At 53.2% G+C, this 71,373-nt stretch overlaps 1 protein-coding gene across 1 annotated transcript; it reads right to left on the bottom strand.

Moving 5' to 3' along the window:
• Window positions 1–56,460: 56,460 nt before the first annotated feature.
• LOC149810559 (uncharacterized) lies at window positions 56,461–58,910 on the bottom strand. Its single transcript, XM_089994209.1, has 2 exons — window positions 57,863–58,910; window positions 56,461–57,809 (listed from the first exon to the last, which is right to left on the bottom strand). The coding sequence occupies exons 1-2, from the start codon at window positions 58,908–58,910 to the stop codon at window positions 56,461–56,463; spliced, it is 2,397 nt and encodes a 798-aa protein (XP_089850335.1).
• Window positions 58,911–71,373: the final 12,463 nt, after the last annotated feature.

Genomic DNA, 71,373 nt, shown 5'->3' with positions numbered 1-71,373 from the left:
TAACCTGCCAAAAGGGTAAGGTGACTCTTCAAAGCTTCACAACGCGCAAGAAGGAGAAGCGTGCAAGCAACTTGAGTCTGACTCTTAGGACTGCTCGCTCCGCATCGGCATTGATGACCTCGTGACTCAACGCCCCGTCATCATTTGCTTCATCATCGCCCCCCTCTCCGCTCAACCTTGTCCGCCTTCTTGCTTGTCATCTCCCACATAAAGAGCGGATCATGGATCAGCACCTGAATCATGAGGAGAAAGTATTGTATTTCCTTTTGTGTGATTATCACGCGAGGTCCATGTAAGCGAGCACAGCAAGAAGAGCGCATCATGGACCAGCGCCTGCACCAGAAAGGGCGGCATTACTTTGCTCCAGGCCACTGTAGCGTATCGCTAACTATTGACAACTCTCAAATTTTCAGTCCTTGTTCAAACGGGCATTTACGGTACGTGCTTCTTACCAGAGTATTTCAGGCTATACTAGTCTGCGATAGTGAGCAAACTATGACTCTCCGTTCCCGTTCCTGCTCGGCTCCTGATTGTCTCTTGTCCATGCTTATACAGGTGCCTCGCAACTGTGTTGCCTCACAGTTGTGTCTTTATCGATGACTTTTGAAAAGTTGCAGGCAGGCACCTCTTCTCACTGCGGCTACGGTAGGGATGTGCGATGATGTGAACTTGAAGAAAATAGGAAACCCCCCAAAACAAAAGAAAGGCCTCAAATAAATCAATCGTGAGCCGCGCGATGTCTCTGAAGGCGCGCACTGTGCCGATACTTTTGCAGATGGCGGCAATGCCATTCATTCTTCAGAAGCAATTGATGGGTCCACAAAATTCTTCACAGAATGCAACACCTCTGTACAGCAAGGACGGAAGTTGGATTCTTGCACCTGGGACCTAATTGAAGTTATTACTGTATACAGTTAGCGTATTTGTTGTGGTAAGTACCTCGATGACGGTCAGCAACACATCGTGCGAGTTGCGCATGACTCGGAGAGTCTCCTCGGAGCATCTACGCATGATCCCTTCGATCCCAGTCACGCCTAAACCGTCCACAAGGTCCCGAGTCAGCCGGAACGGAACGAGCTCGGGGTGAGGCAAGTACCGGCCGCCCTCAAAGGCGATGCCAAGGTCAATGTGGACGAGCTCTGCGGTAGCGCTGTCGATGAGAATGTTGTTGCAGTGGCGGTCCCCGAGGCCGATGACGTAGCCCGCCATGGAGCTGACGGCAAGGCTACGCGCGTAGGCCACGCGCTTTTGGTGCCTGTGAACAAATAACAGAAGTGATCGTCAATCTGTTCACTCTCGCCCTCTTGTTGGATGCCACTGAGCGCCCGCAAGACAAGGGATTGTCTCGTGGAGTTGTACCAACTAGAAGTCTAACTGATCAGCTGGCTGTGTATGGGTCAATGAGCAAGCCTGCATGTTGAGTACCAGTGTTTCAACCATCAACGGCTCGAGGGCACGACCAGCCTAGACTCCAACACAGTCAGGTCGTGATGCTGGTAGCAATGATTCCCAAGCATCTCTTCAGAGATAGCTCTTCAGGAAGCTGCCAATGTCCATGTGGACGCGGTGGTATTTCAAAACGATACATCATCGCGACATCATTGCATCACATAGATAATGGCAGGAAATAGTCAACTAGCAACAAAGACAGCACATTCAAAGTGAATCAGCTCATTGAACGTCGGTCGGAACAGCTCGCCTGTCATAAACGCGCGGCTGCTACATCATCGCGACATCACATAGATAACAAGCAAGGAATACAACTCATGCCGCAGGCTCATCATCAACAGAGCATGCATAAAATCACACCACAAGGCGCTGCAGCGGTAGCGCTCGGCGAAGAATCGGTGGAACACTGGACGGATCCGAGCACACGCGCTGTTGTAATTGGCGAGTTTGTCTTCGAGCCCAGCGTGGGGATGCTCCTGGTCGTAGCTCCGCATGCGCATCTGAATCTGCGCGTGAGTCAGCTCATTCGGCAGCTTGTACCGGCCGTGCGCGCCCCCTCCCTTGCGCTCGTACAGATAGGACGCCAGGCTCTCTGTGTTGTCCACGAACTGCAGCAGCCCTGCATCTGCTGCGAATGCAACCACCTGCAACGCAGCCTGTGAGTGCGGCTGCCCAAGAACGAAAGACATGCACCGGCCCAAAGAAGGTTCTTGGGTCCAGAAATTGGGTCCAGAAATTAGCTAGATTTTAGCACGGTTGTTGGTACCTGTGGGTAATCTCAAAACCGCGTTGATTTTTCAACTTTGGTACACTGGTCTTTGGTAGCTACGATACATTGGGCGCCTCAAATCTAGCCGCAGCTGTTTACGCAAATTCCATCTTGACCGTGCGCCCCTTGCTATGCTCAGGACCCCTTGTGTATACGACCATTATCCTGACAGCAGATGAGAGTGAAGAGGATGACTCACCTGGCAGTGACTTGTATGTGAGTCACTAAGCTGGCGTTTTTCCCAACTGACCATGTCGAGGCTAGGCAGAACCTTTCGCGCCTATCTGTCCCTCTGCTATGCATAACAGCACTTATGCTCACACAACAACAAAATCAATCGGGAATCACGCAAGGCCTCAAGGCAATGGTCAGAATTCAATTGCGCACCTTGTAGGTGGTGATGTGGAGGCTGCGGGCTCGTGACGAGGCGTGACCCTGCAGGAGATCATTGAGCATCTTGAAGAAATGCTGCATGACGGCGTCCTGCCGCAGATCATCGTTCCCCTTCACCAGCTGCCGATGCTTCTGCAACGACACCACCGTCACAGCGTCAGCAATTCACAAACGCAGCATATCGAGACGGTTCTGGTTGGCAAAGCGCGGCAGAAAAGAAAAGAAATACGCCAGCCCAAAGAAGACAGCGTTGACAACTTATAATCGGGTTATGTATGCAAGCGGGCAGTGGAGTACGGGAAAAAGATAACAGAGAAAAGTCGCCCCTAAATTGGGTAGGGATTCAGACAGCCAGAGCTGATCTCGCGCCTAAATGGAGGGATACAGCATCCCCCACAAGAGGACGCAACTACGGAGGCTTATGGAACGCCGTATTATTAAAGCGCGGCAGAATACATCATTGACAAAATAAAAATCACAAAACAATCACTCAAGAAAACTTGGCGTAGCAGGCAGATGCATTAGTGCCGTTGCCCCAGGCATAGTTTCGCACAAATCACACACAAAAATGCAAACGCCCATGTGAAATACGACGAGAATACAGTCAGTGCGCTCTCAATGAGCTCTATGACACAAATGCCGCTTCCACGATGCAGACGGCGCACTACTTGGCATATAGGCACCGTATCGCTGCTAACCATTCAACGGTACTTACAGGAAATCGGGAATATCTTTAGCATCTCCAATAGTGATAAGATAGAAAAAATGACGAGTTTTTGCCTAAACACAATAGGGATTTGGGACAAACAGATTCAAACAGGCCTTTTGGCGATTTTGCTTACATATTTAACGGCACTGCGGTAGTCTGTCTTGCTTACAACGCACCCGGCCGAAGCTATCCTTGACTGTGATGAGCTTGGGAACGTTGATCCCTCCCACAAAGTGGACCATCGGGTCGATGGAGTCAACACGCGGCAACGCCTCCACGTCGTACTCGGCGCTGTGACTCACGGGCAGCGTCCAAGAGAGCACTGGCACTTGGCCCATCCGAGGGAACTGCCTTTTTCCCATCTTGCGAGAAAGCGAATCCAGCTGCAACTTCATGCCAGACTTTGCCGCTTTCTCCAGGCTTACACACGCGAGCGAGAGTTCACGATATGCAGCAACAACAGTTTCCATCTCGCTGATTATCGGCTGGATTTTGGTGGCCTTGAGCTCCTGCAAGACAGCAAGGGGTCATTGAGGCACTCGTGTGTGTTCCTGTTGTTATGCTTGGCAGTGTGTGTAACTGAGTATGCATGCTGGATGAGTTCAGTACGTGAAGATCCACGTCACTTCACCAGAGGGCGCTCAGTGCTGAATCGATCAGTGTTCCTTCGCTGTGAAACAAAACGCCTGGTGGCATTCTCAGGCAATATTTGCTTACAGCGTCGAGTCTTACATAGTCCTTCTGTGGCTTTGGCGCAGCTTGCTGCACTTGGCCACGAGGCTGAAGCCCTCTAGACAGGCTCATTACGTCAACGCTTGCGTAGAAATCCGACTTAAACTTATTCCCGGTTCATGGATTTGGTTGTTTGCTGACAGACACGCGTGTTGTGACGCTGTCGCCTGGCGCCTAGAAGGCAGTGCGAACTGAGCGCATGCGCCAAGCCAATATACTGAATGGCGTGCAATGCCGTTTGTCCTAGGGACTGTCACTTGTCGGGTCTGAATATTCTCAGCATTTTGTTTGTTATGTGTTGAGCAGGACATTCAACATCGCCGATGGAAAGACAACGTGGCGATGTTGGCACAAGGTCATGTCCTGATTGGTAGATGATAATCTCCCAAGATCACTGGGGGGCGCAGCGCACCCCCACACCCTATTGCCTTTGCACATGTACGTAAGCTGTACTTAAATTGCCGACATAGTTAGGTCTGTGCAGCGCAGTTCGCACATCGTGATTGAGGCTGCCGCCGTAGCAAATGTGCTGACAGTTAGCAAGATGCCATTGGGGGAGGACAAAGGACAAAAATGGCAGTTGCGAGGAAGCCAAACCTCGCGAACGCAAAAGACGCTCTGGGCAAAGCACTTTAAAAAATGACCAAGATAGTCCGCAAGCTGCAATCGGATTTGCTGACCTCCATGCGGAGATCGGAACAATGTGGCAAAAGCTCCCACGAAAAGGAACACATACGTCCAAACCCCCAAAACCCACGGAAGCCAATCTTCAAGGTTATATGCATACCGTACTGCCGCTTAATATTCAAAAATGGTCGTTAAAACATACATGATAAATCTGCAGAAAATTCTGGCCAAAAACAGCGATTTCTATTATATAATTTTTGTGGCTATTATAATAAGTAATCCCGATTCATTGTACCTATGGCTGAATGGTTTTGCGGGATTCGGACAAAGTTTGAATAATAGCATGATTGAATAGAGGCGATGCGGTACCTCAAGCAGGTTTTGAGCAGCGGCCTGTTTCTCGTTCAGAGCGACGCCGGGAGCGGCCTCTCCGCGGATGGCGAGTAGGAAGATGAGCACGTGGTGAGGGTGGTCCAGGGCGAGGCGAATCAGCAACATTCGCAGGGTTTCTTGGAAGGTGGGATTGCCGGTGGAGAGTCGAGAGGCCACCTGGTACGCGAGGTCCACCAGCTTGTAGGACGGAATGGTCCGGAAGATTCCGAACATCGATCTGTTCATGTCACTGTCCATGGCCTGCAAACCACCTCAAGATGCGAAAATCATTACACAAACCAGATAGCCACTACTCCTAATATCAATGATGTATCTTCGTACAACGTGACCGCATGTACATGGCCATTGGCAACTTCAAGGGTACCAATACTTGGGAAACCCATGACTTAAAACTCATATCCTCGTAGACTGGAAATGGACATCATCCAACTTGTCCCAAACTTTGGACCCCAATGGACCTCAATGCTTGACCGGCCCCATATAGGTATCGCTTTCAGAATCGCAGCAGCCTGGGAGGGGGGCGCACATGACTCAGCCAGAGCTGGACGAGGCGCACGACGAGCTTCGAGTCGTACGAGTCACAGCGCATGAGGGTGCGGTGGATTGCTTGAACAACCAGAGAAAGGTAAGTGTCCCGGTTCCGCTCGAGCGTCTTGATCTCGGAGTCGAAGAAAGTGATGGTTTTTTTCGCGCGAGCCCATCGCCAGATGCCTCGTCCTATCTTCGCCGTCGTACGCGAGCATCGGCCGACCATCCTCGCCGACGAGCTTCTTCCCTGTTGCCCTGTCAATGACGGCCTTGTACTGGCACAGCCGGCGGCGCTGGCGGTCCGCCTGGATCTCCTGCCACTCGGCGAGCTGCTTCTCTTTCGACTCTTTCAGCTTGACCATCTCAACATGCTCGCGGGATGAGAGGCGAGCGAGTGCGAGGCGGTACTGCTGCCCCACGAAATTGGCCAGACGGTAGTGAATGCTGCACAAGGCGGGTGACAACTTACACCATATGCGGATGATGTAGCTTTCTAAAACACTGCCGCATCCACATGGACATTGGCAACTCCAAGAACTTTTGGGAAATCAGTGCTACCTTGACCATCACTTACATGTAAAATGTCAATGAGAAAAATTTGAGGACAGAGCAGAACCAAAGCTGACCAAAGACTGCAACATGCAGACCAGCGTGCAACCGAAGACCAGTGCAACCGAAAAACAGGTATTTGAGCATCCCTTCCTAGAAGAGGCTGCCTAACAGTGTTCATCGGTGATCAATGTGACCACTCATCAGGCACAGCCGTCGGCCTACCCAGCCAAGAATACACTGAAACCAGTCAACCAGGGTCACACCAAAACCTCGGCATGGCCACCAAGCACAATATTCTTTGCATATGTTGGCGCCACACATTTTCACATATTTTCTCGGTATCAAACGTGATGTTGCGTACGCGCTCGAGTCGGCAGGAAGGCTTTGGGACCTCAGCCAGGGCCATGGCACGATGCCCATCTCGATGTGGTGTACGTTGTCTTTGCACAGGGTGTTGTTTCATAGTTTCGCGAACTTTTCCTTAGTCGTACTTTGAACATTGCAGAAGAGTGAGCGTACCGTCCTAGGTGTCGCGGAGCGTCAGCCGGAAGAGTTGAGGAGAACCCATGCAAGCGCTCTGCGATCTCGTCAGCATGAGTCAGATCGCGCAGGATGGTGACGGCCACGTCGCTCTTATGCTCCGCCTTCCACTTGCTGCGAAGAGCTAGCACCACCGCGAAGTAGAGCTGCTCGTCCGAAGGTGCACTTGCATCGATGCACACGTTTGCCGGCTGCCCTGGGCCTGCATACTTTGGGTCAGGGTTCAAATGAATCAACCGGAAGTCATGCCAGGTCCTCTGCTTGACTCCAGATTGATTGTATGGTCTCTCATGTACCGCAACAATACCACGAACTGACGGTCACGGTCACGCACTTGGACTCGTCGCCAAACTTACATAGAGAAAAGTGGTTGGGAATCTCAGGTACGTACAAAAGAAATTGATGTCACGCTCCCAAACAGCGCGGCCGATTGTTGGTAATGTTCCGGTATTGGGTTCTTGCTCAGGCTGGTGAGCACAACAACAGGCAAGAGGCACCATGACTTCCCTGCTGCCTTCCCAACCAAAGCAGTTAGTAAAATTTCCATCATTGAAAGAAATTTAACCAGAAAATCAGTCAAGCATTTCACAAGATCGCTTTAAGCGCGCAGTATGGCTACAAAGCAATGTTGAGGTAGTTAATGCATTTGCTTGTCGGCATGTACATGACTGTTCCTCCGGCCACATAAGAACATTAGCGATGGACTGGCGAGAACCGGATGCAGTGGCATGGACCGTACTTATGGCGGCCAATGCGCCCGACCTGGCACCTTTGCAGGTCTTAGCACCTCATGCCGCTCATACGATTGCTGAACAATGACAACATTTGCGGCTTGAGCGCACGCTAGCGCAGTACTCCAGGAACAGCTGCTGCACGTGCAGCAGGTTTGAGAGTGTGAGAGCCACATTCAAGGTAACAATCACATAACCCGAGAGACGTTTTCCGGTTCCAGACAAGATAATGTCAGCTGCACGTGTCAGCTGAACGAGCACCTGAATGAGTCGAGCGAACAACTGCGGCCACGAGGTACGCACACACATAACATACATGCCAGATTGGTTTTGAGTGCATGTGATCAGCAAGCGCACCGGCAGCTACGAGAAATGCATAATATGAATACATAGACAAGCTGAAATTGCTTTTCAAGTGTATGAGTGAATCACACCGGCAGCTACGAGTGACGAATTTGGATGGCTCGCCAGCAAGGAGTCGAGCAGCGAGACAGCCAACGAGGGACGTCCGTGCGCCCACAACAGCTTCGCCTCCTCCACTCGCCACCAGGCCGCCCGTGCCTCTTCTCCTCCCTCCGTGACCCCCCAGCCAGGCCCCTTTGGTAACTTCCAGACGCGCAGGAGCTCCGCAAAGCTGGCCTGTGCCTCTGCAAAGCGCTGGGCGTGGCGAAGGCCCGCGGCATAACCGCACAGCGCCTTTGTTCGCAACGCGAGGGGGGCGTGCATGACCTCAGCATGCTCGTCTCTTGCTCGTAGGAGTGGCAGCAGTGCTTCATGCGACAGCATCGGTTGCATCGAGTCCAATGCGCTGTCAAACGCGTCAAGCCGCTCCTTCAAAACACAAATAGAAAAACTAATCAGTGGCTATGGTTATGGTATCACTGATTCCGAAGTAGTTCTTCGAGTTGCCAATATCCATCTGCATGCGGTGGTGTTGTAATAACACTCTTGTAATAGTCATCATCATCGTCACCACGCCCTGTCTCTGAAGGCACGCACTGCGCCCACAGGGACACGTGTTCAAGGGGCAGTACCCGTGAAGCACATCAGCACACGAAACAAGAAAACAAAAGGGTTGCAAGTGAAAAAACGCCTATGATGGACTCGATAGATTCACCCGGTGGTTTTTCCAATCATCATCAACGGCTTGTACCGCAGGCAGGCAGTCCACTTCGGCTCAAGCTGTACAGCAACATCAGTACAACAGCATATGCTGGCTGTGCATTTTCTGGGGCAGCGTCTATGCAATGACATCGAAGAAAGAGCAGTCTTGGTACCACACGCTTCTGTACAGGCTTACAGGCTTACTGAATCTTCCCAGTCTTGCGCTTTCAGAGCAAGGTCACCTGGTAGGTCAGCAGTGGAGCGCTGGTGATGCCGTCATTTAAGAAAAGCCTCTCGCACACGCCAAGACAACACAATGACGATGACACATCACATAGTTCCCTCCCAACAGAGGTCGACGCTGACCGCTCAAAGCGCAAAGACTCATCTATGATTGTGCACCATCCAGTAGAGTGCGTTCAGAAGTCTGACAGCATACCCGGACCACATTTCCTGGCAGCGTGTCCAACGACAACACACACCGCGGCCTTGGAGCGCCGTTGTTGGGAGCCTGACTCAGCAAAATCTGACTCAGCACGCTCGAGCGCTGCTCCTCCGCGAGATGTGCCCTATGGATAGCTGCCAAACTGCCCTCGAGAAGTGTGACCACGCGCAGCTGCATAATGGCAGCGTTCACGGTCGAAGCGTCGCTGAGGGAGGGGCCCATGACGAGGCCGATTGCCGATGACTCAGCCCTTTGCAGGGCTTTGCTGGCGGAGGTCAGAGCTCCACATGCCATCGCGCGCACACTTGAGGAACTGAGCGCTCCAGGCGAGAGCGAGGACTCTGCCGTTTCGGTGGCTGTGAGAGTAGCAAACAATCTGATCAGCAGACTTTTGAAAAGGATTGCAAGGAAACGAAAGTGCTTGCCATGCTTATGACCTTTGAACATACGGAACGTTGATTTGTTGTTTCCCGTAAACAAACAACATATTGTCTTCCCATGAAAGGAGCAACACACCCTGGTAGAAGTCTCCGCCACGAGCCTCAGAGACCTCGCAGGACACTGAACCAGCAGTGCTTCTCCAGAACCATAATGAGGTTTAGACCCCCGCTTCTTCTCGGGAATATCATGCGCTTTCGGGTGTCTGGACCCAACAAATCAGAGGCCTGGTGAAACACTGCCGGCTAGGACCCTTGTGGAACGCTTGTCGTCTGAGGGCACATCGCGACCAGGCGCGCCCAAAAAATTCAACGGACCATGAGCACATGGCCATGTTCAGATGTAAACACATCGTATGCATTCATCTCTCATTCTATTGACAATCCCGGGTAAATGAACACAACACCAGTCAGAAAGCACGCAAGCGAGTACAACGTCTATGAGGACATGCCCAAAGGGACTTCAGCCTCAAGCCCCGGCACGCACAAGAGAAGAGAGATCAAATGAGAACCGAACTATGAGCTGGCAGCGCACCGGCGGCCAACCTCGAACCAGATGTCCACACACCGAGAGCCTCCGCAGCCTCTTCCTCCTCATCCCCAAACTTCAGCACCGCAGCCTCCCCCTGGAAGGACGGCAGCCCCCCCCCCCCCGCCCCGGGCGCCTTTGGAGCCCCGAATGGCGCCAAAGCACCAAACCCCTCGTCTCTCCGTACAGCCCCGCCCCAAGCCAGCCGCTGTGCTATCTCATGGCATCCGAGGCGATCTAGGCATGTGCCTACACACGCCTGGACAATGCACCGCATGGCGACTTTATCGGCCTCTTGCGTGTGTTGTTGATGCTGCGCCATGGAGGCTTGTGAGTCCCCTGCAGAGGTTTGTGTTCCGGCCAAGCATTCCAACGACCGGGGATCACTTGAGGGCTGCAAGCTAGAGTTGGGCCGCCCCAGGTGGCGAAGCCGGTGGTTGTGCCATAGCAAGGCTTCGTCCCAGCGCCGCTCGTGCTGGGCCAGCGCCAGCATGTAGTCTTCCTAAAAAAAAAACAGCAATGGCATTTCCAGTCTACGATGCTCCGCAGTCTTCCAGTGGAGCGAATCAGTAGGAAGCCCTTGGGTACGCCCCCCTCGTCAACGGCAGGGGAGGCATGACATGTTAAACCGAGTGATTCGATTATTTATTTGCTGATGAAGTATCCATTGTGCAGGCTAGCACTTGGCTACAATGTGATGCAAAGGCAACAGCGGAGACAGACATGATGGCATGGCTGTTCGTTACACCAAGTAAACGTAGCGCACCATGTTTATCTCTTTAACCGAACCCCGCCCAAGGGACCCTGCCGATGCAGAACATCAGTGAATATGCGGCACCGTTGATGGCACCCATCATGCAATGTTTGCCGAAACATGCGAAATCGTAAAGGAATATGCGATTTGACAACAGGCAAAAGACAGCCAGAGCTGAAGAACAAAAAAGAGAAAAGGTATACAGCCAGAGCTGATCTCGCGCCATAAACAGTCAGATTGAGTTAGCCTCACCTGTGGAAAGCGAGCGACTCCGTAAATTGCATCAGGGTCGGACAAGTGTTCATGGATTGCAAGCAGCAACGCCTCCACAGGTGCAAGGTCCGTTGGCCCATTGCCTGGGCCCTTTGCACGTAGGCCTGTGCCGGAGCCGCCGCCGCCGATCGCAGCGGCGGCATCCTTGTCATCGTCCTCGTCATCTGCGCATGCGCTCGCTTCATCCTGGCGGGACGGCAGTCTCGCCTGCTGCGTTATGGACTCACACCATAGCTCCACGTACCAAGCCGCCTCCAAAGGCGTCCCACATGCGATGGCCGTGCCCGCCACCTGCACAAGCTCGCACCAATGGTATCGCACTAACAAACAAAAAAATGTGAAGAATATACAATGAGCGAGACTCGACTGGGGACACACCCGGGTTCGCGCGATCCAGCATACATGCAATGCATTTGCATGATGATAGTGTATCTCTTTACGACACTACCGCATCCACATGGACATTGTAACTCCCAGAACTACCTGGAATCATGTTTGGCACTGAAATTCCACTCTGAAGCCAATTACTTGCAATTAGACAGCTTCATCGCTCGATTACTTGGTCCTGCGGTGCTGAGAGTTTGTGTGAAGGTTATGGAGAGCACGACACAGCGATCATGGTGATCTTGGCGACATCAACTACGATGTGGGTTGGCTATGGAGGGATTGCAGTAGTTGAGGCCATGCACATGACACCCTGGCATGTAAACCTGGGCTGTGCCTGTCGCTTCTGACCGTGCACGATGTCGTCCTGATGAAACACTCCCCCTACACGACGAACTGAAAAATATGTCCAGAGTTGCTTTCCCGGTTTGGCAAGCCCTGATGCTCTATTCGAGCTAGCGTGATGCAAAAGAAAGAGAAAAGAGATACGCCAGCCCAAACAAGGCGGAGTTGACAACGGAAGAGAGCAATGTGATACCTTAAGCAGATCCAGCTTTAGCCACGTCTCGGAGTCCCAATTGCAGATCTGCACCGGCCGCAGGGTCGGGCTTGGTGGTGCGAACGACTTCCTGCTTTGCCGAGAGGAACGCACTTCGCAGAAACGCAACGCACTTGAGCAGCAGTCGCTGTATGCGAGCTTCCCCACTGTCGTCTGAAACGCGCCCCTGCACACTCTCGGATGCGATCGGAAGACACACAATATTGCAACATACGCCAATAACGGTGGACATCAGCTTTGGCGGTCCTGCCCGAGATGTGTCAACGCCGCATTCTGTGGGCTATGTATCTGCTAGTCATGCCAGTAATGGTGGGCTGCCCTCATTTTGCTTGGGGCAGTCTAGTACATTCAAAGGATATTTCAGGTCAGGCTTTGGTACTTCGGGGCCCATCCAGGTCCCCTTGCTTCAGGTGATAACATCGGTAGCACTGAATCCCGAGTAGTTCTTGGACCCAATGTCCATGCGGAAGCAGCCGTTTGTTGGTGGGTACCCCATGCACAGCGATGTAGACGTTTGCGGCATATTGGAATTGAATGGCACGGTTTCATGGGAACAGAACGGACCGATTTGATTCCATGATGCCTCCAAAGATATGGCGAGTAGAGGTACCATACTGCCGCTAACTATTCACACGAAATCGCAAAAACAATGCCGTTTGAAAAGTTTTCAACCCTCAAGAAATTGTTTGACAAGAAATAGTGATTGTTACTATCTATTTTTTGGGGCTATCATAACGAATTTTCGAGGATGTACCTACAGTACAATGGTTTCGGGGGATTCGAACAAAGTTTGGATATAAGCGTGCTTGAATAGTTAGCGGCATTACGATATGCCAGTAAAACAAGTGCCTTGGTTACGTTGCTTACCATTTGGTGACTCGGCCTTTTGCTGAACGGCAAGGAGTGCAAATGTCACAAAAATAGGCAATGAGGGTATCTGCATATCATTGAGCATGCCCAATCAGGAGGACATGTTGATCGGTAGATCAGCAAAGGCAGCGAAGGGAAGTTTGGGGCGTTGCCAATAGGTGAGTATGAGGTTCGAGGTTGCAAAGTACCCTGAACCCTTGATTCCAACCAGATTATCCTGTGTCTTTGGTATATTTACGCATTGATCCTCCACAGATGAGTTGTGTTTACAGGAAACAAGATACGAGAAGAATGCCAATCAGCAAACCCACCTGCTTCGAAGAGCGGGAAGGGTCATGCGTAGCTAAGGCGGTACATGCATCGCATCATCGTCAGAGCGTTGACATCGTTTGTTGCAAGGACTTTGAAACAAGCAGTGTCATTGCCCTCACAATGAGGCCATGCATACACCGCCTGCAGCTGCTCACCCCTTCCCGATCTTCAAAGCATGTAGGTTTGCCAGCTCCATTCTACTCATCAATGCAAATGATATAAAAATTTGAACGCCCCCAAATGTCGGCAGGCGTAATCTACGGCGGAATGTGTTTCAAGAGCAGCTTCTCTGACCATCAGTGTCCTGAGCATACCGGAGATCCGATCCCGCCGAAACAAGATTCCAACGCACGACTCCTCGAATCGAAGGCGGCAGTGTAACCACTTGACCATAGGTGGGTGATCTACTCATACAGATGCTAGATGGCACGTGATGCATGTTTTGCGGCTGTGTTGCCCTTAAGCAGGCTGCTCATAAGTGGATGTGCATTACACTGTGGACATTGTTGAGATGTTGGGATCAGCTGGTCCGTAGGTGCTGGACGCTTACAAGAGTTCTAGGTCGCCAACTGCATAAATTCACGGGAATGGAACGTTCGAGTGGGCTTCCAACCATCGTATGAGAACTATTGAGAGCTATGATTCAGGATATGGTAAGTCAGGCTGGTCCAGGTACGCTTGCCTCAGATGAAAGTAATGGTAGCACTGATTCCCAAGCAGTTCTTGCAGTTGCCAATGTCCATGTGGATGCGGTAGTGTTGTAAAACGATACAATCATCATCATGATAGGTGTCCTCAAGTGAAGCATAATATAATGTAGTGCGCGGTTTACATTATTTCATGCTTTTAGTCCCCTGAGTAACCTATTGAACAGATATGAGTTCTAATAGATAATAATTCAATCAATTAGTTACCACACCATGCCCCTGGCGCTGCTGATGAGTTTGGTTTAACACTCCTCACTTATCACCTGTCATACATCAAACTGAGCGGTGCGACATTCCTCATTTTTCACCCTGCATACGTCAACGGAAAAACCACAGTGACAGCCAGTCCCGTGGCCACCCATCAACTGGGTCCCTTGGGATTGCTGAAACTGTTGAGGTTGTAGGTGTACTCAATGAGTAAGGGGAGGCGACGCATAAGCAATACATGGTGCAATGGGACGGCAGGGCATCCTTTGCAACAGCCGGGAAAGCCGCTATCTCAGTACCCAGAAGCTTTCAATAAACGAAGACACTTGCCTTCGTTTCGCTTGAAAGCTTCTAGATAATGCATAGCAGCTCCAGCGGCTCCGAAGTGGTGCGAAGGGTGCCCTGCGTTGCCCATCGGACCATGTATTGCTTGTGGGTCGCCATGAGACGCAGGCACTTCATCGTGCGAATGGTCGTCGCCATGTGGGCCTTGCGTGACTCCCGATTGATCTTCGTTTGTTTTGTTTTGTGATACGCCGAGCCAACGCTGTAGCTTAGGTCTGAAACTACCTGCTTGCGAGCACCATCAGACCAGTCACAAGTGAATGCCTGAAGTAATTTGAACTGGGGGTTAGCGGGGGGGGGGGGGGGGGGGTTGTGATTTTTTATGACCTTTCTGATGCATGTCTCTGTCCATATCCCAGAGTGGCCGATGTTGGGTGAGGTAGCCAACGTTCGTACCTTGCCCGATGAGTAGGAAACATTGGCCAGCACAGAGCTCAGCGAACGCAGCTGCTGAGTCAGCAGCTGCGACAGGCTGTCGCAAACGCACTCGGACATTCCCGGAGTCTCGGGAAGGCGGGTCTTGCTGTTGAGCTTGCACCGCCACCTGCAACCCCATCGAACGTTAACGTTTGCCGCCTGTGCCCCAGGTTTGGCCTGGGCATGAGGCCGAAGCCCCATGGGTACGTTTCCGTCGTCGCGTCTTGCGGCGCCGGGGGCATGGCATGATCCCAATTTATTTGTTTACTCAGTCATTTATTTAGCTGACAAAGACAAGGAAGCTCGACCGGGAACCGCGTCAAGGCCCAAAGGGTATTGTGAGCAAGTCAGACACCACGGCCTTTCGCATGTCCATGCATGTTCAAAAGCAAGGGCAGTCGCTGTGACAGGGACCTATGACTGGACTTCACCTGTCGTTCGTTGCTTTGGTGCGTTCTACTGTTGAATCTAGCCTCTTGCTTAGACCGTTGGGCACAGTCGAAAAGAATAGAACTCAATCGGGAATCACGCCAGGTCCACGCAAACGAGCACTAACCGGCAGTCGTACATATAACACAATCAACGCATACCCCCATATAGTTCTTCATTTTATGCAGCTATTGAGCATGCTGGGAGAAGCCCGGTGTCGTGCATATTGATATGCTCGTCTCACTATGACTTCTAGACATGGACATGCACGAGGCGCCTATGAACTCTAGTCAGCGCCCACATGTGAAGCCAGAAAGAACTGTGACAAGGACCTTGGGAAAACAAACACAATCGGGGACCACGCCAGGCCCACGCCTCCGCCAGGACTACGCCAGGACTACGCCTCCGAGACTACGCCAGGACTACGCCAGGACTACGCCTCCGAGGACACGCCTGTGCGTGCGAGCGATCATGGCTAGCTCGAGGCATCTGAGCACGCTTCTTAGGACGGCAGTCGCATCGTTTGCTGAGTACTTGTCTGGCATGTTTCCCGGTCAGTGAGGTTGTGATTTTTCGTGTGTTTATGCACGAGGCGTCACGTAAGTACAGAGGCCAGAGCCCACTTTTTGTCGACCATATGCATGCTTGGTGCAATAAATCCATTGATTTCGCTTTGTTCCTGCTTTGTGAGCACTTTCTGTTCAACCTTCGCATCGCATCATTTGCATGGAACGACTGAGTGCGCTCAGATGCGAGCAACAGAGTGGAATGTAGTGTTGTTAGGTCAAAAAACATGCCTTGGGGTGCCGCGCTCGCAATCTGAAGGAGGACCAGTGGCAGCAGCAGCTCAGAGAGCCCGGTGCTGTGAGCAGCCGCATCCTTAAACACCGCACACTCCAGCCCCTCAGCTCCCGCGTGACTCAGCAGCTTGCCGACAAGCCTCCGCACCCCACCGGTCGGCGTCCTGCCTGCCCTCGAGCACTGGGTCCGCTAGCAACTTCAATGGGTCCGCATCATGGGCATTGGGCGGCAAGCGGTCCTGTGACTCAGCATGACTCAGCGAAACCGAATCGCAGTTCTGCAGGTCCATGAGGAGAGGATGCGTCTGGAAGGGGGGAGGGAACGGAGAGTGGCAAGCTTGGCCCTCAATACGGTGGAGCATGCGGAGGGCAGAGGCGCCCCTCGGGGGCCTGTAGGACTCTGTTAAGGCACAGCGTGCCCAGAGCGGCAAGGTCGGGGCAGGGGCCCATCACCCACGACGTCAGGTGGCACATTGCGGCCGCGTACACGGTCATGACGTGATCGTGCACCATGGAATCTGAGTCGCGAGTGGTTGGTAAGTCCGACTTTGTCTTGGCGTTCTTTTGATCCAGTTCAGCCTGCGAGCGCCTTCATATCGTCAGAGATTGCTGCCTCTAGCAGTTCTTCGCCAGGCACTTTGCTTTGTGGATCTGCATGCCTGAAAATGTATGATTATGTTGGGCATAGATGGGGGTTGAACCGCGTTCTGGCCAAGCGCTGGCCCGAGTACACGAGCGGGTGGGGCGAACTGCTCATTGCTGAGATAAGTGCCCGTTCTTCATCACTTGAAAGTGTTCATCGAATGGAACTGCGTATGCCATTGTAAGCCTCAGCAAGTGATTTATCACATTTTGACACTTTGAACATTGTACACATGTGGATGTCCATGTGGATGCGGCAGTGATGTAAAAATATGCGTCATCATCACAAAAATGTTGAGCGCTTAATGATCAACTCCTCAAGCTGCACCCTGCTCAAGTGTCACCAGACCAATTCTGCGTTGTTTTGTCTGCATCTCCAAGGAGCTGTGAGAATGCCAAAAACGAGTTTGGTGATGATGCCATCAGTGTCTCAACACGATTGTTGTCATATGCCCCAGACCACTGACAATGTTTAGTACATACAAGTTCGCCGGTGTCCCCATGCCGCATTGCGTAGCATCTTCTGGCTCATAGTTTTGTAGTCCAAGGTATGCTAAGCTGTGTGCAAATCAGAAAAGGAGGCAAGAAACACATGCGCCAATGCGCTAGGTTGCCGTACTACCCAACTTGACAAAATGCCATGTTTGGCGGAGGAACACATAGAGCAACTGAAGAATTCTCACCTGCATCACTGTGTTCAGAACTGTGGCATACCCAGCGCAGAGCTGCATCGGCAGGCTGACACGATTGTTGACAGCACAGTCCAGCAATCTAACCGCGGAACACAACAAAGCAGATTCCACCTGTTGATAGCCCGAGCATCATGTGCATCGTGGGTCAGATCGACTGTTTGGTAGCAATGGATGAGATGAGACCTGTCACAAATTGCATCCATGGTACCATCTCATGTGGCAGTAAGCTGTCCTACTGCTCTGCCCGTAGCCGGCAGAGGACAAGTAGAACACATCATATTGCCACACGAACGAAATAGTAGCATGACTTTGACTTGCGACAAGCCTCATCCATCGATGACGTCGCTACTAAACAGGTGACCAGAACTGTCCTGGATCTGCACTGCGCCGTTTACAAGTGGCGGCTATCAATAAGCGGACGTTCTTTGTTTTCTGTGCGATCACACGGCTGCATGTTGCTGTCACCAACACTGTCAGATTGCGGATGCAACACTGCACTGCATACGCTACGGTTGTTGACACTTGTCACAGGTAATGAGACCCCACCTGCTCCATGTGCTTTGCCATCTACAGGCCATTGCAACCGGCATGATACGCACGCGTTCGTGTTGAAGTAAAATAAATACATCATTCGAGATTCATGCTATGTCCCCTACGGCGAGAAACACGGCGAGAAAGACGTATGCAAATGTTGCTGTGAATTCAAGCAAAATACATACCTGCAAGTGCAACAAGTGCTGCAATGACGCATGGCTCGAGGGCAGGACACTCTGAGCTGCGCTCTCTGTGAGTAGGCGAGCCGACACAGGCTTGCAGTCCCTCAAGACCTTGGCGCAAAGGTCAGACAATGTGGAGTCCGGACCGCCCAGGTGCACGGAGGAAGAGACCAGACTAACGGCGGCGAATGAAAGCGGCACGGTTGTCATCTGCTGAGTCATGGAGAGGGCGCTTGAGGGCGGGTTCCGTGCGGCGCTCTTCAGGCGTTCGATGGCAGCACAGACATGCGCACAAAAAGTGTGATGGATCTGCGGCGAAGTGTAGACGAGGTGTGACAGAGCGCGTCCAGGTGGTGCCTTTGAAAGCGTCTGCTTGGATTCCCTGAAGCTGCAGCGTGTCTCTCAATGCGATGCCATTTCTTGCATCGCTCGTTACTTGCTTCGTGTGACCCTACCCCGCTGTATCGAGAGCATAGGGCCAAAGCCCTCTGGAGAGGCTCCATGGGCGGCGTTCGCGTCGTCAAACGTCCCTTGACGTGATTTGTGGTTGGTTTTTGTCTTTTAGAAAGTTGGCACCACCAACATGCAAGCTCACGTCAGGCAGATAACATGATAAGAGCAGAAGCCGCCGCAGCAAGTTCCAGGTAGCCCAGCCAAAACGTGAGGGCACATGCGGCATGCGGATATATCTAAGGGGTTGTACAGGTGAGTTGAAAAGAGCCTAAGCCGGTAAAACTACTGCTTCTTTTCCTGCTCTGATGGCCGGATCTGCCTTCCCAAGTTGCGTTCCATTGCTTGTCATAGAAGGTTGCCTCATTTCTTTCACCCTCTGGATTGAAATGGAAAAGAAGCAAACTGGGACTTTGCCACATCCAGGCAAGCAAGCAAGCCAGCCCCCTGGGTACGTCTTTCTCGCCGTGTTTCACGGCGCAACGGACATGGCGTGATTCCCGATTGATTTATTTATTTGTTTTAAGCACAAACAATCCATACATGACTAAATTAAACGGATATCACGCCAAGTTCATACAAAGAGGCTGTGACGGACCTGCATGATGACGCCAACGAATGGCGCTAGCATGAGAGCGACCGGCAAGAGCACAAAACATCGCATTCTCCAAAGAACGTGATGTTTAAGCTCCTTCCGATGGCTACTTTACTAACGCCATTCGTCGCCTGCAACATGCAGGCCCGCAACAGCCCCTTGAGAGACGCTCCATCACTGCTGCAACGTGTACCTGCCTAAAAGCTACAGAGAGAGTCAACGTCAGCAGGGAGGAGTGGAGCTTCTCCATGAAGTGTGACGAGTTGAAATGCCTTAGCTTTCCATCCACCCTGAGGCGCAGTGACGCTTTTGAAGGATACAAGGCAGAATGCATGAGACTTCGGCAGTTGGTATTAGGAGACCTCACAGCTTTCTTTTGCTCAAAGTATATCATAACACTTTTTTCGAGAAGCACCTCAAACTTGGAACGTTAGGATGGCATTTCACGTTGAACGCCATGGAGAGCCACACTTTTCGACGATAGCATCGGACGACTCGTGGATGGCACGCCTTTCTGGTCGATTTCTTGAATTCAAAGATTCCAAGTAACAGCAGACCAGCATGCAAGGAGAAGATACAGCACACAGCGGCATGAAACACAAACTGAGCATAACAGAAACAATTCGCTCAGTATCTGGGCGAGGACTATGGCCCCTTCCGTCAACACACCAAGAACCCATCCACTGTGCAATGGTCCCGTGCCGCTTCACAAGCACCCATTTAGGAATATTGACGACAGCGAGCTTGCATGGCCGTTGGGGCTGTACAAAAGCGTAGTTGGCTGCCCAATGGTTAGATCAGCCACGTACACAATTAGAAAACAACAAACCACACTTATGGTACCAGATGTACGCTCTTGAACAGGCTTTTTCGGCCTGCCACATGCATGTCTTTGATGCTGTAATGCAAGCTTTTTGGACCTGGCTTGGTTCCCAATCAAATTTTATGACCGCTCGGCATCGTCTTCTTCATGGGCCTCCCCAACCTCCTGTACGTCATTGTCCACCAAAACAAATGGAATCGCGGAATCTGAATCTCAACACGAACAGCACAAACAGCAGATGCGCCTTACCATGGGCTGTCAATCTATCAATTTCAAGCGAATCAAGGATGCTGACCAGCGCACCTGAATGATTTGACGGTCCCGGCTGGCAACTCCAGTAGTGGTAGCAGCGGTGGAATAGGCATCCAACCCTCAAGGATGCCATGATTCACCACATCCGCGCGTTCGTACGCCGCCCGCGTACACTCCACGAGCGACCTCAGAAGTGCGCGCACAGCCGCCGCATGACTCAGCAGCGCGCTGTAGTCGCGAAGCGCACCACAAGACATGGAAGATGCGTCGGAACCGCCCTCAAGCAGTCTGCCCTCCAGTGCCACAACCGCCGGTGCGCCTTCTGATAGCTCAAACCAGAGGTCCGCCGCGGTAGAGGCACCCCGGGGTCAACATGGGAGTGCCGCAGGGTTGCTTCGATGTGGAGCAGGCCGAAGGACAGGTGGGCGCGTTGGAGCTGACTTGCGGCTGAGTCAGAAAGGAGTGCCAGTTGCAGCACGAGGGGCTGGATCACAGAAGACAGTGACTCAGTGTCCATGGCGGGAGATGAGTGTGGAGAGGTCCTCGGCGGCTGCAGCCTGTAAATCGTCGAAGGGGCCTGCAATGGGAATCGAAAAGACAATGAATTAGGAATCACGTCAGGTTCGCGCAAGCAAGCACTACGTCTGCGATGACCTGCCCTACTCTGAAAGCGAAGAAGGTCTGAGGAACCCCGCCTTCATTGGGCTGGCGTGTCTCTTTTCTTTCTTTTTCAATGAACCCCGTATTTCACGGATGAGTCCATCGGCCTTCGCTGCTGTCGCCTTCCGTGTTATTCTGGATCATCTTTGTTGTGCTGATTTGAAATGGGGGATGGCTCATCGCCATGAGGGTTGGGCGCGCCGGGGTGCGGTCGTTTGGAGCGAGGAAGGCCTTCTCAAAACTTCCACACGATAGTCAAATGCATGCCGTATCTTGACCGCTTGAACATGGAAATGTATCAGTCAACCAATCAAGAGTCACACCATGTCCCCTTCGTGGTGGATCACAGCGCGAGAGACTCAACCAAGGGGCTTCGGCCTCAGGTCAGTCTCGTGGTAATGACATGGCACTCTTCCCCAACCGGCACTGCAACAACTAAGCACAAGAATGCCGCTGAACACTCAACCAACAACAAAAAAACAAATGCCGTTTGAAAAAGCATCATCTCAAATCTCCAGCAAAACTTGGTTCAAACAATACATATTTCACTATCTAACTATGAGGGCTACGATGATACAATTCCAGAGTTGTTGTACGACAGTTGAATGGTTTTTGGGAGTGCACAAAGATAGAATATTAGCGTGTTTGAATAGCAAGCGGCGATGCGGTACAACGTTGTGAAGGAGCTCACCGGCGGAGCCACAGGCAGCAGCATGCACAGCGCAGCGCATGCAATGCAGGTACATCTGCACCGCACTGTGCGCAAAGACTGGGGTGAGGCGGGTGTCGCCCGCCCGCACCAGCTGAGTCACCGCCTGGAAGGCGCCGAGGGCTTGCAGCGTGTGAGACGGCCCTCGCTGGCGATCGATCTGCCGCCTCGCTGCCAATGCTAGCACCGTTGCCCTACGACAAATCCCCTGGCACTCAACCCCAGCGTCGAAACGGCTTCAAAAGCAGCAGAAATCACAAGTGACGAAGAACCAAAATTTAAGCAGAAACAACGCCCGCATTGACAGGACAAGAAACAAAGGAGACATGAATATCAAGCACAATCTGCCTGTGGAGCAGGCTCTGAAGAAAATGCGTAAGCAATGCATGGCAATGCCAAATACATAGATTTCTGGAGGTGTTTGTTGCGATAGCACTGTGCCTCGCAGAGTCTATGGCCTATGCAGCTCGTAAACAACACGCATCAAAAAAGAGAAGATGAGTCAGTCGGAACCGACACAGTTTGAATGGTGGAATGCTTCCGGCTCCGGCTGCAGAAACGATTGGAGCGCGCAGCAAGCACACGGCAGCTCCGTTCCGAGTTGGGGGCACCCGGTAACACGTAGAACACAAACAAAATCGCGATCATCAATGAGGTGAGCATAAACGCAGCGCACACCTTTGTGCATGCTGCTTCGCAGCAAGGTTAGGCTCCTCCCCTGCGGCATCCGAGGGCTTCAGTGCTCGTAGCAAGGGAGTGGCGGCTGCTTGCATCTGCACAGGGGTGAAGAGGCCGTCGGACGCACCGCAAACGCGGCTGCTGCCTTCGGGACGCATCAGCGGGTCCGCCGCCGGACACCTGGCAAGGCAGCACAGCGCTGCGGCTTGCGCGAGCCCGTTCCGCCTCCCTAACTCCATCAACTGCTTGACACAGCGCTGTCAAAATCGCTAGCCTAGAAAGTCGTTGAAAATGGTATTTGTATTTATGGAGTGATGACTATGACGACGTTGCATGCAGTGCATAACCAGGTGAGATAAACGCATCCCATGAAGTGCAGGCGGTAACCTAAGACGAAAAGGAAATCAATCGGCAATCACGCCAAGCCCAAGCAAGCAAGCATGACGATGTCGGCGTGGGGATGGCCCCACAGCTTTTGTTTTCACCGCTCTAGGTACCCTGCTGACCCAACAAATCACTCAATACTTGGCACATCTGATGGCATCAATCACCTGATTGATATTCGCCGGAAAAAAAGCCTTGCATGGCCCTAAATTTAGGGGTCGAGGAAGCAGTGAGGGGTGGATGTGGCATTCCGGTTGCAGCGCTGTAGATTTATCGATCGGGAACCCTGTCACCTCTGAAGGTGCGGTACCCGATGTCAGCACACTCCAGCACCTACTGACCAGCTGATACTCATATCTCAACATGAGCGTTAAGCTACCGAGGTTGCAGCTGATAATGAAAGCCGCCCTAGTCACCGCCAAGCCATCCCGAAGCTAATCCAGCAACACTGCATGGTGTTTTCCGTTCTGAGCGGCACATGAATGGAATAGAGCTGTGCTGGGAGGCGCACATGACCATCATGACGTCACATCAAGAGACACTCATCATGGCTAATCGCTCTATTTGCCTCAAATCCGCAATCGCTAACCCCAGATAAACATCACTTATGTGTTGTTCAGCTTTGTCTGCAATACAGCGGACGTACCTGGCAATGACTGTGTCATTGTGTTGTGATGATGATGTATCTTTTTACAACACTATCGCATCCACATGGACATTGGCAACTCCAAGAACTACTTGGGAATCAGAGTTATCATTACCATCACCTGAGGCAAGCGTACCTGGACCAGCCAGACTTACCATAACCTGACCTGACATGTCTTCATCCTCTTCGTCCTGTACCCTGCAAGAAAGGAGGTCAGCCACGGCTGACCAAAAACGACCCGTCAATTCCTTTGGGAGATCGTCGCAACCCACACTCAAAATCTTTGTCAGGAGATCCACTCCCAACAGAGATTCCAATTTAGTTGCCAAATTCCCACCTTGTAATCCAAGACCTCCAACCGTTTCAAGAAATTGGTCTATTTTTGGCCACAAGATGGGACAATCCACGGTACAGTGAACACAGCCTGTGTGAGCATCCCCCAAATGCTCATCGCAGTCCTTGCAGTGATACTGTACGGGATCCACAAACTCGTAAGTCTGATTTTGAAGTCGGCTTCGTAGGGCAAACAGCTTACCACTCCTAGCGCTCATGATAGTACGAGCCCGAACAGAGGACAAACTTGACAGATATGGTGCAAGCCTGCGTGGTTGTTCACCGATGCACGCCCACTTCCATGGCACCGCAGAATGCGACGATGCAACATATCTGGCTTTCCCTTGAATTAAGCACCAACTCCAGATATTGTCAAGGAGGTGTTGCCTATCAACCTCATTAGTAGGCAATGCCTCTGCTTCCAGCACTGGCACATTCACTACACGCACTCCCCCTTGAGATCTGGAGGAGATTCGCCTAGCGACCTGCTGTTTTGTAGGGGCTTTGAAGATGTCAGAGATATTCAGGTCGTGGCAAATGTCCGCTGAAAATTTCTGCACCTCTCCTTGCCAATTGGCCCCTACCCTCGGGCGTCCGACTGCTCTGTGCCCCGGGAAACGATTCGCTTTTGCCAGTTTACACCATCGAGTTCCCTGTAAAGTGGACATGCTTGTCATAGCATTGTTTAGAGGCATCCATTAGAAGCGAGGGGGGCAGTAGGCCTAAGTCTGTGAACAAGACTTCTGAGGCCACTTCTGAACACTGCAATCCCATCACTGCTCGCATCGCCTCCTTTGCGACGACGTCAAAGCAGCGTCTATTGACTTGTGAGGTTGACCAGACCTCACTACCAAACAGAACTGAGCTATAGATGAAGGTTTGGATCATCATTGCGCGGGTTTTGATCGGGATACGATGACAAGCTAGCAGTGGCCTCCACTACCCCAAGGCAGCTCGCATTTTGCCCAGTGCTTGGCTTGCATGTAAATCCCAAGATCCGCTTTCTGTTAACCAAACTCCCAAGTACTTATATGATTGCACCTGCGACAGAGCGTGTCCGTCCAGTGTCCAGGTGTTCAATCGCTGCTCAGCTGGGACGCTCGCTGATTCACCTTCCTTGGGATGGAACACCATCACCACACTTTTTAGCTTATTTGCTTGCATACGCCAGCGTTTCAACCATTCAGCCACATGGTCGATACTGACCTGCAAGTCCTGGGGGTTCAGTGTCAGACCATTAACGTCGTCCGCGTATGTGAGGGCCCTGACCTCGACCCCTTGTGCAACGCAAATTCCTTTGGGACCGCCTGCCGTATGCAACGACTCCAGCAGATCGTCGATATAGATGTCGAAAAGTAAGGTGGAGAGGGGGTCACCCTGGCCGACGCCTACCATCAATGGGAACGACTCCGACATCTCGCCAGCAATGCGGACCGAGGATTGTGACTTTGAAAACAAGTCTAGCAAGACCCGCCACATCTTGCCTTTTACTCCTTTAGCTTTCACTTTGTAGAAAAGACCTTCCCTCCAGACCACATCGTAAGCCTTCTTAATGTCCAGGAAAAAGCATAAAGGGGCTGCTTTGTTGCACCTGACTCATTCACCATCTGAGCCATTGTAAAGATGTGGTCGATGCAGGAACGTCCTTCCCGGAAAGCGCATTGGGACTCATGAAGTCCCACCGTTTTTTCAAGCCGTAACCGGACCATGGTGCTAAACAACTTGCGGATGATTGAGATGAGCGTAATTCCCCGGTAGTTTCCTGGGTCAGTGGAATCTCCAGCTTTATACAGACTCACTATAATCCCAGTCCCCCACTTCGTGGGAACACTTTCATTTCGCCAAATCCGGTTTAGCAGAGACAACAGCAGGGCTTTCAATTCTCCTCCACCATTTCGGATCAGTTCGCCTGTAATATCATCGCTATCGGCCGATTTATGTAGCGGAAGGTGATCTATGGCGCCATTGATCTCCTCTTCCGTAAACTCCTCATCCAACTCTGGCTGGAACACGTCCTTGCCCTCTTCTTGCCAATTCTGAAAGTCGGCTTCTATCAGAATCCGATGGTCTTGAAGAAAATCGGGATCTTCCGATGGACTTGCCAATTTTGCATAATGTGTCTTGAAGACACTGGCGATTTGCTGGGGGGTATTCACAAAGTTTCCTTGCGAATCCTGGATCCCCTGACAAGCCGTCGACGCTTTCCGAGCGAAACCAGCTCTTGAGTTTCTCAACTGCTTTGCTGATTGCCACGCACGTTAGAACCATAACTTTTATCCAAAGTTGTACCGTGGCCAGCTGATCAGCAACCGACTGCTGAGCTTTAAGATTTCGCTTCAGCAGATTCTTAACCTTCCTTAGGGACACAAAAGCGTCCCAGTCTCGTGGGTCCTTAGTGCGCATCGCTAGCTCGTATGATTGCTGGCTCTTCACTCTGATCTCATTGTACTCAGCGGTCCACCAAGGGGCAGTGCGCCTGCCCTTGTTTAATTTCTTCCCGATCGTGGAGCTTGCTACCCTGACAATAATATCAGTGATCTGAGTTGCAATCAAATCGATTTCGCTTTGCGAACTCTCCTCATACTGTTCACCCAAGCTACCGGTGGCTGCCGCCACCTCCTCGGACATGAGATCACGATAAGCTTTCGCCACGGCTTGGTCCTCAAACTTGTTGAGGCGCCATCGGACATTGGTCTTAGGCTTAACAGGCCGTTTCTCGAGCTTAGTGGGGATATCGACACACAACAGCGCATGGTCTGTGTCGTCGTCTAGGGGGTGGTGGGTGACTGAGCGGGCACATTTCAGCAGGGCACGAGGACCTAGTAGATAATCTACCACTGAATTCCCTTGGGTCCTCAAGCAGGTGTACTGTGTCTCCGGGCCGAACCGGTTTCCGAGGGAGAACAGGTCACATTGTGCCAACAACTGTATCAACGCCTTGCCTTCTGCATTGATGGTGTCCTCTCCAAAGCGGGGGACTCTTGGGTAAACTGCCGCGGTCTCGCCGCTGCTATTCCCGATACGAGCGTTAAGGTCACCAAAAACTAAGACCTTGCTCTTCTTGCTCCAATGCTCAATATCAATGGCCAGATTTTCAAAGTCGGCTGTCACATCTGCCAAACTTCGAGTGTCTGAGACCGGAGGGACATAGACGTTGGCGATTACCAAATGGTTTCGTCTGTTGGTACCCTTCACTCGTACCCAGGTTGCTTGTGTATGTTTCTTTCCTCGCCATACCAGTGTATCAACATCGGATACCATGTCATCACCAATAAGGAAGCCAGTGCCCCCGCCAAGGCGTGTGCTAGTCGGATACCCGGCTGATCCCACAAACTGATAACCGGGCAGCACTATTTCATCGATTGAGGGATCAAGCCAGGTTTCCTGAACTGCACAGATGTTGACTCCTTTGTCCCGCAGGACTGCGCCAATGTCAGAGACCTTATCACTTTGGCTTGCAATTTTCAGGCCTCTGACGTTCAAACAACCCGCTTTGAACTTCCCTTTATCCTTCCTGGCAACAGTGGCTGCAACTGTTGCCGATGCGTGGGCACTTGTGCCCACGCGAGGCTCGGTGGCCTCTTCACTCATTCCAACCGCCCCAGCTTCGCACAAAACAGAGAACCTGTTGTGAACTGCAAGCGTGGGGTTTCCTTCCGGCGCTACCAAAGTCATATTGCGCTCATCGTTTGGTGGGAACAACATCCAGGAGAATTGATCATAAAGGGCCACTCTACACTTTGAATGCTTCAAGTGTTGGTTGAGATCAAATACGAACGGTACCATACCTGCCAACCAGATCTTTTTGATATCCGCGTCCTTGCGGACACTGAGCACCAAGAAAGGGATGCTGTTTGCACTGTTCCGTTGACGGCTGTAGTGACAGCCTTTCAGAACCGACATCGTTGCTGCATTGGCTGACATTAGGAAAGCTGAGCGCGAGGTAACACAGTCCAAGGGTCCAAAGAAAGCCAATCTAATTCGTTTGGGAAGGACTGGTTCCAAGTCGCTAGGGAGAGTCTCTCCCTGGTGGTCACCCGAGTGTGTTGTAAGGGAGCTCGGGGCGCGAGGTATGGTGCATGTCTGCGTCTCCTCTTGCACTGGAGAGGGATCCGACAGGATCGGGGGGGCAGTCAGATGAGCGCTGTTGTCGAGAATACCAAGAATTTGATTCGCTTGCGTGGGAACCCGACATCCGGCATCCCCTGCGCTCACCCGCTGGTCGGAAGCCTGGCCCGACATTCGGCTCGCGACGGTAATTCGCCGGCCTCCTTGGGACGTTGGGCTAGAGGTGGCGCCCCTTAATTGATTTGTATTCATAGTATTGGGTTTCCTGTTCACAGCAAGGAGTACTGGCACGTTTCTAGGACACTCCCGTGTAGCCGCGGCGCGGATGCTCTTAGCCGAGCAGGCCTCAAGAAAGTGGGCTCTTGGCAGCAATGGAATGGAAGTAGGGAATGAGGGGCAATTGAGGGACACTAGAGACAGGGCGCATCACCCTGTCTTTAAACTCAGGATTATGGCTCCTGGGGGCAGTGGAACGGATGCGGGAAAAAAAGGGGGCTGGACAGGTATCACCCAATTCTCTATCTCATGAAAGGCAACTGGGGGCAAAGGAGGGGCGGAAGCAGGGACTGAGGGGCTGCGAGCGAGCGCGAATTGAAAAAGACGCAACTGCCCAAGGCGGAACACCGTACGAAGAATTACGGTGGGAGCCAGAGTAACTTGCGGGTACAAGCATACTCTGATTGCGAGGCAAACAGTGGGGTATTCGAGATAGAATCACCTTTTTCCTCAGGTAAAGGATATGGTTCCACTGGCGAAGAAGTAAACTGAGGGGCTAACAGCGGTCGCTGTACCGGGGATCAGGTCACCCACGATCTTCATGCATTCGGCTCCTGGGGGCAATGAAGGAGTAGTCAGCCGTCTTGAGTCTTCGTCTCGTGGTCTTCTGGTCAGGTCAGGCAGGCAGTCAGGCTACCTGCAGCACACTTAGTGGACCAAGCCATCCAGTCAGTAAGACAACATGAATCCCAAGAAAGTGCAAGGAGTGCCAAAGTGGAGCGGAATCGTTGTAAATAAGAAATTGATGGTAACCGCCGACTAGCAGAAGGCTTCGTTATGGGAAAAACGGGCCTTCGCTCTCGTGGTATGATTGCGGACAGAGCAGGGGAGGGGGCTGGTGACAGCTCAAAGCTGTCAACATATACCTACCTCGGGCCTCTCTTCCCCCGCCCCCAACCCCGTAGAGGTTGGGGGTTAGGGGGGAGAGGGGGGCAGCAGTTGAGGGTTATTACAACACTGCAATTCTGTCGCGGTAGGTGATGAGCGAGCAACACTAACCAGGATCGAGGAACGTGTAACAGGGTTCTGAAGGGCACGCACATAATCCCTCCAAAGCGAATTCCCCGATTTCGCTGCGTGCCCTGACATCGCTGGATAGCAATGTATATAATTGTCAGGCAACCGACAGAACCAAGCCACACGAACCAAAAGACCTCGTTACTCGCATGCGACTGGTTATTACAACACTGCAATTCTGTCGCGGTAGGTGATGAGCGAGCAACACTAACCAGGATCGAGGAACGTGCAACAGGGTTCTGAAGGGCACGCACATAATCCCTCCAAAGCGAATTCCCCGATTTCGCTGCGTGCCCTGACATCGCTGGATAGCAATGTATATAATTGTCAGGCAACCGACAGAACCAAGCCACACGAACCCAAAGACCTCGTTAACTCGCATGCGACTGGTTATTACAACACTGCAATTCTGTCGCGGTAGGTGATGAGCGAGCAACACTAGTTGTGCTGACGACAACTGAGCTCTTGAGCTGGCAGTGTCTAGATCAGTGAGTGACAGCTCTACGATTATACTCCAAATGATTGTGCGAGACATATCAGCATCTGGTGCAAGGGCATCCCAGAAAAGCGAAAGGAAACGAAATGAGATACGCTAGCCCAAGACGCGGGCGAGCCAAGGGCATCCTACCTCTGGGCCGAGCTCCTTCGCAGCGTTCCGAGCCTGAGCCAGCACCGGCGGCACATCGGCCCCTCGTACGGACTGGAGACGCCCAGCGCCCATGAGCGCAGCGACGGTGACGTATATCGGACCAATCAGCTTCGTGCCGAGCGCCGTGACGTTCATACCGCACTTCTCGGCGATGCACCTCAACTGTGCTGTCGCGGGTGGCTCGTCATCAAGCGGCTGCCGTGCGCGGGCATCTTGTGCATGCTGTCGTAGCATGTAGGCCGGCACTATGCACGGCAAAAGCGGGACCACAGCCTGCACATTCCCGCCATGTTGAAAATCGGAAAGGGCACGTACAACTGCAACATGGCAGGGTTCTGTAATGGCACGCACTGAACTACAATTTGATGCGCTCAATCACTTAACAGTAATGAAGACTACAGTCCCTGGGACACATACATTGCCACGGAACTGCTACTTCTCGGCGCCAATAATGTCACAGCTGGTAGCTTTCGGTGACACAGACTTTGCTGGTGCCTCGATAGGGTACTTAGTCACAGAGGGCAAAGATGCTTCGATTCAAAATTTGCGCCCCCACCCCTGGCTATTTGATGGCGCGTGCCATTGTCTCACATCTCGCTTGAATACAGCACATTTCGCACTCCTCAGGAACAAGGGAGCTTGTTCAAGTGAGTGGAACAGTTGAATGACCCAAGCACCGCTCTCAAACGTCATTGCCATTTCGGCGACGTTTGAGGGCAATGATGATGTTTTGCCGCTCTTCCTGCAGCCACTTCTCCATTTGCGCATTAAATTGAAGCATCTGCTGCTCGTGCTCCTTGTTCTGCTTGATGTCTGCTTGCTGTTGTTCAACGAGCTTCTCTTTCAACTGGTTGAACCTCTTCGACATGCTTGCAACGAGCTGTTGAAAGCTTTCTGCATACAGATTTGACATGTTCAAGTCGAGAGTGCTAAACTAAAAAGCCTGTACATGCACCAGTGTGTCCGATCATGGGTGAGCAACAGATCGCCAGAAGCCAGTGAAATCTGGAGCTCGAACGCAGTTAAACTCACTGCATCGAGATCCAGATATCACTGGCTTCTGGTGATCTGTTGTTGCACACCCATAATCGGACGCAGTGGTACATGTGCAGGCTTTCTAGTTGAGCACGTCTCGACCCAAACATGTTCAACCCGGATGCAAAAAGCTTCCAACAGCTCGCTGCGAGCATGCCAAAGAGGTTCAACCAGCTGGAGGAGACACTGAAGGAGAAGCTTGTTGAGCAACATCAGGCAAACATTATGCAGGACAAGAAGCACGAGCGACAAATGCTCCAACACAATGCACAAACGGAGAAGAGGCTGCAGGAGGAGCGGCAGAAGCCTATCAAGCAGAACAAGGACGAGCAGCAGATGTTCCAATGAAATGCACAACCGGAGGAGAGATGCAAGAAAATCTGGAGCATCTGCTGCTCGTGCTTCTTCTTCTAGAAGTGTATCGCTGTGAACAGCCATGGCTCTGGCGTGTTTGTGATTGAGAATTGTTAGGATTGGAGACTGGCCAGTCTTAACTTCGAGTTCAGGCTACAAGGTATCCCATGCGGAGTCGCAACCGGGGTAAGTAACATGACAACGCTTCGTTTGACCCGGATTCGGGAGCCCCGGTTTTTGGGTGCGCACTGCACGATAGCAGTCTGCACGTACCTTGGTCTATACGCTCGGTAGCCATGCACATATACGAAGCCCCATGGGTACGTTTCCGTCGTCGCGTCTTGCGGCGCCGGGGGCATGGCGTGATCCCCGATTGACTTATTTACTTTATATACACCTTAGGCAACACCAACGTGTACGTGCACCTATGTTCCCATGCAAGCTATATCAAGTCCATCTCCTAAGGATCAGGGTTCTTCCCCCAATCCTACGTCTTCCAGGCCTCTACCCATGTATCCTAGGACGGATACCTCAAGCCTACTCTCTCTTGCATCCGGCCATGACATAGACCACGGACCTCGGTGTTGAGTCGTAGATAGTCTGTGAACTATCTACATCATGCGCATACCAAAGCGTCCAGGGTTGGCATAGGGTTGGATCCCCTGTATCCCTAGGAGGTGACAGTGTCTCTAAAGGAGACCTCCTGGACTGAGAATGGGATCTCAGCCCAGGCAGCACGTAAATTGCCCATTGTCACAGCAAGCAGTTCAGAGCTGCCCTATGCTACATCGCATCCTTAGCATACTGCATACCATATCGCCGCTAAGTATATAAACAAAATCGCAAGAAAATGACCGTTTGAAACATATTTCATCCTAAATCTCCAGGAATTTGTGGTCAAAAAGTAACGATTTTTACTATCTACTTTACGGGGCTATCATAAATGAACTCAATTGATTGCACCTATGGTTGAATGGTTTGCGGGATTTGGACAAAGTTTGAATATCAGCGTGATTGAATCAGAACGGTACATATAACACACAACTTTGCATATTGAGGTACGGCTTGTATATTTCATCCTCGTCATCGCCATGACTCACACATGGCTCAGCCTAAGCCTCATGCACACGACATGCCTGAAATCGCGGAAAGGTTCGCGATTCGTAAGAAAGCAACGTAAAGCAAGTCTTCAACTTCCATATCTTGCATCAGTGACTCGAAGTTGTTCGGAGACGTCCTCAGAAGAATCGTACTCCTCCTCGAGGATCAAATTGCAACTGAGCGCTCATGATACGAGCTTACCCAAACATGTCGAACAGTTGGAGCATGGCTTGAATGCTGGCAATGAGAGAAATCTCTTCTTTCTAGGTCGAGAAGAAAAGGGGCAGGGGACCCCTCAGGTGTTGCTCTGATTCAGGGTCGAGAGGTGTGCCATTTTTTCCTTCTGGTGATTGGTATAGTCCAAGCCATATCAATGTGCACCACAAACATCGATTGCTCGAGTACTCACACCCATGCTCAAAGAGGCCCTAACCCCAACCCCGATCAATCGCAACATGCTGTCCTGGCACGGACCTTTGGCACGGACCTTTTCAAATATGGTTCGAGCTTAAGAAAGCGTTTGCGCGGAAAAGAGCAGCTTCAGCATAAAGTGGAAATATGTTCACATACCATAGTAGATCAATCGGTGATCACGCCAGGCCCCCGGCGCCATGCATCACAAACGCAAAGAACACGGGAAAAAACGAACCGCAACCCGCAGCCAGTCCGCCTCCGGTAAAGCGGCAGCAACTGTAGTTGACTCACTCCAAGGAATCGCCAAGCGCGCGTCTACAATCGCGTCAATTGCCTTTACCACCCCATTTGTGTGGCGCGCGGGTTTGTTCCGAGTCACCGCATGGCGTGTGGCGACGCCGCTGCTGCTGCTTCTGAGCCGCGCCCAGTCATCGGCGGGGTCATCATGACTCAGTGACTCCGGCAGGCGGAGCAGCCTACAGATAGCCAGCAGCCCCTCAAAAGCGCCATCGTGATCTGCCCAGACGATGAAGATGGGGGTGACATTCGCAAGGAGGTAGTGCGCCCAGGAGGAGTAGCCTGAGTGCGTAGCCAGCCACTCTAATGCGTCTTCCACCACGTCTATCTGCAACATAGGAGACTTGAGTCGTGCGCCATCAATGAAGCTCTACAGAAAGCTCACACAACACAGCGCCTGTTTGATTGTGCACGGCAAAATGACAACATCGCCTTTTCACTGTCCATACTTTTGAGCATATCTTGTCATGTCATTGTAGGCTTTCACGGCGCTTGGACACAGCCAAACTGCACCGGAAGTATTTGATTCAACCCCGGAGCGAAGTTTTAGAAACAAAACCAGAAACAAAAGCAATCAACAATCACACTCAGGCTCAGGATGGCGTGCCTTGCGTATACGTGTTGTGCGTAAAGACAGATGCTACTCAAAAATTGCCTGTGCCCGAGAAGACTTGTGACAACACGTCATCCGCCCATGTCGAGCGAACCAAATCAAAAACTGAAACAACCCGCACAAATCCGTTCGACCAGAAAGCAAGCCAAGAATGGAAGCGAATCGACCTGCTCTGGGACTTCTGCCGCAAAGCTCAGCAGGCAGCACACGGCAATGCGTTCAGCATGCGCGCTAAAGCCTGCTATGCAAGCCAAGAGTGCCACAGCGCACTGCCACTTCAGCTCCTGGCCCTGCGGTACGCCCTTGTCGTTCGTGCGAAGAAACTCGCTGACTTGCCGAGCCTCCGCGGCTTCCGGTGTGAGGTGCAGCAAGTCCTGTTGGTCGCGATGCTCCGCCGCAAAACCCGGCAGGAACGCGTGGCTGCAGGCGGCTTGCCAGACGCGGTCTGGAGTCAACTTGGATCGTCTGCAAAGAGCAGTGGACTGACATGTTGAGATATGAATATCAGCTAGTCAGTAGGTGCTAGACGCTTACGAGAGTCCTAGGTTACGTAGTGCATGTATCACGAGAACGGAACGTTCGAGTGAGCTTCCATGCATAACGAGAGCATTGCTGAGAGCTATGATAGGTGTCCCTCAGTGTAGCACTCTATAATTTAGTGCTTGGCATACATTATTTTTCGTGCTTCTAGTCCCTGAGTAACCTATTTAACAGAGATACTGATGAGCGGTGTAACATTCCTCATTTTGCACCCTGTCATACTTCAACATTAAATAGGTGCTTACAACTAGGCATCGCTTGTCGACACGCTGCACATTCGTAGGCTGTTTGCGTAATCACCTGCTTGCCAATTGTTGCTGCTTTGAGGCTTGTTCGATGGACGACAAGTCGTGCGCTTCGTTTGAAAGCGTCGCGTCTTAGGCTACAAGGTTCGGCACGACCAGGATGGTTGTGGAATGTTCTCGTGGGGTATCTTCGTCAAGTGAGAAGATGACTGGCGAGTGGGCTACTTGTCGAGAAGAAGAGGTTCAAGGTAGCGCTGCGTGGAGTTAGCGTGACGCAGAGCCGCGAGATGGGGCTCGAGCGTGGGGGACATTCTAGAAGTTGCAAGACCATCCAGGCCTGTTTGTCTTCGAGTTGTGAGCTGGTTGCACACGAGGTGCACAAGCTACAATTGCCTAAACTTCGTGACTGTGAGGATTCCATGTGTGGAATTGCAAAGCATGGCATTGCTGCATGAGAGTTTTGCATGGGCACTCACGTAGTCTGAGTGAGCCATTGCTGCTTTGCAGAGTGCATATGCCTGGTGTTCTGCATGAGCATTGCATGTTTTGTTGGCTCTCCAGTGCACTCAAGTGGGGGAGCATTGCATAGGGTTTTTCGTGCCTGTATGTTTGCTGTCCTCATACATATCTCAGCACCTTCCTGAGGGGGAGTGTTGAGATATGAATATCAATATCAGCTAGTCAGTAGGTGCTGGACGCTTACGAGAGTCCTAGGTTACGTAGTGCATGTATCACAAGAACGGAACGTTCAAGTGAGCTTCCATGCATCACGAGAGCATTGCTGAGAGAGCTATATTAGGTGTTCTCAGTGTAGCAGTATATAATGTAGTGCTTGGCATACATTATTTCGTGCTTCTAGTCCCTGAGTAAATTATTTAACAGAGATACTGATGAGCGGTGTAACATTCCTCATTTTGCACCCTGTCATACTTCAACATGAATGCCATGCGACAGGCAAGATTGTGACATGAAAGGCCTCAACTGCTACACGGTCTCAGCTCTCGCAGTACAATGTCCTCATGTTTGGTTGCACGACTACCGACAAGCTCGCGTGATTCTACCTGGCGTGATTCCCTATTGATTTTCTTTTTCTTCTCTTTTTTTTGCCTGTATTTACTTGTGCTCATCTTTCGAATATTGGCTGAGTCGTTTCCAATCAAGGAAGCCTTGACCGCGCTGTACGCGCTCTCAGCTCTCGGTACAATGCTCTCATGATGATGACGATCTATCACTTTACAACATTACCGCGTCCGCATGAACACCGGCAACTACTTGGGAATCAGAACTACCGTTACCATTCCCCCCCACTGAGGCAAGCTCACCTGACGCTTGTTTTTCTACTTTTTTTGCTTGGACGCAAGGAGGTGGATTTCGCCTCGGCAACTTGGCTATATACAGTGTCTATGACAATTCAGACCACCTGAGCGTTGGCTCAACCACAATGTCACAATGACACAGAATAACCCTGCTGACCTACTGACAGGCAAATGGTCCTGCTGAGATGCGATTTCATCCCCACACATCTTCCAACGCAGCACTGAACGAATAAACACGCGTCACACACGCACCTAGAGAAGAGCGGCACCATTGCAGCGCAGCGATGCGAGTCGGACGTGCACGCAGTTGTCGTTGAGGAAGAAGAGGGCGCGCTCAAGCTCGTGGTCGCTCAGAAAGGCGGCATGGCCGCCCCGCGCGCCAGCGGCACACAGCGCCAGCATGTGCACTCGCAGCTGCCAGGGGCTGCCGTCCATCATCTCCGCCATCGGCGCGTTTGCGTTGACAGCAACTGCAATGGAAGCACTTCAAGAGCTCATCGAATGTTACAACAAGTAGCATAACATCAAACAGATACGCAAGCTCAAAGAAGGCGGTGGAACTGAACGCCTGTAATTTAGGCCAACCAGCCTGGGCCTGAGGCCAGAGCCCCCTCGAGTACGTCTCTCTAGCCGTGTTTCATGGCAGAGGGGTCATGGCGTGATTCGCAATTGATATTTTTACCATTGGTGATTGATATCGGACTCCAATATACCGTTTGAGCTTATGAGGTCAACGACCGCTGAGACAGAGGCTAGGCTATGGATTCGATGACGATGGCGATGGCAGGAACAGATCCTACCAGAAGGGGCCGGTCGGAGATCCCAATGCTCGATTTGTTGGTTCGGGGACTTGCTTTGAGCAATGTGCGAACATGTACATTAACAATGGAGCATTCCAAGGAGGTGACCGCGACGCACCACTCGCGAGCTGACCGTTGCAGGCCATGATGGATCGGACCAAGCCCAGCAGCTTGTAGCATTCAGAGGCGCTGCACAAAGAGTCTTCGCCTTGCGACTCCTGGCTGGCGCCCTCATGCTCGTGCACTGACCCGAGCGACAGACCGTCCAAGACAGCCGTTGCAATGGAAATGAGTGTGTGTTGGACCTGCACGACCACTCAATTGAAAACAAAATTAAAAACGCCAGCTAAAGAAATACGGCGTTCAAGATGGCCAGAGCTGACTATTTGCATTGCTTTGACGTGCAATGTAGGATATCAGTTTCAATGGAACAGCCGTAGCGCACTCGCTGAACGTGATTCAGCCGATTCACCCGGCCAGCCATGTATGAGCATCACAAAGCATAAGCGATCACAAACTTTTACACTTCCCCGTTTCCTGCTTTCAGCGAAGCTTTCGGAGCCTATTCATGAAGAAGTTCACAAAGCCTTTGACTGGCTCAATGCACAGCCGCTCGAGCCTGTTCGGTAACCTTGTGTGATTTCTCAGGGGCGTCGGTCTGTGCTTTCTGAACAGAGCGTGCCTGGATGTCGTTGAGGCGTAGTGGTACAGAGTGTACATGTCCTCCCCGAGGCAGACGCTGTGCACGAGGCGCCACGCGCTGTGCGCGCCAAGCAAGGTCGTTGTGCATGCTGTCCGCGCCAGTTGCATCATCCACCCAGCTCCCACCCCCACTCCATCTGGCAAGACATTCGGCAGGGCGTCCCAAAGCGTTTGCAAAGCCTGCAGATCGGGAAACTGTCAACACACATTCACCAGCCAGGAGGGATTTCCCTACAAGACAGCTAGCCTTCCATGATTGGGCGATCGGCGATTATGCAACAGCGCCTTCACATTTGCACCCGCTGCTTGTACTACCGACATTGCTTTCATAAAAGGCAAATGATTCGTAATGCCCAACACATTCGAAACTGAGGGGTCTAAAAGAACCAAAGAGAAGAAACAAACTTTCAAGTGATTTGTTTCCTGGGTGGGTGGCGGGCTTTCTACCAAAACTGCTCAAGAAGGTATTGCACAGCGGAAGAAACCAGATGCGTGAAGAATCGAGTCTAGCACGAAATGTCATGCAAACTCCGAACGAGCGGAACAGCAACAACCTGCGGTGAGCGGTGTGAATCCGACCGCAGCTACCGCAACAACACCACACGTCACCCCACCTGGTGGTCATCGCTGAGCACATAACGACGATTATATTCCACGTAATCGGCCATTGTTGCGTCAAGGCACATGCTTGCGAATAAGCTGCATACGCAGCTTGAGTTCAGGGTTTCAAAAGGCCTCTCGGAAGCATTCCTTCGACGTACCGGATGCAGGATTCATACTTTTCTGGCATGCGGGCACATATACACCGTCGTGACGAGAGAAACCACCATACTTCAGTTTTGCTTGGTCGAAGCATTCATGACGCACCGAGATGCTTATCAAGTGCGGCACAGATAGGCGCGCACCTCTGCAGCAGAATTTGGAATCGAGAACGCAAGCGCTTGCACGAGGGACAGCAAGCGTGTGTGTCGCAAGTCCCTATCTTCAGATATCCCAGCGCCAGCATTGGACACAGGCCGCTCGGCTTGAGTGCCGGCAACGGCAAAGTCGTCGACAATAGGAGCGATCTCAGCAGCTGATGCATTCCTGCGGGTGTGTTGTCGTTTCACATGAACGTTGCACATGAACCAGCATGAAGCAGCGAGCCTGGTTCAAATGACCGATTGACCACTACCGTGACAATAGCAGCAAACGAGCGTTCATGGTCATGCTCTTGTTTACCGCTGCAGGTTTACATAGGGAAAATGTGTTGAATTTCCAGGTGCTTGTGTACAAAAACTATTCAAAACTGATGTCACACTCCCAAAAAACTCGCCCGTTTGTTGGTATGGTTACAGTATGTTGATGGCCTTCCAGATATACTTACAGACGGCAACATGGTTGAGAACGCCATTGGGAGGGCTTCTTGCAGGTGGCGTCTTCCCCGGGGCCCTGCTGATGCTCTTACGCCTCCCGTTGGGAGCATGATGACAAAACACGAGTCCCAACCTGAAGATGTGTCGTCATCTTTGCCAACAGCCTATTTCAGCGTGGCAGTCCATTCCTGAGTGTGATGCCCGAGTAGTTCTTGGAGTTGCCAATGTCCATGTGGATGCCGTAGTGTTGTAAAAAGATACGTCATCATCATCAAGTCGAAGGGAGATGTCAACACCACATGATGCAAGCATTTGCAATGCTTTACAGCATGCACTTGTTCACCCACTTTTTTTGCGGCATGCTGTAAAATAATGGGTAAAAGAAAAGCCCCTCCCCGCCAATGTCTAAAGGGCGGGCAAACTTTCGTCGGCTGGTCAACACTCAAGGGTTTTCGGAACCAATCATGCTAGGGGTCCAATCCTGCATGTGCATTGCCCATTTGCGATTCTTACCATTGGACATGCATGCTGTTTCCTGTGTTTGAAAAATCATACATATCAAGTTCAGCGCACAATGAACGGTCATTTCCCCAGCGAGGGCGCGCATCGGGCGAGGCGTACTGAGTCAGAGAAGCAGCGTATAGCGACGTCAGTGCAGCGCCACATGCTGAAGCAACCTCTTGAAACGGTAGCGAAGCGGTCGGCCCCTCGAGCACCCTGAGCGCGCACGCCACTACCTGGACCTGCTGCACAACATCTTCCGTCAACAACACCACACCATCTCGACCTGCCTCCGCGACCTCTGAGATCACAGCCGCACCCCCCCGCGCAGTCCCGAGTGAGGGAGGGTGCGCGGTCCGCTGCGTGGTTGCTTGCTGCAGCAATTTTGGGTGTTGAGAGAACTCTGAATTGAAGGTGCGCGGGCCCGGTGCTTTCAACGCCGCCTGTGTTGCTTGGGCGTGCATCGGAGGGGGGGGGGGGGGCTTCGGCTTCAGCAGTTGCCGCGGAGGCCAGCTGGGAAGAGGCTGCCGGAGAGCGCTGTGCATAGCTGACCGAAGTTGCCCTGACTCACCAAACAAAGAGCCAGTGCGACCGTACACTGCGGAACGCATGCAGCTTCAGGCTTCGTGTGTGTTGGCTAAATCAACATAGATTGAGCCCTTCGGAGGGCTTGCTTTGTGTGCGTTGGCTAAATCAGCATCGATTGAGCCCTTTGGTGGGTTTGCTTTGTCGAGATACGGGTATTCGCTGGCGGGTACGCGCTGGGGGACTACAGAAGTCCTAGGTTCAAAACTAGTAGAGTTATAGACCTTTGTAGTTTTGAAACAATGGGCTTGACGGCCACCTTCTCAAACAGGCAAACCTCCATAGCGGCGTCCGCCTTGGAGGATGCTGCATCCCTCCATTCAGGTGCGAAATCAGTGCTGGCAATCTCCACCGCAACAGCGCAGCCAATCATACCTCGTGCAATGCAGCACAATTGAACGCTCGTTCTCCTTTCCCAACCGCAATCACACACACTTCACTCCGCACGACATCTCCTCCACAGCAATGCAGATTGCCCACATCAAGCATACCGCACGCAATGCAGCACAATGCGTGGCTCCTTCGCCTTCGTACGCACCATCAGTATGAAACATGCTCCTTGTGCTCGACATGGCTAGTTGAATTCCAGAAGCCCGAACTTTCCGGAAGCCCCTTGGGCAGGGGTCAGACTATAGACACATTCCTGAAAAAACTATAACTATAAAGCAAAACGTGAAACATACCATGGGACGGCTCGGACTTTTGGGACTTGTACAGCTGCTGCATGGCCGCCATCGTGCAGGCTGAGATGCAGCAGGTCTCCAGGGGACATGTCAGCTTGGATTGGCCGGCTGGCAACCCTGAGCAGCCTCGATCTGTGCGAGCAGGAGCGCCTCCAGGTGCTGGAAGGCGGGGGGCGTTCAGGACGAGGTGGTGTGACGGCGTCGCGGGGCGGGCGGAAGGCGTCGATTGGGACATGAGGTTTCGCCATGACGAGGCTCGCAGTTGGTCGGAGACGAGCGTTGCGCTTGGCACCTGCATACCGTTGTGTCAACACCAAGAGGCGTGATTCCCGATTGATCTTGTTATGTTCATTGGCGCAGATCTTTTGCAACGGATTGCATGGGATAGGATGACGCGTCATTTGGGATGCACGTGTCTATAACAAACACACCTGCCTGAGACAGCCCTGCAGACCCGACTCCTAGTTCTTGAGATTGCCAATGTCCATGTGGATGCGACAGTGTTTCACAAGATACATCATCATTACATCAAATAGATAGTGGCAGGGAATAGACAACAAGCAACAAGAGAAAAAAAAATACATCATGATCATCATTGTGCGAAGACTTCAAAGCATGCAATGCGTCGCAGAAAGCTGCTAGGAACCATCGACGGAACGCACGTTTGCAGCCAATATCTCCATCAAAGGATTGTCGCTTCCCCAAACAGACTCACACCATGCAGATCCCCCTCCTGCATTCCCCCCCCCCCCTGTTTCTGTGTCACCCCCCAGCCAATTCAGATCGGCGCCCAGCCCTCCACCGCCCTGCGCTCCCATCCTGGGGGCGCGCCAGGGTTCGGCGGTGATGGTGCTCCTCACACATGCTGAGTCAGAGCACAGCGGTGCGTCGAGAATCAGCCAAGCAGGGAGAGGCAGCCCGAGCACGTCCAAGATTGTGACGATGCGCAAAAGTGTGAGGGCGCGGGGGGCGGCGACGAGGACACAGGCCGTGAGAGCAGCACTCACCGCTGCCGGCGGACAGCGCTGAGTCACGTGCCATTCCCGAAAGCGCTGGCCAAGAAGCAGAAGCGCTGCCTCGCGCACCTCCTGCAGCCAGCACCTTCACCTTCTTCGGACGATGAATCTTTCGACACTACCGCATCCACATGGACATTGCCAACGTCAAGGACTCGGACCCTATTCAAAAATGTCACATGCCATCTTCCGCCTGCCACAATTTTGAAACAAATACATAGTCAGTCCATGTGGAAAAACAAGACGGGAAGGGCGATAGGCCTGTCAGCACGACTGGCTGCCGCCAGAGCGCACTATGGCTTATGAAGTTACGCTCGAGAGCTTCGTGAGGGGGTTGGTAAAGGTCCAATAATCTAGAGCAGGCGTCAATAATCTAGAGAAGGCGTCAGCGCGATATGATCCGTCAACACATACCGTACCGCTGCTAGCGCGCTAATATTCAACGTTTGTTCAAGCCCCGCAAACCATCGGCTTTGCGGGGTTGGGGTTAGGGTTAGTTCAACTGTACACATAATCAATAAAGATTATTCATCATGTCAGTCCCAAAAAATAGCTGGTAAATTTCTCATTATTTACAATCTTTCCTGGAGGTTTGCGAGGATTTCATTCAATCTCGTTTGGATAATTAGCAGCAGTACGGTATGAGTACATGCAAGTTGGCTACACGCGCGCACCTGTATGGCCGAAGCGCCGTTCCGACCGGAACTGTCCCCTTTCAAAACCGCACTCATCGCGTTGGTCACCCCGTAGCTATTGTTCAGCCTCACAGCAGGCCCGTCCATCCCACTCCACTCAGCCCCCGGTCCGCTTCTCCGCCGATCTCCCCTTCCCCCCAGCCGGCCACCCCCGGTTCCGTCCACGGACAACGCGGGGACGGCCGCGGGGGGGGGAGGCGTGAGTGCGCCCTCGACGGCGCTCCAGAGCGCGCAGTCGTCGAGGTCCACCAACACGAGACCGCGCCGCATGAGGGCGCGAGTGCAGTGCATGGCCGACGCTGCGAGCAGTTGTGACGGCTTGGTGGCATGCGAGCTCAGCGCGCACAGCGCGATGCATCGCTCGGCGAGACGGTGCGCAGCGCGCCAATCGACCTGTGCCGCGATCTGCATGGCGGGGCAGCTCCCAGCATCAGAGCGAAGAGGCTGCATGTCCCTGCACACAGCCTGGTCGCTCCTTTCAAATACCACGCCGCTGAATAATCAAACGAAATCGCAAAAAAATGGTCGTTTGAGAACTTTTATCCCAAATCTCCAGAAAAGTTTGGTCGAAAAATAGTGATTTTTACAATCTATTCCCGATGATAAAAATTCATTATTTATCGTACCTGCATCTGAATGACTTGCGGGATTCGGGCAAAGTTTGAAGATTAGCGTGATTGAGTAGTTAGCGGCAATACGGTACTCCCGGGGGATCCGCTTTTAAGCTGGACGGGCCTCAAACTGGTCTGGACCGTTGGGATCCGCCGAACCGGCAGGAGAGATGAGACACCTGACACATTGCAGCAGGTCCTCACAGCGGCAGTGCTCGAATTCCCTTGGCCGGACCCGTCCGCGCATACGACGGGCACTCAGAGGACTTGTTAGGCACGTGTTGCGTGCATCACACAAAGGGATATCTGTTGAGCCTGCCCGACTTGCGTCTGCCAGCACCAAAGCAACAAAGGCGAATATAGAGCAATTATGGTTGGGGAAATTTCCGTGTTCGGCTCTTCATAGTAATGTTTGCGTTAACAACAGCTGGTTTATATATCTAATGCAGTACATATGCATGCAATACAGACGCATGCCATGTGGGATGATAGTGCCAACGTTACAAATCAATGCAAAATGAAGAGGGAGTCACGCCAAGGGCCATTTGGCGACACGAGTGACGGTTTGGAGGACGCCAAGAGGGTTACAGGGGGGGAAATCCAGACGTGAACACGCACCGTGCATGCCTTGGGACGCCCTGCGCCAGTGAAGCCAGGCCTTGCAGGGCGAGGAGTATCCAGGAAAGCGCGCTTTGGTGCCTGGAGGCCTCCAAGTCTGCGTTCTTGCTCTTGGAAGCGGAAGGATCGGAGTCGGCCTCGGCCAGCTTGGCCAATGACCGTACGCACACCCACGCGGCCGTACAGAGGACAATGACAAGCCGCGCTGCATAAAGCGACCACCGCCAATGATGATGGTGAACCTTTGACAGCACTACCGCATCCCACATGGACATTGGCAAATCCAAGAAGTAGTTGAGAAGCAATTTAGGTATTGAACAATATCGTTTGTCGGTGGAGCCTTGGAGCTGACTAATCATAGCCAATGTCTTGCTGTTAATCAGAGCCGCTCGTAGCCAGTTATACACGCACCGCCGCCAATGCACTTCTGAACATCGTGTTCATGGGTAGAGTCTTTGAGCTGGTTGATCGTGGCCAATCCACAGCTGTCACTTAGTAGCCAACAATCAAAAGCCCCTTTGGGCAAGTCATCGCAGGGGATAGTGCTCGCTTACCTGACGTATAATTCTATCAATGCGTGGCTTGCCTGTTGCCCATGTTGATTGGACAGTGCTGCAACGTGATACATCAGCGTGACACATCGTCCACAGCGTCCACACATTGCTGGAACATGACACATCAACGAAGCAGGGGCGGGGACATACAAGCAAGTGAAGGCTCCACGTTTTGTGGATAGCTCCACACGAAGTAGGCGACGACGGAGCCCCACTTATGCGGCTTTGCCTCAATGTCCTCGCACAGCTCATCGATAACAGTCAAGACGCGCCTCCGCGTCCGCGAGGGGCCCATCTCTCCCCCAGCCCCCGTCCCCCCCGCAGCCCCACCGTCTTCCATCTCACCGCGAGACCGTCGCTGCGTCGTTGAACGGCTGGCCGCATGCGACACGAGCGCGTCCACCACCGTGGAGTACGAGCAAGAGTCCCCTTGGCGTGCGGCGTCTTCATCGTTCGCCGCTTGCGTCGTCGGGGCGCTTGCGGGGCCTTCCGCCAACGGAGGGATCGCATCGATGGTCGCGCCTCTGTCCATGCGGCGATGCAGCGCCGCAGCCAGCAAGCGAACGAGAAGTGCGTCTCGGAAGGACATGGTCACGGAACCGGACGGCAGCGCAGTCGTTGATGACGGGCCCGACTGCGGACAGGGCCACTCCGTCTCGCGAAGCTCGCGGCACGAGCGCGTCCACACACCCTGCAACGATGCAGCTGAGTCATGTATGATACAGACGCTTGCCGCGCCACACGCCCTTCAAATTTTAGGGGGCATTGGATGCAGCATGGGACAGCATTGAGACATGCAATAATCTTGGATGACTCCCCCTATGCATGTTAGGACGGAAGGACAGCCAGAGAAGGGCTGCAGGAACGAGACAGAGAATACATGCTGATCAGAGCTGCTCTTTTGAAGCCACCCTCTGCAGTCGGTTCAAGGAAAACGGCAAAGAGCGCAAGCAGCCAAAAATATGGGGAGAAGACAGCATCTCTTTTGCGCATGTTGTACTCAAGAACAGCTGAATATGTGACTGAAGTGCAGAAGGCTATCAATGGAGTTACATTCAGAGGGTTTCTGCGTTCCTGAGGTGCCAAGGTACAGCACGACAGCAACGAATGAGCCAGGCGCGAGCCAAGGCAACCCTGGGAGTTCCCTGAAGGCGTGCTGTTGTCGAGAATAGCTGACCCTATGACTGGAGGCAATCAGGCGCTCAGAGGAACCAAAATTGCTGTGTTTCCGAAGGCATGAGGCAAGGGCAAAAGCGGAAGAAACTAAATTGCTCATCACACCAGCGGATGGGAGCTCATTACAAACAGAGAGTACAAGTGGTGTACCGCCTGCAGGGTTTCAGTGCACCTTTGGTGCAAAAATGAAGAGCCAAGTACTGGAGTGCAGGGGAGAGCTGACAAAGAAAACGGAGAGCCAAAACAGGAAGCATCAGAGGATCCCTGCCTGCAAGGTTTCAGCATTCCTGACGGCTCCGAGTCGCAGCGCGAGAGTAGAATAGAGCAAGCAGGCTTCGCAGCCACCCGCGCTAGCTTGGGCGTCCCCACGGCTCAGGTTGTCGCTCCAGAAGAGCTTGATGAAGGGCCAAGCGGATTCGACCACCCGCGCCAGCCCCCCCCGCTCGCAGCTGTGGCCGTGGCGCAACAGGAACAGCGCTGCGCAGTTGATCGCGAGCGTGGCCACAGAGCGTTCCTCGTGGCGGCCGGCCAGCCCGCGGAAGAGCGCCTCAAAGAAGTCGAGGGTGGGCTCGCTGAACTCTGGACAGAGGGAACGTGGCATGGCCCGAAGCAACGCCTCCATCTTCTGCATGACACAAAGTAGGTAACCACAGCAATTAGCTGCCAATGTCCATGCAGTAGTATTATTGACAGATCCATGGTACTCGAAAGGCAAGCTCTCGGGCCGTAGTACGACTAAACCAAACCAAAGTGTACTGCAAGAGCTTCTGAATGTCATTTGCTAAAGTACTTCAACCGATCGATCGCGAATCGCGCCAGATCCCGTCCTCATGATGATGGCGTGAGTCTAAAGCTTCGGCAACAAGCTGCAATCAAACAGATCCCCCCTATGCCTATGAAACGCTGCGAGGACAATAGCATACTAAGAATCGCGATCCGGCAAAGTATCTCCGAGATACCAGCCCGCGGCAGGCGTCTAAAGTTCGCACTATCAGGGGGACAGTTCCCTTTCAGAACGAACCCTAGACATGTGGTGTGTGCGACCCCCAGGACGAGAGGGAGCAAACGCTAAACACACACGGACGCAGGACGCAATCAGTACGTAATCAACTCAATCGTTTACCATGCCAAGGTCTCCCGTCAATGTGTCGGTGGTGAAACGGGTCACGCGGAACAGCACCTGAAGATGGCGGGAAAGCTGCGGGAGGTGCTGCCGCGCCTCGGTGCCCTCCAGGCAGCCCTCCAGCAGCCGCATGAGCGAGTCGAGCAAGTTCGCATAGTCCGATGCCTTGCACAGCGCAGCGTACGCTGGCACGCCGCACAGCGTGCGCAGCACGAGACCGTACTCTGCCGACACCGGGTCGCCCGGGGCCAGGGACGTTGGCAGCTCCAAGACAGCGTTGACGTGAGAAAAGAGTGACCGTGCCACGCGGCGAAGTGGCGCGGCGCTCCGGCGCTTCGGGTCGCATGCAAGGAGGATGAAGCGTTTGAACGTCTTGACGGTGTTGCTGTCGACCTTCTTCTTGTTCTTGACGACGTCGCTGTCCATGCAGCTCATCAGCGCCTTACACAGGCCGGCCCAGACGTCACCTGCAAGCAGTGCTTCGCCAGACGCTGTCATTCACCGGTCAGGATGCCTGAGTTTCATGAGTTTCGGGGGCGAAAGTGGAGGTCCAACCCATTCTGAAGAAACGCTGCCAGCCAGCTGTGGAGATGCTGGCTGAACAGCATTTAACTGTTTGCGTAGCGAAGCATTTTGCAAGATGGCCTTCACATCCGGCTCAAGGCTCAACCCTGATTCGCCCGTATATGGCTCCATGCCGATTCCCAATTAGTTCTTGGAGTTGCCAATGTCCATGTGGATGCGGTAGTGTTGTAAAATGATACATCATCATCATGCCGGGCCACACACGCGACAGTGCATTCAGTTTGGTTCAGGCATTGCAAGCAACACAACAAAATCACCCGGGGATCACAGGCATTTTCCAAGCATCTGAACCCACAATTATCATTGTCAAGCTACACCGTGGCACACTAGCCCTGCCGACATAAGTCTCTGTCACGGAGTATGCACGGGAGTGTCTCTTATCTGGAGACATGAGAGGGAGCAAGTTGAGGGTTTCACTGGGGTGTCAAATCAGGGTGCATCAACGGTGGACACTGCCGTAGGCAGCAAATTATGATGCAGTGCGATCTCATAGCTGTCATGACTGAGCAAGGTCCATACGTGTCTGTATGGCTTACGGGGTTGTGAGTCTCTCAGTCGCCTCGATGCCTGCGAGTGGAATGAACAGGCTGCTGGCATCCTCAAGACGCGTGCTGAGAATATAGCACTTACTTGGCTGCAGGTTCTGGTGTTCAATAAGAACACGCATTGATACCACTTGGGCGCGTCCCAAGTGCAAACTAACCGTAGACGCGTGACCTCACGCGGCGCAAGGTTCGATACCGACAACACCGCTTACAATACGGCAACGTGATATGCAGCTTTCACATAACAGCTCGGATCGTACCTCTGGGCGTGCAAACATTTGCTTCCAGCATGATGTGGTCACCAGGTAACACCAGCGTGGCATCCAACTTGGCAACTGCATTGGGATTGTCCAGCACCTGCTGTAAAGCCTTGATACCTTCCTGCAATCGTCCAAGACACACGATAAGGCACAAACTTCCATGGCGCGCGGCAGTCAGACTTTGAGAGGTCATGCATGCCCCAGGACGCAGACGCGCTTTCGGTGCCACGATACGTACGCACACATATCGTGCGCCGATCGGTCGTACGACCACGCGCGGCGCTGTCTTCAATGCTGCTCCTCAAATAACTTGCATGCGCGTTGCAGTGTTTTGTCAATCTTGATATTTCAGATTCCATACAGGTGCAACAGCGATACCACGTCCTGTGCACATGTGATGCACATCTGCTGGTGTCGACACCGTCGCGGAGATGAATCGAAAACGTATGACATTGTGCATCTGCACACACGGGCGCTTGCATGAACTATGTGGGTCAAGTATTCGACGGCAAACGTCGTCAGTACAAGTACCTTTCTCCTCTTCTGGCTCGATGTATCTGCGAGGCAGGTCGCAGCATCCTGAAGTCCAAAGTCCAGGGACATCCCTGAATCTCCAGAGCTACCGAAATATATTTGTTCACGATTCAGGCAAATGCCTGAAACCCGCGGCAATGCTCCCGTACTGGGACCATCTGTACACAACACTGTTCAATTCGAAACCCTGATCGAACACACCAAGAGTGTGTCTGGAGCTGGCGGACATGCTGCACAAGGTATGCTTGCGCAACGTGCATGAATGCAAACAACATAACTCTACCCAACGCAAAAAATGGCTACGCTTTAACGATGACGATCACGAGTCGCTTCTGCACTTGGTGGAACGCAAACGCACTGTCCCCAGGCATTCAGCGGACTGTGCTGCTTTTCAGTTTCTACTAGAGCGCTGCGTTGTCACATCAGGTTTCTCGCGCTCGTACTCAAGAGCTGTGTCCACCTGGCAATCGGGTGTGTGTTGTTTTTTAAATGGCACGGCGAGTGTAGCCAGGTGCTGATCAGAGTTCATGAACTATCTCCGAGAGGCGCTCTCTAGGTATTCGTGGCCCGCTATAAAGCTTTCTGCATTGCGTGCGCGCACTCGCTTGTCTTGTCTTCCAGAGCCACTGCGCAGGCCACACTGCAGAGGAAACGGGTCGTCGTGCTCACGAGGTCAACCCGCGGATTGTCTTGGATGCTTGGACATTTCAACTGAGTTCCGTTCAAGCTTTGGTTCACGAGAGCTGATTGGCTGGTTCCTTTCAACAAGGCGCTGGAGACTTTTGTTCATCTTCGTATAACGAGGATGTTAACATCAGGTCAGGTGCGCAGCCGAACTGAAGCAGTGCCAACGCAAGTAGCGGCACCTGAGGCCGCTCCGAATCGATCCGGTTGCTTGCCTTGCGTCGGTGTCTCATGATAAATAACTTACTGGAAGCATGCTGGAAGTGTCGAGAATCACTGCAGTAGTGGAGTGGACGGGGTGATTTGCTGGTTACGCACCTCTTGGTTTCCCGTCGACGTTTAGCAACGATGTCGATCCCGACTGTCGCCCTCACACGTGTCTTTCCTCGGAAGCAATGCCCATTGTCGATGCGACTCGGGTCGAATCGCTGGCTTGAAACGACGGAAGTTACCGATGTCTGGTCCAATTTGGATTGCGCAAGATGCTGTGAAAACCTGAAGTTTACGCCGTGTACGCCACGTAAATACGTCGGCACCCTCGGCCACAGCATCGACAACTCCGCGTTCCTTGCATTTTTCACAAACAGCATCGCGATGGCGATGCCTTGTTCAACACAAACGCTGGTCTTGCTGCTGCAAGAGCAAGAGCAATGAGGAGACACAGAATGGGCGCATCAAGCTTAAGAGAGCTGGGTTTTGTTTGAGAGAAACAAAGAATTTTTTAAAAACTGTGCATGTGATACTGCATCTGTGTTCTTCCTAAATGTTTCGTACTTTTTGGGCGCGCGCTCCATTGTGCGCGATTGGGCCCAGCCTCTTTCAATCATGCTGAATGCGATACCTCACCGATGCTTGCAACCCAGACATGGGTGCAACGTAGAATGCCCCTGCCCTCTGTGACGCGCCTGATATGTGCGTGTGGGAGCCTGGCAACATTGAAGTACTGTAGGGCGTCAGCATAGCGAAATCCCAGAACGTCCCTTGGAAACCCTGTTGTTGCGAGACGCACAGGTGGTGGGCCTAGAGTGTGTACCGCGCAACTTGGCATATAAATCCGTCAACACAAATCACATAATTCTCCAGGCCTGCATTCATCGTGCCTGGCATTCGTGCCGTATCTCAAAGCAATCGTGCAAGGGCATTGTGACCCTTCATGCCACCCTTGGGTGCCACCCAAGTAGCACCCCTAGAGGCCTTGTGTCTGTGGCAACTACTCATCCATCATTTCTGTACTTGCATTCAGGCCCTTGAGGGACAACATCTCTGCCGCGCTCTCACTTCAGAAGGTGCCTGCAGGGACATGCCTCTCGCCTACGAGTGGGTTGGTTCAAAAGAGAAAACTGAGACCGACAGAAAGCAAGAGATGGATGCTCGAGCAGCCAGGGCAGAAGCCCGAGCGGCGAGAGCTCTGCTGCGGGACACCCAAGCCCCAGAGCTCTTGCAGCAAGGAGATGTGCCTCAGTTGATAGGCCGACAAGAAAGCAGCAGGGTGCGCCTCCACTAAGCCTTGCATCTGTGAAGCAATAACTCCCCTTGCTGCGCATTCCGAGTGCTTCGCTGTTCAGAACATCCAGTATTACCTTCAGCACCACTGTATCATGGATCCTGGCCAATCGAAGCGCAAACTGGGAGTTTCAGAGTTGTGATGATCGCTATCCAATGGTTTTCCAAACAAACGCTAGAAATAGCAGCAGTAGGTCACAACCAAGATCAGGCACCAATCGCTTTTTGTTTTACTATTGCATCCACATGCCTGGTGGTTACTTGGGGGGGTCTCCGGCTGGTTTATATCTTGCAACTTCTCTGTTCACATCACAAGGTTCTGTGTATCGCTTTTCCTCCCTTGGTATGCATCACCATTGAAGTTGCGTGCATGCCATACAGTGTGGAGCGAGATTCAACGACCGTTTGCATCCAACCTCGTTTGATTTTACAGCCAAGCTCACTCCACGTCATGTTATTTATGATTTGCTGTGGGGGTATGAGAGCTGGTGTAGAATTATTGCCTCCATCCCTCTCAACGTGAGGCATGCCACCGATCAGCGATGAGCTCCGCCACCGGTGCGTTTTTGAGTATGAAAGAAGCAAGAGTTACAAGCAGGTTGCAAGTAAGTTGGGCGTCAACCGTCATACCGTGAAGAGGTGGGTCACAGCAAGTACGAATGGTGGCGTTTTGAAGAATAAAAGAGGCCAAGGGAGGAAGAAATCAATGAGCGCGGAGGCTGCGTCAACGGCGGTGGACTTGTTGTTGTCAGGGGAATACGATGGTTCACAGCAGGTCGCCCAAGAATTACGCAAACGAGGCCTCACACGTGGTGTTTTGCATCGTACTACTATTGCCAAGCACGCAAAGGCCATGGCAGAGCAGGACGGACATGGTATTGTGGCGAAAAGGGGTCAACCCGTCAGGGAGTTTACAGCCAAAAATAAGGCGCAACGCCTTGCCTTTTGCCACGCCAACAAATCGAGGAGCTGGGCAAACGTCATGTTCACAGACCGAAAGAAATTCATGTTTAGGTACCCTGGAACGTCAGTGAAGCCTGTGTCATGGGTTCGCAAGGGTGAGCAACGGAAAAGCTCGCGCGTTAACAAGCCAAGCGTCGTCAACATGTATGCTGGCATCACGAAATTCGGGGTTACTCAGCCTCATTTGGTCACAGGGACCACCAAGCTCGCCACCAATTACACCACAAAGGGTGGCAAGAAGTCCGTGAACATCACCATTAACGAATATGAGGACGTCGCGTTCAAGAGCTTGCTCCCTGGTGGCGCAGCGATGTTCAGCGTCCAGGGATCCAGTCAATGGGTGTTTCAACAGGATGGCGATCCTACCCACAAAGAAGGGTCGAGGAGGGCAATGGACAAGTGGAAGCGTAAGAACAACTCTGCACCCACTATACTAGCTGATTGGCCACCAAATAGCCCAGACTGAGCCCATTGAGAACGCGTGGGCTACGTATCCAACAAAGTGGACGCGCGCGGGTGCGAAACGTTCGACGAGTACCAAGCTGCAGTGCTTGAGGAATGGAAAAAGTTGGACAAGACATACCTAACAAAGCTCATTGGGAGCATGAAGAAGAGGTTGCAAGATTGCATCAACGCGGGGGGTGATAAAATCGGGTACTAAATGGCACAGGCTCCGGGTCTGCAGGTCGTAAAATATCCAAGTGAAGCCCCAAATGAACAGGGTGGAGTTTTATTAGCTATACACAGGAAATTGGCAACATTTACGACATGCTGACTTGCACCACCCACCTTGCAATGGCTCAATCGACAGCCCAGACGCCCCTTGACATGGTGGACGGCTCAAACATGTCAAATCCTGCGATTTCATGCACATTACATAGCACCAAACCAGCATATACCCCCAGCAGTCGAATATTTTCGGGGTGCCAAGGTGGCTGCCCCCTCGGCCCCCCCCACCCTTGACCGGGCGAGGGGCTCCCCCCTCCCTCCTGACAGCATACACAAGTGTAATTGATATATATGTTTTTGTGGCGGTCTCCTACTCTGGTGCGCTCTGAGGCCGGAGATACAGTCCTATGATTGCTGGCGTGTACGTGCGCGTAGTCGCCGTGCCACACAATCAAGCCCCCACGTGCACAGATGAAAGAATTTCACATGCTCGCAGCGTGGGATATGAGAATGTGAGTTCTGACATCACTCCCAAAAGTACATGGCCTGTAGCGTGTGCCACGGGTAGTAGGGCCCATATGAAGTCACCCCATGTTTCGCGCGAAAACCTGCTGTTGTGTAGCCCATCTTACAGCTACACCTGTGGTCTGGAATCTCATTTTCCATATCCCGCCGTTCTAAACGTTGTATTACGCCTTGAGACCTGTCCATAGAGCCCTCATTCGCCTCCATCCGAGCTGATTAAGGCACAGTACCCTATGGCCAAAGTCATGACTATCTCCGGCACTCCCCTAACCACAACTTCCTCAATACTTATCCGATTGTAATTTTAAAAATATGTACAGACGCGTCTCGGCCCGGGGCGTATGGTGAAGGCACCGCCTTTGCCTACTCGTTTCGCGCTTTTTCAGCACATTTGCTCAACGTCTTGACCCTGTACGGGCGATGTGAAATCCGCGAAAAATATATCTGCCAAAGTATGCACAACTAGGTCAAACACTCCCAACAGAGCTATGGCTTATTTTGAGCACTGGTTCCAATGAGACCGGTCGCATTCGATTCAGTTGTGTGTGGGCTTCAGAATGGGCGCGACGTTAGTGTGAGAAAAGTGTGATGGTGACGTCAGGATCACCCGTCAGCTCAGTGACGTCAACCGTGTATAGCTAATAAAACTCCACCCTGTATGGCCAAAGAGCCCTTGAATATGCCTTGCCCATCGGCGATGAGCTTCCCCCAGTTCCTCAGGTTGTCGCTTACCGACCTGCATGGAAACCACAAATGTCCGCTGCGGTCATACGAACCTCGTATACCCCACTTTGAAAGGAACATTGGCCTGGTATTCTTGCCTCGGGTGATGGTCCTGGTGCTAGCAACGATTTCTCATTACTACTTTGAGATGCCAAAGTCCACGTAGTGTTGTGAAACACACAATGGGCTGGCGTATCTCTTTTTTTATGTAAGTATCATTGGCAGCTTCAAGCGTGCGACGTGGGCATGTGCGAGCATAGGGGTTGCAAATGACAGGCACGCCCTCCTAGATTGAGTCCATGGTTGCTAACTCAAATCATCATTGCATCACAAAAATAATGTCATGTCAAGGAGGCTTTTTGGGCGGCAAGGCGATGTTGTACTTGACACACTTGCCACATCTTACGTCTTTGATTTTTGGTGGTTGTGACCTTAAGGGGCTGTCGTGCTTGAACTGGCCAAGCTTCTCCCTTTTTCCCTTCCCTACAAGACCTGCAGCTGGATGGCAATTGGGTCGAGGAGGGGAGGGGGGCTACTTCGTTTCCGCATCTCACCGGCCTCAAGCACCTGTGCGAGATTGACCTCAGTAGAGGTCACCTTGGAAAGCATCGATTCGAGCAGCTGTGCACACTCACTGGATTGACAACCCCAACATTGCCTGGCCGGGAATGCAAGTTTACAAATGCGACTCTTGGCTTCATAACTGCGCTCACCGCCCTTCTGATATGGTGCTCTCGGGCCCGCTCACTGTTTGGAGTCAAAACTCCACACCACCCTGCTTGGGCCGCACAAGCCAAAAAACTACAAGTCGCCAATGCAGTGCCACTCATGTCTGCTCCTCTTGTATGCACATGACAACTGGGAATGGCATGCACAGTAGACTCGGAAGTGTGTGGATTTTCATTTCACGTCATTTGGCGACATGTCCACCCATCACCACGTGGTAACCACAACAACGAAAAGCACCATGTGATTGATGGTGGCAATAAGGCGCTGAGTTCGAGGCATGTTCCTGACCTCGGATTTGCAGTCAAGAGGGAGAATGTGTCATGCAAATTACTCTTACACAAACCCATGAGAGTTCAGGTCTGCAACATGCAATGTTCTCGGGGCGGGTCAAGTGGAGATGTCTGATTACATCCATGAAATCCGCTGTACATGTCATTTTGCAACTCCCTGTACGCTGGCTCGACTTCAATGTCGCGACTGTCGCCCAGGCAAATGAAAGTGCCCAGAGAGAATTTCATGGGCAATCAGACTCAGCCCGAGACTTCGGCTTCCAAATTGCAAGTTCCAATACTTGGATTCCAGGAAATGGAGTGACTCAAATCAAAGGCGCCTATCGGCCCAGACACAGCATTGCCAATGCCATTGGCAACGTCCGCCTACCTGATGAAATGCTGTAATAAAACGACACGCGCATTGGCCATGCCTTGTTCGGCACATCGCACGAAGCCTGGTCTTGCGTCAAGAACATTTTACGTCCTGTGCATCCATAGTGTGTTCGGCGTCGTTGTGACAGGCACCCTTTCCCCATATCAGGGAACGTATGTGAATCAGATACACGATTTTGATGCATGAAGCGAGATCAGCCGTGCCTGGACGCGCCTCTAATGTTGTCCTCTTCCGATTTGGGACTGCGATGCTTGCAAAGGAAGCAGACGCTGTAAGGTGCGATTCCCTTCACATGTAGGACGTTCATCAAACAATTGTGCGAGCCTGAAATTACCGCAAAGCTGTATACTACATCACTATCACGATATCCAAGTCTGCTTGAACCCTGTCTGATTCCGGACCGCGGAGCGGCAGAATGTGGAGTATGCTGCGCACCTCGGATTCACTCCACCAGCATCATGTTCAGGTCTTTCAAACTCTCGTGCCTGACGTGCGCGCCATCACTCAATGCAATCAATCACGAGCTGAGCTGGAAACCTGCCAGAGCAATAGCCAGTCATTTTGCCTGAGGCAGGGAAGTACTCACCCAGCATGTTATACAATGGCAAGTGTCTTTCCTTTCCCTTACAATGGGAAGTGTGGAGGTGCTCAGGACAGCTGCTGCATTAGCTGATGGGGGATCAAACTGGCAGCCACGTCAACATTCCTGCCTCTGGCACCAGCTAAGCCCCCTTGTAACATCCGGATCCACCAAGCTCATGAGCGTGGCTGTCGCCTACCGATGCTACAGCCTATAGGAACGCAGACTCTGGCCTGGCAGCTCATGGATGAATGAAAACAGCGAAGGGCACACAATAGCATAAGCACTGGCAAAGGAAATAGACGAGGCCCGGGTTGGTGGGACGTCACTGCTAAAAGAGCTCGCTAGACCAGCGATATGAGCACACAACTCCACACACCCCAACCATCTTTTACACACCTCAGAACAAACACTCATTGCAATACCCATAATGAATGCACCTGGATGTGATTTTATCTCGCATGATTGCTAGACCAACGCACATCAGCTAGCGTGCATGCCTTTCTCGATGCACTCCATATGCTCACACTCATCAATCAACACCTCTTCCATTCTTTTATGTTCTTAGGTGACTGCAGTGAGAAGCTCGTTAGGTGAGTAAGTTGCCTCAAGGGAGAGAATGGACATCGACAGGGTGCACGAGGAGGCTGGTCTGCTGCCGGACAGTTCAGCTCAGGCGCTCCTGCAGCAAGGAGTCTTGCCGCGTTCCAATTGCCAACAGCAAAACAACAGAGTACGCCCCCATTGAGCCTTGCGATTCTGCAGCAGATATCACCTTGCTGAGCGCGTTCCAGTTGAAAAGTGCTGGATCATGTGGCTACTCTAAGTGTACGACTTGGGAATTTCGTCATATCCAGGGGTACAAGCATGTAAGTCTTCATGGACTGAATCTTTGATTACCGTATCGCCGCTAACTATTCAATCACGCTAATATTCAAACTTTGACCAAATCCCGCTAGGTACAATAAATTCGGAATATTTATTATTATAACACCGAATAATAGATAGTATACATCACTATTTTTTGACCAAAATTTCTGGAGATTTAGGTTGAATATGTTTCAAACGGCCATTCTTCGGCGATTTCGTTTGAATATCTCCAAGTAGTTCTTGGAGTTGCCAATGTCCATGTGGATGCGGTAGTGTTGTAAAAAGATACATCATTACATCGCACAGAAAAAAGCAAGAGCTACGGCTTAGGCCGAAAACAACCACATCAACACATTCGAAACAATACAGCTCATTGAACGTCAGCGGTCGGGACAGGCAAGCTTGTCATGAACGCGCTGCCGCTCGCACGAGCCAGAACTTGAAGAGAGCGCCGATACATCACACCATTGCCCCTACAAAGGCCGATGCTGAGTTCACGAAGCGCGTTTGTGACAAATCCCGCCTTGATAACATCCCCTCCAGTGCTCGCTGTTGTCGCTAGAGTATTGAGCAGCTCCATAGCCCCGAACCCCATGCGCCCGAAATTTCATGCGACAGTGGGCTGAAGGCATAGCCGTTGGGGTCAGCGGATTGATACTTTGTCCGCTTCAGTTGATCGCGATGCGCCGCTGCGCCACCCTCTGTCTATGCGATTTGCGCAAAGGAGGGTGCGCAGGGGTGCACCACTGAGATGTCTGGGACCGTGAGTCCTCCGGTTAAAACGAGCAAGATGTCTCCACGCGCAGCAGAGTGGGCTGCGATTGGGGCAGCTTGCACGCCAGGCAACACTCGGAGTGTTGGCTCCACAGATGATGCAATCCCAGCGCGGGAGGCAATGCGGCGCCAAATCTCTGTGAGAATGTTGTGGCGCAACGTCATTGACGTGCACTGTGACCGGCAGGTCATCGCGTGGTCGACATCCCCCACTCGCATGTACTGCCCACAGCAGCACCGGACGCCAGGTGCATTGGTAGGCATGGGCGTCAGACCGAGACGGTGGCGCATGGCGCCGGTGAAGTCCGAGTCTGTGAGCTGTAGCGCCATGGATAGTGGCAGCGTGTCCATCCATATGGAGGAAGCGCGACATGCGCAGCTGAGCATGCGAGCTAGGTCGCGGCGGCCGTCTTCGGTGTTGGTGTCGAATGATGCCAAGAGCTCGTCGCTGCGGCGCTGAGCCACGAATCGCGCGTACGTGCGCTGTACACCCGGGAGGACTGTGTCGATACATTCCTCATTGATGTCCAGGGCGTCCGGGGGCCAGAGCTCTTTCGCCGCGCCTTCCGCGTGTAGCGCCTGCCAATCTTGCGTAAGACAGGCGCCAATGGGGCTAGCAAAGGGGCGGAATTGCTGTGGCCCGTCACGCATGGCGGTTTCAGCCATGGCTGCGGCGGATAGAAAGGAAGCCTTTGCTTCCAAGGCTGTGGTGGTGCGGATACCCATGCCTCCGTGACGGAGCGGCAGCGTCAATTGGCCGTCGCGCACATCGGCTTGTTCTGGGCGTTGCATGATATTAAAGGTGGCCTGGGCTGCCTTGGCCTCAACGCGCTGCATGGAGTCACTGATCAGATTCCATGAGGTGACGCGCGGTAGGTGTGCGATGCGCATCTGCGCAGACGCGCGCAGGATGGCGAACTTGTCTTGCGCCGCTAGCGGAGTGTCGAGCATGTTGTCAATGCTGCTGCAAATGGTGTCTGCCTGCTTCTGTGCAAAGGCCGTGATGAAGGCGTCCGTGCCTATGGGGGTGCCAGCAGCTGCGAGGCCGTCGGCGCAGTGAGGGACGTCAAGTGCCACTGCTGTGTCGGCTGCGGCTTGTGCGTTGCGCGAGTACACCCCGCATTTGTCGGGGCGCACGTCCAGGCCTATGGATGACGCTAGGTCGCGGAGGGCAGGGAAAGCGGCGGTAACCGCGGCCGACTTGCCCAGGAGGAAGGTGTCATCTGTGTAGGCTACAGGGGCGACATGTGGGTGCGTCAGGAGCATTTCTTGAGCTGATCCTGTGTGGTCAGTGAAAAGTAGAGGGCGCTGCAAGGATCGCCTTGGCGAACACCGCACTCTGACATGATGGGCGGGGTGCCCTCGGGCGCTCCGCTGACAATCAGCCGGCTGGGCTGTCGGTACGCCCATGCAGCGAAAGGGAGCAGGGTGGGCTGATACTTTGCAACAGCGTCGAGCATGGCGGTGCGTGAGAGGCTGTTGAACGCATTTTGGTAGTCCATCTGTACAGCGACACAGTCGGAGTCGGCTGCGAGGGCGGCGTTGATGGCATGGCCGACGATCTGGCTCCCTCCCTTGAAGCCGACGCCCAGTTGCAAAGGTGCGAGGGACGGGCCAGCTATGGGGCACGCTGCCATAGCGCAGAGGCCAGCCAGTCGAAACCAGACGTCGCCAATTGCGATCGGACGGAGGCCGCGGTTGTTGGGCTTTTCCAGACCAATGAGCGTGCTGTCCAAGAGTTCCGGCAGGTGTGGTAGCCTGCCGCCGACTACGGCGTTCAGAAGACGGAGGATGGTTCCGCGGGCAGAGTCGATGCCTTGGGCAGCGGCTTTGATGTGTTCGTACGTCCAGCCACTTGGGCCTGGGGCCGAGCCTTTAGGGAGCGCTGTGAGCACGTCGTCGAGGATCTCGAGAGTGATCGCGACAGGCGCAGCTGTGGACTCGGGGACCGTTGGTGGTGGGCCAGTAGGGTGCAGCGCTTGTAAAGCTGCTACGGTTGCCTCTGTGGGCTGCGCGATGGGAAGGGCCTCTAGGCATTTGGCTGCTCGTGAGATGCTACCGAGTGTGAGCAAGAGGTGGGCGCGAGCAGCCACTTGGTACTTGGGGTGCTGAGGCCTACGTGGGCGACGTTGCGAGCCGTTGTTGACCTCGATGTCAGCGTCTCCGCGTTTTCCCCGTTGTTGATGCGTTGCAGGCGAGTGCGAGTGCGCCGAGCCCGTCCAAGGGACGGGCTGGCGCGTCCCTTGGACGAGCCAGGATCTGTCAATGCTCGTGAGGGCAGTTTCAGGAGGGCAGAGAAGGCTGCGACGATGTCGTTTTCGGCGCGGCGATCGATGGCCACTAGGACTTCCTCGACTGAGCGTTTGACGGTCTTCGTCCATTGCTCTCGTGCTTGAGACGGCACAGTGCGGCTCGGGCGAACGGCGGCAGGAGGGCGAGGAACCTGAGGTATGGGAGGTGGCGGAGGCAACTGCGGTGGAGCGGCCTCAAGCGCGTGGTCTGCTTCTTCAAGCGCTTGGTCAGCGTGGGGCAAGGGCGGCGGCGGTGGCAGCGGAGGTGGTGGCAGCAGCACGGCGAGGGCGAAGCGGCGGTGGAATGACCTGTGGTACCTAGGGGAGCGGCTGAGGTGCAACGTCCTGTCGGCAAACGTGCCTGCCATGTGAGGCGGATTTCAGGACATTGCAATGACGGCAATAGGTCGCGTTCATGGATTGCAGCTGCCAGGTAGAGAGAACTGCTGCTGCGTGTTTGTCCCGCATGTGAGCCAGCAGCGCGTAGTTTTGCGCCCGAACGGTGCGGCAGCCTTCGACGGGGCACTGGAGAGCCATGCTGAAGGCGGCAACCAAACCCGGGAGCCGCTATCACTGAGGCTCAGTGACTGAGCAGCAAGACAGAAGCAGGAACAGGAACAGGGGGAAAAAAAAAACACGCAAGACGGGAAAGAACACGCCTCGCAGGAGCCCTAAGGGACGACGCAGGCACGCAAGGGAAAAGAGGCTATCAGCGTGGGCACGCACGCTGGCTAAGGGACGGAGGCTGCTCCATTAACGTAGAATCCCGTCACCAGGGCCGCACCAAACCGCTGAACAAAAAACAGGCTAGGGGACGAACCGCAAGACAGCGGGAACAAGAGCAAAGGCGCAAAGCCGGGGCGCAAGGGCCGAAAACGGCGAAAAACCAGCAGGCAAGGGAACCTGAAGGGAGCGGCGAAAAGCGACAACGCTAAAAAGCCACAGAACAGGCGAAGCGCTGCGAAAAGCAGCAGAACGCAGGAAAGGGAAACAGGAAAACAAAGCAAAAAACAAGGAAGAGGCGAAGGCGCGAAAAGGAAAGCGCCGCTGGCGAGGGCTCCACAAAAGGGACACCCTGACAAGGCCACAAAGCAGGAACGCCGCTAAGCAGAAGCTCAAAGCCCAGACAAAACGTTGCAGAAGCAACGAAAAGCAGCAGCACAAAAAAAAAAGGAAAACACAAGCCAGGCTGCGGCAAGGAAAGCGCAGCTGGCGAGGGCACTGCGACAGCGGCACCACCCTAACAACGCCGCAAACCAGAAACGACGCCAAGCAGAAGCAAAACGCGGGCGCTTCGAAGGAGGAAGCAACGAAAAGCTACAAAACTAAAAAGAAAACAGAAACCAGGCCGCGACAGGGGAAGCGCGGCTGGCGATGGCACCGCGACAGCGGAACCATAAGAGTCAAGAACTCAACAGAGCCTCAACCAATCATCATCATCATCCTCCAACAACCTATAGGTAGTGTTGTAAAAAGATACGTCATCATCATCATCATCATCATTTAGCGGCAGTACGGTACACCAATTGCAACGCATCTTCATGATCCAGACCCCAGAGAGACTATTCCATGCAACTGTCGAAACCTGTGGCAATGCATGCACATCTTTGCATCAGTTGCATCAGCCGAAATGGGCAATTATCATTCCATCCTTGGCGTACAGGTGCAGCTTTTGGACCTGGACGATGACTCACTGTCGCTGGTTTTGCACTCGGCTGCATCCCATGACGCGATCTGTGTCACCTCCCTCCTCCTGTTGTGCAAGCGCTTCCGCAACGCCCTCGTCCGCGCCCCGACCTCTGTCACTGTCACACACGACCATGCCTTGCTGCTGCACGAATGCTCAAAGCTGCGCTCCATGACTCTCCGTCAATGCAGCTGCCTGCCATGGGCGGTGGACATGCATGAAGGCGCTCCAGTCTGCGCTCCCAGCACACTCGCACACCTCACGTCCCTCACGCATCTGTGCGCCACGTCTACATACATCTCAGACGGAGAAATGGTGAAGCTGCGCGGCTTGCCTAGCCTACGGCACTTGAGCGTTAGCAAGGGCTTGTCCGACCTCGGCTTGGCGCCCCTCGCCAGCCTCACATCCTTGGAGCACATCAGTTTGCGATTTCAGAGCCTGCTCAGCGCAGGGGCCCTGTCGCATCTGAGTGCATTGCCAGCCCTCAAGAATCTTGCCATCTGTGTGTGCCCATTGCTCGACGTGAACGCAGGCCTGGCGCACCTCGACGGGCTTGCCTCGCTTACTGAGCTCGCGTTCGACTCGAACAAGCTCAGAGACGAGAGACATTGCATTTGGCACGCCTGACGTCACTGCAAGAACTTATGCTTCTGACTTCCTGTCTCACACAGCAGGGCTTTGCATGCCTGAGCTCGCTTGTCTGCCTTACAGATCTGGCTATCTACCACAGCGAGGATTTGTCCACAGACGGCGCTTTATCCTTCCTCGCCTGCCTCACATCGCTGCAAAGCCTCGTGCTGGAAGGCTGCTCTATACTGCACCGCAGCCTGACAGCTCTTTCGGGCCTCACACGCCTCCACACCCTCAACATCATGGACGAAGATGCGAACCCCAACGAACAGCTGGCATACCTGACTGGACTGACAAATCTCAGCTCACTAGAATATCTCCCTTCAGGACTGGGTGACGCTGGGATGTCACACTTGTCACACTTGTCAAAGCTTACGTCCATTAGCCTTGCTGAAAGCAAGCCTGAGGAGGTGACAAGCGCAGGGTTGCTGTGCATATCTGGTCTTTCTTCTTTACGACACCTCGACTTGAGGTCCTCCAGGTTGGACCCGGCTACGGTGTTCGCCCATCTCACTAGCCTTGAGCACCTTTGCTAGATCGACCTTACATGCCCTGACATCAGTGCCACAGCATTTGAGAACCTCTGCAGGCTCACCGGCTTGACAACCCTCGAGCTGCCCTATGCCCCCTGCCCTTACGCAGAGGCAACGCTGGCCCACATCACAGCACTCACCGACCGCCCTTCAGCACCTTGACCTGGGCCCCCGTGCCGACCTCATCCTCGCGATTGCGCACCTCTCAGGGCTGACCTCACTCTCTCACCTTGGTTTCAATAGAGGGTTGACGGACAACGGCCTGGCTCACCTCGCCAACCTTTCCCTTACCGAGCTCGACCTTGGCTTCCAAACACTCATCACAGAACGAGGGCTGGCAAGCCTGACAGGCCTCACCACGCTGCAAAGCTTGGACCTGAGCCACAACACACTCATCTCGGAGTTGACTCTCGCGTTCCGTAGTGCTGCTTGCCTCACATCCTTGGACCTGAGCTACTGCATCAGCATTCGAAGCAATGCTCTGGCCAACCTTGGGAACCTCTCGACCCTCCAAAACCTCAACCTCGAGGGCTGCAGCCAGTTTACCGACAACGATCTGGTGCACTTGAGCTGCCTGACTGCTCTCCGAGACCTAGGGTTGGCCTCCTGCAAGCATGTAGATGGAAGCGGGTTGCGTCACCTCTCCAGCCTGCAAGCGCTCACTGCCCTCGACATCCAGTCATGCCCTCTTCTGACGCAGCCTGGGCTGAATGCCCTGGGCACTTTGCGAGGCCTGCAGTATCTTGACCTTTCGCGCTGCATTCGTGTGTGTGACAGTGCGGTAGCTCACTTGGATCCCTTGGTGCAACTGCGAACACTCCGGTTGATAGGCACTGCCGTGTCTGCGGATGGCATGCAGTTGTTGGGTGGCAGGGAAGGGCGGCGAGTGCAAATACATAAATGATGGGTGGTGGGGACGTGAACGTTTTTGTTCCCCCAAGAAACACATGCTGCGGTTGGCTAGTGACGAGGCCTGCTGCCAAGCCGCGTTGTATGGGTGCCTGTAGCAGAGTAGCAGCAGTAGCTTGGTTTGTGATGCACCGAAGTCTTTTGCGCGCGGGCGTACTTCGTCATCGCGTTGTTTAGGCGCGAGATCATCTTTGGCTGTCAACAGCTTTGGCTTGTCCACGCCGACTCAGAAGTGTCATCCGGATGGCGTATTTTTGTTCTGTTCTGTTCTGTTCTGTTCTGTTCTGTTCTGTTCTGTTCTGTTCTGTTCTGTTCCGTTCTGTTTTGTAATGCATTGAAGACCCGCGAAAGTGGTGTTGAAGGTCCCCGCTGTGTTGGTGGTTGTCCTTGAAGAACCTTCGCATATAACCTATGTTCTGTGCTCCCACCTATGGTCAAGTGAAACTGGCACTTTCGTTTTGAGGGGTGAAGCATTGGAGTCTTCGTTCGGCACAAGTGGGTTTCCGGTGTGCCTAGGACACTGATGCTTACCCAAATAAGCACGGTTGTCTTTTCATTTCCCCTCCGTTCAGATCTATGTGCATAGTCTACAGCTTGAAACAAGATTTGGCCACGCGCACTCCAGAAGTGGAGGAGAACAACTCTTGGCGTGTTGTTCTCTCAATACTTGCATCCACACACTTTCCTAATGTTGTGCCGTGCCGATGGCTTGGGAAACTATAGCATTGGTAATCACGCCATGCCCCCTCCTTGGCAAGCGGTCTAGGTGCAAGGGCTCAAGCAAGTCTGGGCTTGCCCTTGGTTTTGAATGGCTTCCCATAGAGCACAAGTGCTTGCCAATCCGTTGGTTTCGCCTCCTTGGAAGGACTCCCATGTTAGCATCTTGCATAGCAGCACCTCACATGGTAGCATCTCGATGGTTGCATGGTGCACGACACACCGGTGTTCTGAGCATGGAAGATATGTCTTGGGATCCTGGTGAGCGGTGCATTCGAAGCCTGCAAGGTAAGCTTGCCAGAAACTGGGTGTGGTGGCCAGCATGTCGTCTCCCCTGCTCAACCTCTCAGGCTGCACACGTGTTCATTGACCTTGGGCTGTCGCAGCTCTCCAGCTTGTATCTATGCCAACTTGACCTATCATCCAGCCCCAACATCTCAGCGAACGCGCATCTGTGTTCTTCCTCAAACTCCATCTGGAAGGCGCCGCCCCGTGTGGGGCTGCAGCTGTTCATGTTTTCATAGATCAGGTGCTCTTGCACCTGACTAGCTGTTGTCAAGGCAGCAGCTGCGGCCAAGAATTTTAAACGATCTGTGTGGAGTGCGTTGCGTTTGGAGAGTGCTTGAGAACTATTATGTGCGCATTTTCAATGGGTTCGAAGCTGACTCGATTCGTTCATCCCGTGAAGGCAGCTTGCGCATCTGCAACTTGGATCAACTCATTTCACTAGTGGCAGTGCTGCAGACCCACCTGAGTCTATCAAATGTAACGCGGACAACTTGAACATTGGCAGATAGCGAGTTGCAAGTTGTGGCCAAGCAGCCGCCATGCGTGAGCACGAGACCTCATGATGCAGGTCAACTCCAACACATGCCACATCGTCAGCAAAATTGAATTGCTTCGCCAGGCACATTCCTCTTGTTGTCGGGATGCACCCAGGCTGGGAACACAGCTTCCGTGTTTGTACATGACGCGTAGGGTCGTTTAGGGTGGGGGGGGCATTGTCTGGCATGCATGGTGCAGAAGGATACCAAAACATATTTTGCCCGTCTTACTTAGTTGTTTCGTTTGTGTCGCTGTGTGCTTTGTCTTCCTTTGTTTTTCATTCGCATTTTGGTGGTCTTTCCTGGTTTGCCAGCCCTGTCGCTTGTAACACATTTTGAATATCATACTATGGCGTGCCATTCATCAAGTTATCTAGGCATGGATTGAGCAACCATTTCGCTAGACTGCCGCGATTAATGTGCGGGCAAAGCATCACAGCACAGCAGACAAATGCTGCAGTGCGACTGATAGTTGCCCCGCGATGTTGGTTGCTAAACTGGCCAGGCATGTGAAAATGCAGGAACGAGACAGCATGATGCGAAACTTACAAGTACAGCAGGTATAAACATGTTAATCAATAAATATGGTACGCCTGCCAGCGGGTCGGCATTATAAGGGCGCTGCAGGCAACAATCGCTACTGGTATGGCCACATAAACAAGATACAACATGGCCAACGTTCATTTAGCAAGCGTCCATTGCTTGTCTTCCTGTCTCCTAGGGCTTAGGAGGAAGTGAGACTTTCGGTGCCATGCGCAGTGTCCACAACGGCTAACCCCTGATTAGGTGTGTTATTGTCAGATAAACCGCATTTCCCTGCAGCGGATGTTATCTGCTCATGCAAGTACATGGCACCCACGGCATGCAGCAGGGCGCAGCGCATGCAAACGACACTACTGGATTGCTATCGCAGCTGGCGAGGCATGTGCACGCATGGAGAGGAGTGGAAATTCGGGCAACAAAAACCAATGCTTCGGTTGGAAGACATATGATGAAAAATAGAAAAACGTCCTTCACACGCAACTAGCGATCCTCCGTGGGATGCGCCACTTCGCGGTCCTGCCAGAAGGCTCTTTAGGCCCCAGTTCTGCCCCAATTCATGCAGTTGGGAGCATCTGGACACGCGCAATCCGAACAAGGTATGACAAAATGTTACCAAATCGCGCGCCTTGCCAAATGGGAGATCAATCCCCGCACATGAACAAGCCCACTGGCCGTGGCATGTCCTAGCTATTATAAGCGACTAGCTTGCTTCGAGGCCTAAACACCTTCAGATAGTCCGCAGCAGCTGGGAAAAAAACATATCAATTTTGAGGTCACAGCATCACACTCTGATGATCCATCATGAGGTGACAGGGAGTTATGAGTATCGGCGCTTATGCAAGCACCGAGGACGATGAAGTGGCCCACAACATGATTATCTAATGTTAGAATGGATGTGCCACCACACTATGGTGGCTCCACCGATTGAACCGCAACCACAAATCAGGGTTCTCTGGACAACACAGCCTGAAAGGGGGCGCAGAGCCTACCGACACACAGGCCTACTGCTTGTGAGTTTGGAACTTATGGAGGGCATGAGACGCCCCGGAGCCTTATTGCAGAGCTGTTGCTTCTATCTCGAGATAGTAAATAGTCAAGATAGGAGAAGCACAGCACCCACACGTAGGCGAAGCACGAAGGCCTTGTGCAATGCCTATTCCTGCAAGGAGGAGCGAAAAGCAGGATACATAGCTGAGTCATCGCATGATTTGTTCGTTATGATGGGCGCACCCTGACGAAGCGTTCGGACTGACCCACCAGAAAAAAATGAGATAGAAACAGTAAGTCAAGGGAGAGTAGAGCCTCTCACACGACCACAGATCGTGGAACACAGTTTGTGGACCGTACCCGTGCAGGGCGTGTGTCAGATCCAAGTCCAAGGGGGTCAATCGAGTGCTTGGACAAGGCCTGCCAAGTCAGGTGCTGGCAGGGTTTGATCAAACATATTATGGGCACAAACCTACCATGGACAAGAGCCAGGCCCGGCATCATGAACCTACTCACGAGCACACGCATGTACAGTGATGGGCGTACGGAGTTCTAGACGTAGATGTATCGATAGATAGACGGAACATCGGCGAATGCCGGGACTTGCATGAGCGGACATGCCACATGGGCCGCAGACAATGACGCAGCGCAGCGCTTTGCCAGACCGCGAAAGTTGCGGGTCGAGTTGCCTCAAAATTCATTATTGCTTGAACCAAAACCGGGTCGAAACCCAATCTGACAAAGCACTGCGCAGCCATTTGCTGCATGGCCCCAAAATTGCCGCAAACTTGACGTTGGCGTCAGAGTGCCATCATAGACGGGGGAGATAGGCGCAACTGCGCGTGCAAAGTGGCTGCTGGATGCTACAGCATTGCGCGTGTTGCGCCAGACCCTGTAATATGCGAGTCTCGATGCCTGAAAATGCATGAGTTTTGAGGGCAAACACGGTGGTCGATCCCCTTCTGGTAAAACACTGGATGCTAGAGCACCAAATCAGCTACCCGGGTCGGCAAACGGCAACTGCTGATCAGGGTTTCCCCATCAGGGGCGTACGAAGCAAATTCAAAATGCTGCATTGTGGTCTTTCACTCACGGCGTGACGCAGGACATGAACCCACGACGCATGAGAACTGTTTCCCTCTCTGTGGGGAGGCACTTGCAATATAAAAGACGGGAACCACATCACCAGCCGCAAGCAGACTCGGGGCTCCGCCAGACCGTGTCATTTGCGGGCCCATATGCCCAATAAATGCATGAATGTGGGGATACAAATGGGCGAAACCCAACCTGGCGAAGCACTGAGCAAACTGCAGTCGGCCGCGTGAGAGTCGTTGACTGCTGACTGACTGGAGAGTGGTTGGAGAAGGTAACAAGCCAGTCCCTGCCAGACCCAATAATCTTGCTGGCGCAGTTACCAAAAAATACATGAACTTCGGGGCAAAATGGGGGGCTAAACCCCAAATTGGCGACGCGACGCACTGCAACGCGCACATACTACAAGAATAAAAGTCCGCTACATCAAATTCCAAGGGAGCGTAACAAGGGGGTCTAATCGCCCATACGATGCTTGGTACATGCACATAGGCGGTAGCGTTGTGAAAGAATACATCATCTGATATGCAGTGCTAACGTGGGGCGGCTGCCCATCGGTTTGATGTTGATTGCAGGGGCCTGACTCATAATGTCGTTATCATAGTGTGTAGGACCTACACTGTAAGTCTGCTGGCGGACGTGAGTATGCGCTGCTGTTTGCCTGAAACCGCACCTTCAGCAACGTGCCGCATCGCGTGCGCGTCGCTGAGTCATTATGACTGTGCGATGCGGGGACGCGCATGGTACAGCGATGCACTCTGGCATTTGTGGACAATCTACAGTGACTGTGCGGCAGCAGCCATCGCTATCTCCGGATGGCTCTGTGCTTTGGGCTACCATCGTGTAGCCCACGCTGCAACCAACAACAACACATACTTGCGCTGATGGCTTTGCCCGCGCGGTACGCTACTCCTCAGCTGGAAACCAGAGCGGTCCCGCAGCCAAAAGCGCGGGCGAGGCCCCCCAGTTTGTTGCCGGACTCTGTCATTTTGCGGGCCCAGATGCCCGAGAAATGCATGCATTTTTGGGGATGTGGTAGAGACTCATTTGGGCAAAGCACTGGCCCTCGGCCTCCTCTCGTGAAGGTCTCAGTGGATGGGTCATGCGTCATGATCGCACTTGGAGGCATCAAAGTCTGTCTGGAGAGCGGAATGATGGATCATCACCAAGAGCACGCTACAAGCCTCGGAAGAAGGGGTCCGGCCTTGTGTCTGCACAGCCCTGAAGCTGTTGGAGCTGAGCGAGGCAGTTGTCGAGGCTGGTTACGCGCTCGCAGTCGGCGGAGGAGAGCCCCCCGAGGCGCTGGTGAGCGTTCAAGCGCGGCTGCTCGTGCCCGACTGACCGGGGGCCGCAAATGTCCGGCCACACGGTTGGGGCGGTGTCCCAGGACGCGGACGATGAGGCACTGACGCCCGCAGGCAGCCGGTCGGCGTACCTCCCCCCCTCGAGCCCCAAGGACGTGTGGGGCCGCGAGGCCTGCCAGGGCTGCTTCGGGGGCTCCCCCGGGACGGCACGGTGGAATCCCTGTATCATCTCGGCGCGCTGTTGCTGCGGCTGCGTCAACGCGGGGAACGCGTAGAGCCCCGGGTTGACTGTGTGAGAGAGCAGCGACGCGTTGCCGTCGTCCGATTCCGCCGGGACACCGTGGTGGGTCACGCTGTGAGTGTGCGAGCCCATGCTGGTGCTGTGCGCCATGCTGCGGGTGCCCCCGCGGGCCCGGCTCATGTGCGCGATGTCCCACGCGGCCTTCTCTTGGTGCGCCATGAGCGTGTCGGACGCGCGGCGGGGGGGGGCTGCAGCGATCGAGTGCTCGAGGGCGTCGCACGAGAGGGGGAAGACGTCGGGGAAGCCGTCTGTGAAGGTGTTGTCGGGGTTGAAGTGGTCGGGGTAGGTCTGCGATTGGAGCACGGAGTCCGACATCGGGAACCACTTGGCCTCGTCCGCAAAGACGTCCTGAGGGGGTCCGCGGAACGTGGTGTGCGCGCGCAGATCGTCCGACATGATCGTGCTCCAGCGGCCGTTGTTGACGAACTTTGCGCGGGGGACGGCGGTGGCGGGGAGCTCCTTGGGGGCCAAAGGGGGAGCCCGTGCGGCGGCGTCGGGGCGGCTGGAGCGCCCGGACGGGGCGCTCGTGGGCGCCTCTTGCCAGGAGATGCGGTTGGGGCCCTCGGCGGGGTCTGCAAGGTCCTCGGAGGCGGTGAGGGACGCCTGCAGCTCGGCGGGGGAGGGGGCCTCGTCAGCCTCGTCGTCTCCTGTGGCAGAGGTGGTGGGTTTCTTGGGGCGCGAGGCGGCACGGCCAGCGACTGCGGTTTTTCCGCGGCCTCTCGAGCGGCGGGATACCTTGGAACGGCCTGGAAACGAAAAAAAGAAAATCAATCGGGACTCACGCCAGGTCCTGTTCACGAACACTTGCTTGGTGGTTGCTCGTTACGAGGAGTGTTTGTCAGGTGCACACACGCGTGCGGTGATGAGGAGAGTTCGGTGATGAGGGAGCGACAATGAGGGTGCAGTGGCAACGAGGGCTGCATGACTAAATGAAAACATCAATCTATTACCATGCCATCCCTCCCGCGTCGTTGACGAGGGGGGGCGTACCCAAGTGGGCTTCGGCCTCATGCCCAGGGATAACCTGGGGAACAAGTGCATGATGACACTTGAACACAGGCTAATGGCTCGTTTGTTGCACTACCGGGCTGGACACTGGTGAGAAACTGGAAGACCCAGCTTAGTTCAAGGATTCTGCATCAGTTCACATCTTGTTCCCGAGGTGCACTGTGCTCAGATTTTAGCCGGACGCTGCAATTTGCCGGCCGTGATGCCTGAAAATGCATCCCTTATGGGAACAGGGTGTCGAATCCCAATGCTGGCAGATCACTGATTCTGCCACAAGACGAGGAACTGACCGAGGCGATTCAGAGCTGTTGTACATACGCTACGAACTTGGCCAACAGCTCCCTATCAAACTAAAACTCCTCAGAAGCTCTGAATTTGACAAGCAGGTCCCCGGGAAACTGAAGCGAGCTGTCGTCGACAATGCGAGGTTCGATAGCTTCATGTTCATACCTGGACAGGCGGAACACCACTGCTTCAGCTGCAACGCGACACCAACATTATCTCCACAAGTACTAGCTCCAGTGGGAAACAGAGGCATTGCGAGTCTCACACCTGGTGCGTCAAAGTTATACTGGTGTCCCGTGGCATCGATCTGCCCCTGGTAGGCCTCAAGGTCTTGAGGAAAATTGAGATAGCGCTCTGCCCCGACAGATGCGCGGAGCTGTACAGCAGCCAGATCGTATGCTCGAGCGCCCTCCACCTCGTCGTGGAAGTACCCCAAGTGCCTCGGCTTGGCCTCTGCGATGCAGTCACCGAGCGTCAACGAGCTAGACTCATAACCTGATGGAGAACAAATACCTACACTTGCATCTGACGAGTGCAAGTCCTGACTGAAGCGATTGATGGAAATACTCAGAGGTTGGCTGCTAGGTATTGAGTCCACAGTTGTATGCACAGGCATGTGTTGGGCTATCAACAGAGTTCATTCAACTGCTGTGCAGGGTTTCGTCGGACGAGTGATTGGCTGGTCTGAAAGCTCCAGATTCGCAAGAGTGTTGTGAACGGAAAGACTCCGTCCAGAAGCAATCAATAGATTTGTGGCTGTCTCCGTCCTTGCAGGGTGCACGACCAACGGAGAAGAAGACATGTCAGGTCAGGCTATGGGAAGTTAGGCTGGTCCAGGTACGCTTGCCTCACAAGATGGTAACGGTAACACCGCTTCCCAAGCGGCTCTTGCAGTTGTCAATGTCCATGTGGATGCGGTAGTGTTGTAAAAAGACACATCATTATCATCACATCACATGAAAAGCAAGAGATCATCATCATCTCAGGTCGAAAGCAAACAAGTATGCACGTTCGAAACAATACAATATTGTTATGGGGTTGCCGATGTCCATGTCAGTGCAGTAGTGTTGTAGAAATAGCATAATCATCGAGAGCAAGGCATGACAGACACCAGCCAGCGTTCGCACTGCCGCACAAGGCGTTGCTCGTTAAAAGCATGAAGTGGGAGGGAGTGGGGCCGCACTTGCAAAGATGGTGGCACGCCACTGACGGCTCGGTGCATGCCAGCTCACCCCTCGGAACGTCGAGGACGCGCTTGTGAGCTTCTTACCGGGGTACGAGTGCACGCGGGCGCCCTCGAGGACTTCTCCGTCCACAGACGAGAGCGGCAGAGCCACTGGCCGCGCCGGTCGAGCATCGATCGGAACCGACTCCGACTGCTCCTGCGAGCTGGAATTGTGCGCCCACCTGCGCGTCATGACGCAGCTCCGGCGGCTCGTCGGCTTCGCTGCGGGGGGGGGGTCGGGGCCGTCGCTGGGCTCCACTTTGGGTGCCTGCGTTAGTGGAGCGCCCGAGTCTGCGGCCGCCCTGGGGGGGGCCGCGTCGCTCGCAGGCGCGAGTTCCGGGGACGTGGGGAGCTGCGAGACGGATTCACGCATTTGTGTGCACGACGCGGGGCGGTGGTTTGTGGATTGGAGGTCGTGGAGGGGGGTGGGGTCGGGGGGTGCATCGGTCGAGAACACGTCCTGCATGATGGACATGTCGATGGACGTGGTTGCGCGGAGGAGGTCGGA

The sequence above is a fragment of the Nuphar pumila genome, unplaced genomic scaffold (genome assembly GCF_984573655.1).
Source record: "Nuphar pumila unplaced genomic scaffold, dmNupPumi1.hap1.1 HAP1_SCAFFOLD_298, whole genome shotgun sequence".
Classification (NCBI taxonomy): Eukaryota; Viridiplantae; Streptophyta; class Magnoliopsida; order Nymphaeales; family Nymphaeaceae; genus Nuphar; species Nuphar pumila.
Note: the sequence above shows the minus strand (reverse complement) of the source record. Positions and strands in the feature narration are given on the sequence as shown.

What these genes read in the sequence shown, in the direction of transcription:
- LOC149810559 (XM_089994209.1), bottom strand. Translation starts at nt 58,910, where the DNA reads ATGGACGAAGACCGTCAAACGCTCAGTCGAGGAAGTCCTAGTGGCCAT. An exon ending in GCCCATCATGTCAGAGTGCG is followed by an intron (nt 57,810 to 57,862) that starts GTGTTCGCCAAG and finishes CTGACCACACAG; the next exon opens with GATCAGCTCAAGAAATGCTC.